The 72,089-nt window shown below is 43.9% G+C and overlaps 1 protein-coding gene across 1 annotated transcript; it reads left to right on the top strand.

The window, feature by feature from the left end:
• Positions 1-46,408: 46,408 nt before the first annotated feature.
• Positions 46,409-55,609, top strand: BBC3 (BCL2 binding component 3). The gene is made up of 4 exons (XM_069986818.1): positions 46,409-46,617; positions 49,554-49,897; positions 51,144-51,316; positions 52,570-55,609. Exons 2-4 carry the CDS (start codon positions 49,570-49,572, stop codon positions 52,684-52,686), a joined length of 618 nt encoding a protein of 205 aa, XP_069842919.1. The 5' UTR covers positions 46,409-46,617; positions 49,554-49,569; the 3' UTR covers positions 52,687-55,609.
• Positions 55,610-72,089: the final 16,480 nt, after the last annotated feature.

The raw sequence follows: 72,089 nt of genomic DNA, 5'->3' as shown, positions 1-72,089 counted from the left end.
GACCAGGCGCCTATCGCAAATAAACTCAGCCTTAGATTTAAATAAATTCAGACAAATGTACCCTCCCCATTCAATATACTGATTAGACCCATATACTTACACTCCTTGTTCCAGTACTCGATGCCGCTGCACACAGGGTCCTAACACCAGTAGTATCAGGTCAATGGCGTAGCTACCATAGAGGCAGGGAAGGCGGTTGCTATGGGGCCCGTGGAGGGAGGGGGCCCAGGGAAGATAAGAGCCTCCTGTGTCCTTTTGCTTAACCCCTTATGTACTGCAGTGTGTAAGTGACCCAGTGTTCTCTTACATGCTGCAACACAAAAAAGGGTTAATATAAGCTCTCTCATAACATCTGACCTCTGAGCTCCTGCAGAGGTCAGGGGTTATCAGTGCAGGAGTAGCAGGAGAGAGCTTATTGTCTTCTGCATTAACCCTTTGTTTGTGTTACAGCATGTAAGAGAACACTGGGTCACTTACACACTGCAGTAAATAAAGGGTTAAGCAAAAGGTAGTCTGCTCTTGCACCTATGTATATAACCATGAGGCTCCTAATAGGCTGTTATAGTTATATACAGTGGATGGACAGAACAAGCAGACATTGGCTTTCTCCTCTGCCAGTCACTGTTGTGGCTGAACACAGGATTCTGCCTCTGGCCACAAGAGAATTTTTTTTTTGCCACACCACAAACTATATATATATATATATATATATATATATGGGAGGGGGGTCCCATATAGTTTTTTGCTATGGGGCCCCATGAATCCTAGCTACGCCCCTGTATCAGGTTGTTGTACAGCATCTGGTATTCTTGGCCAGTATATGATCATCCACAACAGGATTTTGAGGCTGTGCTAGGAAGACCACCCCTCACCTCTCATGACCCATAGTTTGGGTTTCATCTACTGATCCCCAGTTAAACCAACAATATGAAACTGAGGTGTAATACAGCTGTAATACGGCGAAAAACTGCCCCCCCCCCCCCCCGCTGGAGTACCCCTTTAATACTATCAAACCAAACTGCTATGAATAGCACTTCCTGCTTGTAGAGACTGATGTTCTATAGAAAAGAGGAACAATAGGTGACCCTTTACTGCCTAACCTTGGCTGACCTTAACTTATAATAACATATATACATCCTACATATATCCCACAGAAATGCATGACCGTGTTCCATTGGATGCTGAATTACAGACCATAAAAGACACCAAAACTCCTATACTCTTGTGAATGTAAGGTGGTGATGGTACGAGATATTAGAATGACAGTTGTAAAGTTAAAAAAAAAACATGGCTGCAAGTTGCATAACATATTGCAGCTCAGTCCTATTCACTTCAATGGGTAATGATACCCTGATAATACCCAGCATGCGCTGTGTTGTGTTGTCCTATACCTGATAATACCCAGCATGCGCTGTGTTGTGTTGTCCTATACCTGATAATACCCAGCATGCGCTGTGTTGTGTTGTCCTATACCTGATAATACCCAGCATGCACTGTGTGGTCCTACACCTGATAATACCCAGCATGCACTGTGTGGTCCTATACCTGATAATATTCAGCATGCACTGTGTAGTCCTATACCTGATAATATCCAGCATGCGCTGTGTTGTGTTGTCCTATACCTGATAATACCCAGCATGCACTGTGTGGTCCTACACCTGATAATACGCAGCATGCACTGTGTGGTCCTATACCTGATAATATTCAGCATGCACTGTGTAGTCCTATACCTGATAATATCCAGCATGCGCTGTGTTGTGTTGTCCTATACCTGATAATATTCAGCATGCACTGTGTGGTCCTATACCTGATAATACCCAGCATGCGCTGTGTTGTGTTGTCCTATACCTGATAATATCCAGCATGCGCTGTGTTGTGTTGTCCTATACCTGATAATACCCAGCATGCACTGTGTGGTCCTACACCTGATAATACGCAGCATGCACTGTGTGGTCCTATACCTGATAATATTCAGCATGCACTGTGTAGTCCTATACCTGATAATATCCAGCATGCGCTGTGTTGTGTTGTCCTATACCTGATAATATTCAGCATGCACTGTGTAGTCCTATACCTGATAATATCCAGCATGCGCTGTGTTGTGTTGTCCTATACCTGATAATGTCCAGCATGCACTGTGTTGTCTTATACCTGATAATACCCAGCATGCACTGTGTTGTGTTGTCCTATACCTGATAATATTCAGCATGCACTGTGTAGTCCTATACCTGATAATATCCAGCATGCGCTGTGATGTGTTGTCCTATACCTGATAATGTCCAGCATGCACTGTGTTGTCTTATACCTGATAATACCCAGCATGCACTGTGTTGTGTTGTCCTATACCTGGTAACACCCAGCATGCACTGTGTTGTGTTGTCCTATACTTGATAATATCCAGCATGCACTGTGTTGTGTTGTCCTATACCTGATAATACCCAGCATGCACTGTGTTGTGTTGTCCTATACCTGGTAACACCCAGCATGCACTGTGTTGTGTTGTCCTATACCTGGTAACACCCAGCAGGGCCGGCGTCAGCACCCGGCTAAGTAGGGCAAATGCCGGGGCCCCCAGCTCCTCTAGGGGCCCACTCCCGTTTGTTACTACATTTTTTTTGTTAGTAAAAAAGAAAAAAAAGTGTAGTAACAAAGGGGACTGGGCCCCTAGAGGCCGCATGTGACAGTTAGGGGCCCGCCGATCCATACTGGGGCCCCCGAGCACCTGTCTTCCATCACAAATCTTCCCTACAGCCGAGTAGGAAAGAGGACCTGTGAGTCTGAAGGACCTTTGATGATGTCACGGGTCATGTGATCGGACACATGACCTGAGGGCAGCAGGTAGGCTCTGCAAACTAAGTGTCCTGTATGTGCTGGTTCTTCTACTTGTTTTGTGTATAGAGGTCCTGCTGTAATATATCTATTACAGCAGGATATATATATATATTACAGCAGGACCTCTATACACAAAACAGATAGATAGATAGATAGATAGATAGATATCTAGTTATCTCCTATCTATCTATCTATCTATCTATCTATCTATCTATCTCCTATCTATCTATCTATCTATCTATCTATCTATCTATCTATCTATCTATCTATCTCCTATCTATCTATCTATCTCCTATCTATCTCCTATCTATCTATCTATCTATCTATCTATCTATCTATCTATCTATCTATCTCTATCTATCTCCTATCTATCTCCTATCTATCTATCTATCTATCTATCTATCTATCTATCTATCTATCTATCTATCTCCTATCTATCTATCTCCTATCTATCTCCTATCTATCTATCTATCTATCTATCTATCTATCTCCTATCTATCTCCTATCTATCTATCTCCTATCTATCTCCTATCTATCTATCTATCTCCTATCTATCTATCTATCTAATCTATCTATCTATCTCCTATCTATCTATCTATCTATCTATCTATCTATCTATCTCCTATCTATCTATCTATCTATCTATCTCCTATCTATCTATCTATCTATCTATCTATCTCCTATCTATCTCCTATCTATCTATCTATCTATCTATCTAATCTATCTATCTATCTCCTATCTATCTATCTATCTATCTATCTATCTATCTCCTATCTATCTATCTCCTATCTATCTATCTATCTCCTATCTATCTATCTATCTATCTATCTATCTATCTATCTATCTATCTATCTATCTATCTCCTATCTCCTATCTATCCATCTCCTATCTATCTCCTATCTATCTATCTATCTATCTATCTATCTATCTCCTATCTATCTATCTATCTCCTATCTATCTATCTATCTATCTATTTCCTATCTATCTATCTATCTATCTCCTATCTATCTATCTATTTATCTATCTATCTATCTATATCCTATCTATCTATCTATCTATCTATCTATCTATCTATCTCCTATCTATCTCCTATCTATCTCCTATCTATCTATCTATCTATCTCCTATCTATCTCCTATCTATCTCCTATCTATCTCCTATCTATCTATCTCCTATCTATCTCCTATCTATCTATTTCCCTATCTATCTATCTATCTCCTATCTATCTATCTATCTATCTATCTATTTCCCTATCTCCTATCTATCATATGAACATGGTGAGACCTCTAGTTCTCCTATATTCAGGCCCTGCAGTGATATACAGTGTGTGTGTGTGTGTGTATATATATATATATATATATATATATATATACACACACACACACTGTATATCACTGCAGGGCCTGAATATAGGAGAACTAGAGGTCTCACCATGTTCATATTATAAATAAATATATATATATATATATATATATATATATATATATATATATATATATATATAATGCTGGTGCTGCTAGTTCTCTAGTATACAGCTCCTGCTCTGTGTGTGTGTATGTATATACACACACACACACACACACAGAAGGAGCTGTATACTAGAGAACTAGCAGCACCAGCATGATATATATATATAATCCTGTGACTGGGTCTGACTCCTCCAGAGTCCTGACTACTGCAGAGATCAGGAGATACAGGAGGAGAAAGATATGCAGCAGCCGCATGTTTCTTCTGCTGCAAATCTTTCCTCGCCTGTCTCTCCATGATTTGCTCCTCAAAGGGGCCCGCCGAGGCTCTGTCGCCCAAGGGCCCACAAAAAGCTGGAGCCGGCCCTGACACCCAGCATGCACTGTGTTGTGTTGTCCTATACCTGATATTACCCAGCATGCACTGTGTTGTGTTGTCCTATACCTGATATTACCCAGCATGCACTGTGTTGTGTTGTCCTATACCTGCTAACATCCACCCCCTTGTAAGTTGCTTCTAGAACGTCAGCCCTCTCCCCATGAAAACAATCGGTCACAAGACCTCTCTGTGCAGAGTCTCATCCCTGTCTCCTATTATAGTTGTGTATGAGTTAGTGAATTACAGGTGTGCTCTGGCTATTACAGACCCAGCCCATTATAATAATGCACCTTTGCTTAAACTATGACTCATGCGGTATAAGAAAGCCGATTACATCAGGGTCAGTTAGCAGTATGGGAACTGTACCAGCAGTAGCATGATGTCATCGTCCTTGCTTACACGGTGACTAAGGCATTCTGTGTCTGAGGGAGGAGGGAACCTATGTAGACAACTCGACCAATAGCTGCCGAGCTTTCCCTGACAATGACTTGGGCGACCAATCGCCAGCAAGCATCGGGGTCTTTTTCAGCTGAAACCTTGACAACACATGAGTGGGACGGGCTTGGGAGGGAGCTGCTGGTTAGCGAGGAGTTAACGGAGGCTCTAAGCTCCCACGCTCCTCTATTCAGTTTATGCTGTGTAGATTATAATATCCATTCAGGACTCAGATTCATCGTTCTGTTATGGTTTTACCTTAGCAACACGCGTACAGGACGGTGGCCAGGCAGGTGCACCAAGTGCGAGCACATGACTGGGAGCGGCGCGCGCGGCACACTCGCTGCAGGCAACAATTCCCTAAGTCTTATCTGGGGCTTGTTGTTCTATTTAATTATCCCTATTGAAAAGATAATAGCCACTTCCGAGCAAATCCTTTAAATGTCACTTAGGAATGTGGAGAATGTGCAAGTGATCAGAGGTGCAGTTATATATTAGTGGGGCATCTATATCGGGTGTGCAGTTATATATTAGGGGGCATCTATATCAGGGGTGCAGAGGTGCAGTTATATATTAGAGGGGCATCTATATCGGGTGTGCAGAGGTGCAGTTATATATAAGGGGGCATCTATATCGGGTGTGCAGGGGTGCAGTTATATATTAGAGGGGCATCTATATCGGGTGTGCAGAGGTGCAGTTATATATTAGGAGGCATCTATATCGGGTGTGCAGAGGTGCAGTTATATATTAGAGGGGCATCTATATCGGGTGTGTAGAGGTGCAGTTATATATTAGGGGGCATCTATATCGGGTGTGCAGAGGTGCAGTTATATATTAGGAGGCATCTATATCGGGTGTGCAGAGGTGCAGTTATATATTAGAGGGGCATCTATATCGGGTGTGCAGAGGTGCAGTTATATATTAGGAGGCATCTATACTGGGTGTGCAGAGGTGCAGTTATATATTAGAGGGGCATCTATATCGGGTGTGCAGAGGTGCAGTTATATATTAGTGGCATCTATATCGGGTGTGCAGAGGTGCAGTTATATATTAGGAGGCATCTATATCGGGTGTGCAGAGGTGCAGTTATATATTAGAGGGGCATCTATATCGGGTGTGCAGAGGTGCAGTTATATATTAGGAGGCATCTATATCAGGGGTGCAGAGGTGCAGTTATATATTAGAGGGGCATCTATATCGGGTGTGCAGAGGTGCAGTTATATATAAGGGGGCATCTATATCGGGTGTGCAGGGGTGCAGTTATATATTAGAGGGGCATCTATATCGGGTGTGCAGAGGTGCAGTTATATATTAGGAGGCATCTATATCGGGTGTGCAGAGGTGCAGTTATATATTAGAGGGGCATCTATATCGGGTGTGTAGAGGTGCAGTTATATATTAGGGGGCATCTATATCGGGTGTGCAGAGGTGCAGTTATATATTAGGAGGCATCTATATCGGGTGTGCAGAGGTGCAGTTATATATTAGAGGGGCATCTATATCGGGTGTGCAGAGGTGCAGTTATATATTAGGAGGCATCTATACTGGGTGTGCAGAGGTGCAGTTATATATTAGAGGGGCATCTATATCGGGTGTGCAGAGGTGCAGTTATATATTAGTGGCATCTATATCGGGTGTGCAGAGGTGCAGTTATATATTAGGAGGCATCTATATCGGGTGTGCAGAGGTGCAGTTATATATTAGAGGGGCATCTATATCGGGTGTGCAGAGGTGCAGTTATATATTAGGAGGCATCTATATCGGGTGTGCAGAGGTGCAGTTATATATTAGAGGGGCATCTATATCAGGTGTGCAGAGGTGCAGTTATATATTAGGGAGCATCTATATCAGGGGTGCAGAGGTGCAGTTATATATTAGAGGGGCATCTATATCGGGTGTGCAGAGGTGCAGTTATATATTAGAGGGGCATCTATATCGGGTGTGCAGAGGTGCAGTTATATATTAGAGGGGCATCTATATCGGGTGTGCAGAGGTGCAGTTATATATTAGGGACATCTATATCGGGTGAGCAGAGGTGCAGTTATATATTAGGGACATCTATATCGGGTGTGCAGGGGTGCAGTTATATATTAGGGGGCATCTATATCGGGTGTGCAGGGGTGCAGTTATATATTAGTGGCATCTATATCAGGGGTGCAGTTATATATTAGGGCGCGTCAATTTCGGATGATCAGAGGTGCAGTTATATATTAGGAGGCATCAATACTGGGTGTGCAGAGGTGCAGTTATATATTATGGGGCATCAATATCGGGTGTGCAGAGGTGCAGTTATATATTAGGGGGCATCAATATCGGGTGTGCAGAGGTGCAGTTATATATTAGGGGGCATCTATATCAGGGGTGCAGAGGTGCAGTTATATATTAGAGGGGCATCTATATCGGGTGTGCAGGGGTGCAGTTATATATTAGGGGGCATCTATATCGGGTGTGCAGAGGTGCAGTTATATATTATGGGGCATCAATATCGGGTGTGCAGAGGTGCAGTTATATATTAGGGGGCATCAATATCGGGTGTGCAGAGGTGCAGTTATATATTAGGGGGCATCTATATCAGGGGTGCAGAGGTGCAGTTATATATAAGGGAGCATCTATATCGGGTGTGCAGAGGTGCAGTTATATATTAGGGGGCATCTATATCGGGTGTGCAGAGGTGCAGTTATATATTAGGGGGCATCTATATCAGGTGTGCCAGGGTGCAGTTATATATTAGGGGGCATCTATATCGGGTGTGCAGAGGTGCAGTTATATATAAGGGGGCATCTATATCAGGGGTGCAGAGGTGCAGTTATATATTAGGAGGCATCTATATCGGGTGTGCAGAGGTGCAGTTATATATTAGGAGGCATCAATACTGGGTGTGCAGAGGTGCAGTTATATATTAGGGGCATCTATATCAGGTGTGCAGGGGTGCAGTTATATATTAGGGGGCATCTATATCGGATGATCAGAGGTGCAGTTATATATTAGGGGGCATCTATATCGGGTGTGCAGAGGTGCAGTTATATATAAGGGGGCATCTATATCGGGTGTGCAGGGGTGCAGTTATATATTAGGGGGCATCTATATCGGATGATCAGAGGTGCAGTTATATATTAGGGGGCATCTATATCGGGTGTGCAGAGGTGCAGTTATATATTAGGGGGCATCTATATCGGATGATCAGAGGTGCAGTTATATATTAGGGGACATCTATATCGGGTGTGCAGAGGTGCAGTTATATATTAGGAGGCATCTATATCGGGTGTGCAGAGGTGCAGTTATATATTAGGAGGCATCTATATCAGGTGTGCAGAGGTGCAGTTATATATTAGAGGGCATCTATATCAGGTGTGCAGAGGTGCAGTTATATATTAGGGACATCTATATCGGGTGTGCAGGGGTGCAGTTATATATTAGGGGGCATCTATACTGGGTGTGCAGAGGTGCAGTTATATATTAGGGGGCATCTATATCGGATGATCAGAGGTGCAGTTATATATTAGGGGACATCTATATCGGGTGTGCAGAGGTGCAGTTATATATTAGGAGGCATCTATATCGGGTGTGCAGAGGTGCAGTTATATATTAGTGGCATCTATATCAGGTGTGCAGAGGTGCAGTTATATATTAGGGACATCTATATCGGGTGTGCAGAGGTGCAGTTATATATTAGGGGGCATCTATATCGGGTGTGCAGAGGTGCAGTTATATATTAGGGACATCTATATCGGGTGTGCAGGGGTGCAGTTATATATTAGGGGGCATCTATATCGGGTGTGCAGGGGTGCAGTTATATATTAGGGGGCATCTATACTGGGTGTGCAGAGGTGCAGTTATATATAAGGGGGCATCTATATCGGGTGTGCAGGGGTGCAGTTGTATATTAGGGGGCATCTATATCAGGTGTGCAGAGGTGCAGTTGTATATTAGGGGCATCTATATCGGGTGTGCAGAGGTGCAGTTATATATTAGGGGGCATCTATATCGGGTGTGCAGAGGTGCAGTTATATATTAGGGGGCATCAATATCAGCGGTGCAAAATGCATCAATCATAATTATTTTTATTTATACCAGGACCAGCATATTCCTCTGCACTTTACTATATCACGATGATGCTCACTCTAAGAGCAAACTGAGAGTGGTCCAAGCCCCTGGCATTACAGGACATAAGCCCCTCACCAAGCAGAGCAACCATGATATATCTGAGCTGGGTTAACAAATTGCATTATAACAGATAATATATAATCCTTTAGCAGATAATAGAAAGTGTCATGTATACATAGCCGGCAGCTCTTTACCCCTTTGCAGCTGGGTTCTGCAGGGTGGTCCCTTTAATTCATGAATGGCATATTGTAAGGCTAATACCTATAGGCATCTATTACAGAAACCCTCTAAATAAGAAGCTCAAGTAAATTAAAGAAGCATTCTGATAAAATTAAGCCATGCTGTATACATCTATAGCTTACTTGCTAACATCTGAACAGGCAAAATTCAAGGGGTTATCCAGGCTTAGAAAAACACAGGCACTTCCTTCTAGAAACAGCACCTCTCCTGTCCTCAGTTTGGGTGTGGTTTTTTTGCAGCCAAGTTCCATTGACATGAATGGTGCTGAATTGTAATACCGCACACAACCTGAGGATGGCGCCATTTTTGCTGTGCTTTTTCTAAACTTGGACAACCCCTTTAAGACATTTAAAGCCCCTATATCTGGGCTATGTTTGGGTCAGCACCCTGGAGGCCATGGACTGATAGAAGGAGGTGGCCACCTGATAGAATGTCAGAAATTATCACAGACCAGAGGATCCCGTGACTAATCTAAGTGGTTGAACGCTGCGATATCTCTCTTCATGTTAAATTATCTGTAATGTGTCACTAAAAGTGCCACCTAGTGTAAATTTAACAACTAAGCTATTGTGCCTCTCTTGGGATGCATTCATACGTACAGGATCCACAGCAGACTTGATTGCGCAGATCCGCGGCAGATTTAATATAAATGTAACTAAATAACTGAACACAGAACAAATTCTGCACCATCAAATCTGCTGCGGATCCTGTACGTGTGAACACACCCTTAAAGGAAAACTTCAGCTCTAGATCATGCTCAAAGCTGAAGGCGTGGCTGAGCCACAAGATGCAATCTCCTCCCTCCCCCACCCCTATTGTTCAGTGCTGAAATACAAGCTCTGATGTCAATAAATCAAGGCAGGGAGGGAGGAGGCTGCATTCTGAGGCTCAGCCCAGCCTTTTTGGCCCTTGTGCTGTGGGTAGGATTTAGAGCTGATAGTTTCCCTTTAAGAGTGCAACCACCAGAATGTACCGCTTTACCACTATGTGTGAACATTTTCAGTAAACATTCTTGATTACATTGATCTGCACTCGTCTGCCCTGACTTATTTATTTTTGACTTAGCTTTTAAATTACTATCTTACGTAGATGGATTCCGATTAAAACGAATGAGTTTTCCAGTTAGCCATTAAAGCATTCCTATAGCTTGCATTGCAGCAGTAACAGACCCCAGCAGCTTGGAGATCCGGCTTCTCTATCTGTAGACGTTTATAAAAAAAAAAAAATTCTAAATAAACCAATGCACTGTGAGAAACTTGGACAGGCCTCAGGAGGGTGGGGTATGATCTGCTTTATGCCCTGCTACACATAATATGGGCTGTTGTGACTAGACTGGTTTTTTAAAGGGAATCTGTCTAATCAAAAATACAGTTCAATCTTATAGCACCATGTTATAGAGGAGGAGCTGAGCAGATTCATTTATAACTTTGTGGGAAAAGTTTGAGGCTATCTCGTCATTTATTCATATAAATCTTTTCTCGTTCTGGGCTAAATAGTCGAGTGGGCGGTCCTACTCAAAGATTGACAGCTCTCTGTATAAATGTATATACAGAATGAGGTGTCAATCATTGATTAGACCCACCCACTTGACTACTTAGCCCAGAATGAGCAGAAATTTACAGGAATAAATGACAAGATAGCCTCAAACTTTTCCCACAAAGTAAAATATGAATCTGCTCAGCTCCTCCTGCTCGATAACGTGGTGGCTGCAGGTTATACAGCGTTTTCAATCAGACAGGTTCCCTTTAACTGTACTACAAAAGTAAAGGCAAAGCATTAGCAGGCCCTTGTACAAAAGTTATACCTACAACTTTAATATATATGTTATACATGAAACAGAATAAAATCTAGTAATACTGCAAAAACAAAGGAAAAAGAAAACTCTGCCAACGTATAGTCTATGGATACCAGACACTGAGGCCTAGATCAATTGAGGTGTATACATCCCCTATTGCTATTGTACTGATCACCCCCATCATTTTCTGATACGACAAATGGCATCAAGGATTGAATCGAAATTCAAGAGATTATAAAATTCAGGGGGGGGGGAAATTCTTGAAAAGTTTAAAAATTATGTGATTGTCCTTAGTGGTGTCTGACTACAGTGGTGTAGCTACCATAGAGGCAGGGTAGGCAGCTGCTTTTGGGCCTGTGCAGGGCTCGGGGGGGGGGGGGGGGGGGGGGGGGGGGGGGGGGGGGAGGTAAGAGCCTGTCCTCTGTCCTTCTGCTTAACCCCTTATGTACTGCAGTGTGTAAGCGACCTAAAGTTTACTTACTTGCTGCAACACAAAAAAAGGGGTTAACAAGCAGAAGACAAAGAGATCTCTGCTTTACTGCTCTGATAACCTCTGACCTCTGTTCTCAGCTGCCTGCCACATTTAAGTGGGAAAATGTGCAGAGCTCCATGCAGGGGTCAGGGGTTATCAGCGCCTCAGCAGTAAAGCAGATATCTTCTTGTCTTCTGTAGTTGGGGTCACTTACACACTGCAGTGCATAAGGGGTTAAGCAAAAGGTAGTCTGCTCCTGCACTTATGTATTTAACCATAAGGGTTCCTAATGGACCCTTGTAGTTACAAACAGTGGTCTGTCATAGCAAGCAGCCATTGATTCTTTGCTCTGCCAGTCACTCTTGTGGCTGCAGCCAGGATTCTGCCTCTGGCCACAAGAGATTTAATTTTTTGGCCACATCACAGAGTATATATATATATATATATATATATATATATATATATATATATATATACGCAATGCTTTGTGTTGTACGTAGGGGAGGGGGGCCCCTTACAATTTTTTGCTATGGTACCCCGTGAATCCTAGCTACGCCCCTGTCTGACTAGATGGGTATTGTCTGAAATGGACTAAAACAAATAAGAGGGAGAGCTTCCTGCAGGTGTTTGCAGATTCATCTTGTGCATCTGATAAACTTGTAGGAGTCATTGGAATAAATGCTATGTACGAGCTTTAATCTGCTGCCTAAGCGAATGTTTCAAGAACGGTCATACATTGTGAAAGCAGTGAAAAATGGCTTGGTGTCTGCATTTGCATCCAGGGTTTTAGATGTTCTTCTTTGTAGTCTTAAAGTGAAACTTTGTCTGAGATAAATCCTCACTTGCATGTGAATTACATTCCCATTAATTCCCTAGAATTTATATAACCGGAGAAATCAACTTTATGACAAGGTGCCGACAAAATACATGTGTTTTTTTTATAGAAACTGTAGGCCCTGTTCACACTGTAATAATGCAGGAAGATTTATCACACTGGTGTAAAGTAGAACTAGCTCGGTTGCCCCTAGCAACCAATCAGATTCCACTTTTCTTTCCTCACAAACTCGTTACAAAATGAAAGGTGAAATCTGATTGGTTGCTAGGGGCAACGTAGCCAGCTCTACTTTACACTGTGAGTCAACCCTTTAAAGCAGGGATGGGGAACCTTCGGCCCTCCAGCTGTTGCAAAACTACAATTCCCATCATGCCTGGACAGCCGAAGGCTGAAAAGTGTTCATTGTTCATTGTTTACATAATGTTTTTATGTTAAACATAGTTTTAAATAATTTTTGGTCTAATTTTTTGGGTAATTTCCCACTTTATTATCCATTCTATATTATAAAATAATCCTGAGATCTTGTAGTTTTCATTCTCACCACTGAGGCTAAAATTAAGCTGAGACTTCCTGTTGTGTATGTGATGAAAAGAGGAGGCTGCTGTAAGGTAATCTGTACAGTATTGTAGCAACATGTGACACCAGTAGATAGATAGAGCAACTTCCTGTGGGATGACCTCATCAAAGGTCATAGGGCACGCTCAGCAATGTTTCTCATTCATCTCAGGGGGACAGAGTCTGTCTATTGTCATCTATGTCCATGAGTGTTGCTTTAAAGCAGGTCACTAAATGCTGTTAAGAACAGCTCAGGCAATATGGCAGCCCCCATAACAATGTAAAAATGAAGAAAAAAAACTGCAGTCAAATAAAAATAGGTTAGAATTAAAGAACAATATTTTGTATCTGACTCTAATCAGTAAAAGAAAGTTTAGGTGACACATTCCCTTATAAAGTGTATCTGTCACTTTAAAAAAAAGAAAAAGAAAATTGGAACAGTCAGAAGCTTTGAATAATGGAGGTTTGAGGTTCTGACCCCCACTGTTGGCCAGAACAAGGCAGTAGAAGTGCACGGCTAAGTGCTTCTCTCTCCATCTCTCTTGCTGCACAAGATGGATTCTACAATACGTCTATGGGGCCCATCTTGTACAGTGATTAGCAAGATAGGCAGAATCTGTAAGAATCTGAATATCCAGACCCCCAACCAAACTAAACTTTGACAGGTCTTTTTTTTTTTTTTTTTGGTTCAAGTGATAGGGTCACTTTAGCCACATAGGATAACACTCTTTCTAATTTTTATGCATAGTTTTGTGTATAGGGGGCAGTACAGTATATTGGGCCCCCTTGGTCAATAGTTTCATAAGAACAACACTTTACAAAAAAAAAAAAAAAAAAGTAAGACATTTGTTTGTTGCCGCTTGCGCCATGTTTATACGTCGGGTATATACCACTTACATGTGTCCCGCCTGTCTCTCCCCGGTCTTTTAGGATCTCTGGTGTTGTGACCACTGTGACATTTCCAGGTGTGGTGAATGTCTATGTTTTGACTTGTCGTGTCCGGACGTCTGAATGTCAGCGTCTGATGAAACAGTTTTGTAAACATCTTCTGTGTCTAGGACGAGGACGGTATTTGTGTACATTTTACGTATGCCCACGCCGAATGGAAAAGTTGGACACTCGGCACGCAACTTACTCCACCTCAGAGGGAGATAACAGTTTCTAAAAAGCCAAAAGGGATAAGCAAGGGACAAGTGCTCTCCCACAATCACTGGTCTTTTAGTGGGCCTCCAGCCAGTGCCAGTGCAGTGCCAGACGCAGGGTGGTATTACACGGGCCGATGGGCGCTCGTTTACTGGGCCTATTACACGGCCCGATAATCGTTTAACAAGGGCTGCAGGGACATTGTTACCGATGTCCTTGCAGCCCTTGCTTTAACTATATACTTTACCTATCCACGCTCCAGGGCTGCTCCTGTGGTCGGCTTCTCCCCGGGTCCCGCACGCTCTAGCTTCAGAGGGCGGCGGTTCCAGCCTGTGATTGGCTGAGCGGCCGCTCTGAAGCTAGAGAGTGCGGGACACGGGGAGAAGCGGACCGCAGGAGCAGCCCTGGAGCGTGGATAGGTAATGTATATCGTCAGTCGCGCACTGCTATTACACGCAGCGATGCGCGGTCGGCGCCCGACAATTATAAGTTCTAACCTATATCAACGATCAGCCGATGACAACGATCAGCGACTGATTGTTGTCTTTATTACACAGAGTGATAATCAACCAAATCTGGCCAATCGTTCCGTGTAATAGTACCCTTACGCACTACAAGGCTTACCGCCCTACACCCTGCAGTAGGAAATTGGAGTGCAAAACTGTGAATAACCCCATCTTTTTTCTACTGCTGTGACTTACAAAGAAAATGTTTTTGTTTGTTTTTTTTTGTTTTACCAGAAACTTTTCCAGTACTGATCAGCTGCTTTATGTGCTGCAGGAAGTGGTGTATTCTTTCCAGTCTGACACAGTGTTTTCTGCTGCCACCTATAGGGATTTGCTGCTGCTCTGGACAGTTCCTGACATGGACAGAGGTGGCAGCAGAGAGCGTTGTGTCAGACTGAAAAGAATACATCACTTCCTGCAGGACATGTAGCAGCTGATAAGTGCTGGAAGATATGAGATCTTAAAATAGAAGTACACCAGTTAGAAACACCATTTAAGTCACACAGGGCTCAGGCCCAGGTAAGAACTGGGGCTCCTACATTCTACCAATCAATAAGTGACTTTAAAAAACACTCCAAACAAAACATATATACTGTGTCATGCACCGCCCCCTCAGGTCTTTACTAGGCATAACACAGTATCAGTTTTGCCTATAGTGTTCTTTAAACCCCACTATCCCCCTCCCCCACGTCTCACAGGGGTCCACGCAGTGTAAAACTGTCTATGACATAATGGGAACAGGGTGGTCACTGGTGATTTTCATTCCATTTATACATATAAAATAAAGAAAATAGAAAGCAAAAAAAAAAAAAAAATAGTCTTATTCTTTTGTATTCAGATATCCCTGGGAAGAATTCTGAAATATTGGAAAGCAAGATGCGAAGAATAAAGGCAACCAGACCCTGAAAGAACGAGGCTGTGTTTATTACCAGAAGGCCTGATTGACAGACACAGGAAATTTAGTTACAGATGGATAGATCCAAGAACAGACTGATAGGCAAACACGGGAAAGTATACAGTCGTGTATATACCCTGAAGGAAAGAAGGAGAACTAGATATCTGATTGGAACGTTTAGAGGGAATTATCACCAGGACAGACAAGGTGCTCTATTATAAGATACACTAATAGATAGATAGATAGATAGATAGATAGATAGGAGATAGATAGATAGATAGATAGATAGATAGATAGATAGATAAGATACAGGAAAAAGCCGCACGTCCAGAGCTTGATGAAGCGGGTGCTGTACAAAGTCAGTCCCCGGCCTGGGGATCCCCAATAATACGTAAAGATGTTCCGCAGCACACCAGCATAGGTGAATAAGGTGATTATTTATTGCAAGTAGTACAAAAATACAGAGAGATGCGACGTTTCGACCCTCTCGCAGGGTCTTTATCAAGCATGATAAAGACCCTACGAGAGGGTCGAAACGTCGCATCTCTCTGTATTTTTGTACTACTTGCAATAAATAATCACCTTATTCATCTATGCTGGTGTGCTGCGGAACATCTTTACGTAGATAGATAGATAGATAGATAGATAGATAGATAGATAGATAGATAGATAGATAGGAGATAGATAGATAGATAGATAGATATGAGATAGATAGATAGATAGATAGATAGATAGATAGATAGGAGATAGATAGATAGATAGATAGATAATAGATAGATAGATAGATAGGAGATAGATAGATAGATAGATAGATAGATAGATAGATTGCGGGATGAAGTAGTCAAAAATTACTCTAATTGCTGTTCTAAGAAACTTTTGGTGGAGGTGACGGCTGCTAAAGGGGGATCGACAGGTTATTGAATTCAAGGACTCACTTTTTCTCTCTACACTGTGGATGTTTACTCAATGTGGTATATAAAAGACAGTAACAGTACAACTATTTGTGTGTTATTAATTTAGTTACATTCACTTTTTCTAGATTTAAGATTTGTATGGTGGAAGAGGACATTTTTCAGCCCAGGGGTGTTACTGAAATGCAGAGTGTTAGGGAGAAGGTACAGAGAGGCATTGCAGGCCTAGGCCCCTCCTCTTTGACCTAGTTGCCACAGAATAAAAGTCTTTTTTTTTTTTTTTAAGTGTCACTGTTGTTTTAAGAAACTTTTGACAAGTCATAAAGACATGTCGAAAGTTTTGATTGGTCCTGGTTTGAGTCTTCAGACGAGTCAGGCTCCATAGACTTAGGTTGGTATTACACGGGCCGACGGGGGCCCGATAATACCTGTAAACGACCGCCAATCTGCTAGATCGTCACTCGTTTACTGGGCCTATTACACGGCCCGATAAATGTTTAACAAGGGCTGCAAGGACATTGTTACCGATGTCCTTGCAGCCATTGTTAAACTGTATACATTACCTATCCACGCTCCAGGGCTGCTCCTGCGGTCCGCTTCTCCCTGGGTCCTGCGCGCTCTAGCTTCAGAGATGCCTGTCAGCTGACAGGCCGCTCAGCCAATCACAGGCCAGGACTCCCGCAGCCTGTGATTGGCTTAGTGGCCTGTCAGCTGACAGGCCACTCTGAAGCTGGAGTGTGCGGGACCCGGGGAGAAGCGGACCGCAGGAGCAGCCCTGGACCATGGATAGGTAAAGTATATCGCCAGTCGCTGGCCGCGCACCGCTATTACACATAGAGGTGCGCGGTCGCCGCCCCCCAACAAATATAGGTCCAAACCTATATGAACGATTAGCCGATGATCGTTGTCATCGGCTAATCGTTGTATTTATTACACGGAACGATAATCGGCCGAATCGGCCCAATTCGTCCGATTATCGTTCTGTGTAATAGTACCCTTACATTAGGAGCCCGACTCATCATGTGTCATCATTCTCCTGGCTTGTTCTCACGATCAGTATGGGTCGGAACACTCAGACCCGGACCATCAAAACTTTTGATATATCTTTATGACATGTCAAAACAACGTTCACACTTTACATAAGATCCCCCTATGTAGTTCCCCTACATAGTACATGGCACCCTCTGGGTATCCCCTATTTAATAGATGGCCCCCTTTGTTTAATCCCCCTAAAGTAGATTGCCCCCTGTGTAGGTCTCCCTATAGTAGATGGCCCTCTGTGTAATCCCCCTAAAGTAGATGGCCCCCTCTGTAGTAGATGGCCCCTATTTAGGTCCCCCTATAGTAGATGTCCCCCTGTGTAGTCCCCCTAGAGTAGATGGCCCCCTGTGTAGTCCCCGTATAGTAGATGGCCCCCTGTGTAGTCTCCCTATAGTAGATGGCCCCCTGTGTAGTCCCCGTATAGTAGATGGCCCCCTGTGTAGTCTCCCTATAGTAGATGGCCCCCTGTGTAGTCCCCCCTATAGTGGATGGGCCCCCTGTGTAGTCCCTCCTTTAGTACATGCCTGTGTAATCCCTGCTTTAGCAGATGGCCCCCTGTGCAGCTCCCCTACAGTAGATGGACCCCTGTGTAGCTCCCCTAAAGTAGATGGCCCCCATGATGACAATAAATGATGGCGGGGGGAAACAACCTACCTCCCACACTCTCCCCCATTGCTGCTCTCCCGGTGCGCGATTTCCTCTTCTGTCTCCCGGCACAGGCAGCATGTGTTACAGGCACTGCCTGTGCCAGAAGTCTTGCTCGCCTGTCAGCGCTCCATCAATTGCAGATCGCGCTGACAGGTGGGGGGGGGGCTTCCGGCACTGGCTGCGTCTATAACACAAGCTGTCTGTGCCGGAAGACAGAAAAGCTAAGCGCACATCGGGAGAGCAGCAACTGCGGAGCGTGTGGGAGGTGAGTTGTTCCCTCCCCCATCATTTATTGTCATCATGGGGGCCACCTAATTTAGGGGAGCTGCAGAGATGGGCATATACTAAAGGGGTAACCACACAGGGGGGCCTCAGGTGGGCCAATAACAAGATCAGATGTGGGCCGTTGGGATGACCGTGGGCCCCCCAGGAGCTTTGGGCCCTGGGCATCCGCCCGAACTGCCCACATTATGATCTGTAATAGAAAAATCTACAAGATGCTCTCATAGATGAGTCTACCGGATGCTTTAAAAAGCCTACAAGCTGCTTTCATAGAGAAGTCTACAATAAAGAAGTCTAAGCTAATAACAGTAGGTGGTGAAATACATGACATGAAATGAGACAACTGTGACTTGCCGACTATTTCTATTCTGGCCTGGAACAAGGGAACTTACCATCTCCTATAGAATGTGACCTGTAATAAGATGACCATGTGTCCAGAGAGAAGGAGCGCGCCGAGCTCCATCCCATAGAATTCTTTAGCTTCTATGTAACCTCATCTCTGCTGCGTTACTCCAGATCAAGATGCTGGGACTCTGCCTGTCTGAACTGGAAGGTGGATATGAAATTTTATATATATATATATATATATATATATATATATATATATATATATTATTTTCATTAACTCCTTGGTGCTGCAGCTAGTTTGGGCCTGAATGTACACAGGTGAAACTAACTAATGGCTGTAGTGCAGTATGTCATGTGCTAAAACTAGAGATGAGCGAACCGGGTTCGGGTTTGAGTCGATCCGAACCCGAACGATCTGCATTTGATTAGCTGGGGCTGCTGAACTTGGATAAAGCTCAAAGGTTGTCTGGAAAACATGGATACAGCCAATGACTATATCCATGTTTTTCACATAGCCTTAGGGCTTTATCCAACTTCAGCAGCCACCACTAATCAAATGCCGAAAGTTCGGGTTCGGATGGACTCAAGCATGCTCCAGGTTCGCTCATCTCTAGCTAAAACCAACCTGAAATAACCAGAACAACACAGTAACATTTTGGTGGACGGATGGCGGGCCACAGCATTTATTAAAACTCTTAGGTAAATCTTACTTTAGCTTTAACCACCAATTCCTGAGCTGGAAGCAGTGTGCCGGCCACCGGACTCCACACAGGCAAGTCCACCTTCCCTGCTCATCAAAGTCACAGAAATGTTAAAGACTTAAAGATGAACAATTACCAACATTTCATACAGCATATATAAAATAACTTATCATATATACTTAATTTTTTTGTTTAGTTATTTGTTTTTGTGTAACAAAAAAAAATATCTATCTATATTTATTTTTAAACGATAACAACAGGGAGGGAGGGACAGCTCACCTCCAGAACAACAAGAGGAAGAGGTAACACAAGGGAGGAGTGATATACACACACCAGGGGGGATAACCAGCACCTCATTGGTCCGCACTTCCCATGCCCATTTTATAGCTGGGGTCATTACGGATGTGGTGATACCAAACATAAATAGATTTTTTTTCATGTTTTAGGCTGGGTTCACATTACGTTTTTTGCAATCCGTTTTCTTTACGGATGAAAAACCTGCATGGAAAAAACGTATGCATTTGTGTGCATCCGTTTTGACCCGTTTTTCCATTGACTTTCATTATAAAAAAATGAATCAAAACGTATCGTTTGTTTTTGACGCACACAAAAATGAGGTTGACTGCGTTTTTGTGTACGTTAAAAAAAAAACAGATCAGCTTTAATCCCTTTTTTTTTTATAATGGAAAAACGTTTTCCCATCCGTTTTTTTTTTTTTTTTTTTTGCAAAAACACATGAAGAAAAAACACAACTGCAAAAACGTAGTATGAACCCAGCCTTATTTAACACTGTATTCTGTAAGGGGAATAGAATGTAATTTTAATATTGGGGGGGGGAGGGTTATTTTACACTATTATGATTTATTTGACTGTTTTTTTTTTACTTTTACACTAATGTACATTACTGTACACTTATGTATATTATACAGTGATCTTCTGTAGTGCAGTGTACTGTATATGTCAGCATTATGCTGACAGGCAATCTGCACAGCCATGCAGAGGCCTATCCATGGCAGGCCCGGGAGCCTTCAAAAGACCTCTGGGACTGCCATGGAGACAATCGGAAGCTGGGACCCCACTGCTGGACTTCCTAGCAGCCTTAAACTATCGGAACCCATTACATGCCGCTGTCCTGATTTGACAGTGGCATGTAATGGGTTTAACTACCCGGAGAGGTAAAGTACACCTCCAGTTAGTTACAGCAAGAGATCAGCTCCCCCGCAATTCTGGCGCATAAGTGCCGCAAACGCTTGTTCAGATCCCGCCGGAAAAAGCCGACGGGATGAGAATAAGGCCCATTAGTGACCGCTGTAAAAAGTTGTATTAGCATTAAATAAGGGGTTAATAATGTACACATATATTCTGCTGCACTATAGACATTATCAGAGGATACAAGTGTAAAAAGTTAGTTAGACAAAGAGGAACATAATGTTCAAACCACAAGCACAAATGCAGGAAAACTCTGCAAACTAAACCACATGGATATCTACACCATTACCACCACATATGCATCACATATGCACCCTAAAAGCTTGTGCGCTGACCTGACGTTGGTAAAAATAAAATACAAAACATACCGAGACACCTACATATTACACACAAAGGAACTTGTAGAATATATTAAGCATTAAAGGGGTACTCTGGTGAAAGTAATTTTTTTTCAAATCAAATGCTCTCAGAAAGTTATACAGATATGTAAATTATTTCTATTTAAAAATCTCAAGTCTTCCAGTAGTTATCAGCAGCTGTATGTCCTGCAGGAAGTGGTGTATTCTTTCCACTCTAACACAGTGCTCTCTGCTGCCACCTCTGTCCATGTCAGGAACTGTCCAGACCAGGAGCAAATCCCCATAGAAAACCTCTCCTGCTCTGGACAGTTCCTGACACAGACTGAGGTGGCAGCAGAGAGCGCTGTGTTACACTGGAAAGAATACAGCACTAGTGATATACGAACCTATCTAACGTTCAGGTCTAGGAGGGAGAAGATTTCAGGGAAGGACTTGTTGCAGCAATTACACTATTACACTACTATGCTGATATAAGTGAGTCCAATAGAATCCCCATTCTGTCACTAATGTTCATAAAGGCAGACTACATTAGATTTTATAGAGGAGGGTCCCAACATACAAGATGCTGTACTAGAAATATCTACAAGAATAGAGACATCTAAATGCTCTAATAGAGGGGCTTACGATAAACCCTCAAGGTGTTCTAATGGTGACCCCCTAACAAGATGACTAGTACTTGAAGACTGCGACAGATATTGAGGCTACTGAATGAAGGTCCAGACTAAGGCTCTTATTAGAAGAAACGATTTTTCGTTTTCAGCAATTAACTATAATCGATAACAATAATATTGCAAACTAGCGCTTTTGTGAACGACATGGAATTCCTCACCATATTACACGGAACGATGGTCGTTAGTTATAATTGTAATTACGAAGATTTGCAAGCAATTCGCGAATGATTAATGATGATTTTATGTTCGGCTCAAAAGACGCGATCAATGACATACAAACGACAGTTTTGTTAGATGTTTGATCGACGACTGCATACACACCAAAAGATTATCGCTTAAATTTGAACAATGTAACAATTTTTTTTGCCCAATAATCTGTCTGTGTAATAGGGCCCTAACCAAAGTTGTAGTATTACTTGAACATATATATATATATATATATACTGTATATTATACTCCAAAGTAGGAGTATTAGTTGAATATATTATATATACAGTGGTACCTTGGTTTAAGAGTAACTTGGATTGAGAGCGTTTTGCAAGAAGAGCTCACAGTTTTTCAAAATTGTAACTTGGTTTAAGAGCATTGCTTTGGTTTAAGAGCTCCCTGTACTTGGTGGGAGGGGGGTGGGGGAGAGGCATGGTCTGCATAGCGGGGTCTACAGCACTGTACTCTGACCCAGGAAGTCTCCCTCACCTTCCAAATCATGTGTTTCCCATCCTTTCCATTCCTGCTATAATGTGCCTGCACTTAAACTCAGCCATTCACACTGCTGCTATAATCTGCCTGCACTTGCACTCAGCTATACACACTGCTGCTATAATGTGCCTACACTTACACTCAGCCATTCACACTGCTGTATAGAAAAGTTCCTGTCACTGTCCTGCACAGTTCTCTATTTCTCACTTCCTGATTGGTCCATGCTGAACAACCCCCATTGCTGTCATGTGACCACACAGACCTCTGACAGCAGCCCTGCTTCTCTATTCTAGCCTGTTGTACTACTCTACTGTATTATGGGGATCTGCAGTCCCATCCTGTACATACAAACTGCTGCTGTTTTTCAAGTTTATACACTTACTATACATTATACTCCACATGCTGGAGTAACTTATAATATCACATATTCAGCAAATGCTTGTTTCAATTGTTTTACTTTTTATTCAGAAAAAAAAATCATTATTTTTTGGATGTGGAACCAATTGTCTGCATTTCAAAGATTTCTTACGAAAAAATTTGCTTGGGCTTAAGGTGATTTGGCATGTTCCTGGAACGAATTATGCTTGTCATCCATGGCACCACTGTACATATACACATATATATATATATATATATATATATATATATATATATATATATATATATATTAGTCTAAAGTAGTATTACTCAAATATATATATATATATATATATATATATATATATATATATATATGTATATATATATGCAATAAATTGTACACTAAAAAAACAACTAATAGGCGGGAGCCTAGATCCCTAATGGTGCATTGCATATTGCGGAGCAGACCACAGCCCCTATACTTCCCATCCCCTATTTCCTATCCTCTGTATTTCCTCCCCGTCTTCCTCTCCAGTGTGATGTTAGTGAAGGAGGCGATCAGCCAGGCAGAAGCCCACACCCCTTCTCCGGCCAAGGCTCTCCCCTCCCCAGACTGCACATGCCTGGGGCCAACATCCGCAGAGTGAGGGGAATTTCCCGCGCAATATCTGCCCTCAGTCTCCATGGCACCCGCACAAACACCCGGGGCACGCAGATTGGATGGAATATCTGATAGGGAGGCGGAGAGACTGCGTGTGTTTTCTGTTCCAGCGTGACCTTTCCCCACTCTTGATGTGAGCTATCGCTGTGTGCCATCCAGCCATGTAGTGGGCACATGCACCCTGTGTAACGCACTTCAGACCCTCTATGCATATGCACCATTCATTCCGAGCCGCAGACTATCGAAGCTTCGTTCAGGGTGGAGTCCTTATTAGAAAGCTCTTTTAACTCTTTTCTCCCTGGAGCCCGCAGCTTAGAGGGAATAGACTGTCTACGATGTACAAAGAGACTCCTGTATCAGTATGGTCACTGCCATATGCCATGTATGCTCCTTTCCTATAAAACCGCAGGGAATGTTTATCAAGGCAGCGGCTCCAGTTTTCATTTAAAAGAAAATAATAATTCTTGTGAAGTATCAAAAAAAAACAGAGCAACGTGCAATAGAGCTTCTATACAGAAGACATAGCAAGGAAGAGCGTGAGTGAGCGGCTACAGATCAGACGTGTCACATCTCTGCGCCGTATTCCTTGCATTGATGTTACATACTGGTACCTGTATCTATACATATCCACTAATGGTCTGTCCTTACAGTGATGTTATGCAAGCGGTAGACAACAAGCTACGCTAGAGGCAATACTATAGGGAGCGCAGAGGTAGCGGTCGCATCTGGGTCCTGGCGCCTGAACGGGACTAATGGCCCCTGTGCTACATAAGGAGACAGCAGTAATGTACAGTAAACAACACGATAGGCGGGGGCCCTGCTGGATACTGTACATTAGGGCGCAGGGAGGTTTGGAGGATTTTTTCATAACCTAGACTAAAATACTAATATTAAGCCATTCAGCCCTTTTAACTTGTTTAAAGTTTGGTTTTTCTTAAAGGGGTACTCTGGAGAAAAAATAGTTTTCCAATTAAATGGTGTCAGAAAGTTATACTTTTTAAGTCTTTAAGTACTTATCAGCTACTGTATGTCCTGCAGAAGTGGTGTATTCTTTCCAGTCTGGCACAGTGCTCTCTGCTGCCACCTCTGTCCAGAGCAGTAGCAAATTCCCCTAGTAAACTTCTCCTTCTTTGGACAGTTCCTGACATGGACAGAGGTGGCAGCAGAGAGCACCGTGTCAGACTGGAAGGTATACACCATACAGTAGATATAGGTATTTCCCAGTTCTGCTAAACCCAAATCACTTTTTGAGATATGTTTTAAATCTGGCAATTGTCAGGAAAAGTTGCAGAATTTTCTTCTCATTCTCTTCCTTCCATTTCTTCCTCTATATGCAAAAAAAAACACAATCAAAGAATTGATGCAAAAAAAAAAAAAAAAAAGTTAGAGAAAGTTTTTTATGTCACAAAATTGGTACATATTACTCCCCTCAGTTTTGATGGTATACCTTTTTGAACCCCCAATTTCTAGGAACCTCTTCACTATTTTTGTTGTGGTAAGAATAAGAAAATGAAGAAGAAAATATCATAAAATTCTTCCAGATGGCAGGAGGAGTAATAAATTCTTCCAGGAGGAGTAATATGGAAAGGGACAATACAGAGCTCTAAAAAATAGATATTCTGGAATTGTTATTTCATGATAATATGAGTTTACTGTAAGAGAAACATCAAAGGAACTAACAGGTCCACTTCTGCAGCAGATGAAAGTAGAAAGCCTTTTAAATTTAAAGGAGAACTCTGGCAAAAATGATAATTTGGCAGCAGGCATAGGCAGGAGGAACATAATAAACAAGCACTACCTCTTCCCATACCTCTGCTGTGCTGCAACTAAGGTGTCCGTGAAGTGCTCAGGGCTGTAGCATCTCCTCTCTCCCCCTCCTATCTCTGGCCCTGCTTAAAGGGGTACTCTGACAAAAAACATCTTTCAAATCAACTGATTTAAGAAAGTTATGCAATTTACTTTGATTTAAAAACCTCACATCTTCCAGTACTTATCAGCTGTATGTCCTGCAGGAAGTGGTGTATTCTCTCCAGTCTGACACAGTGCTCTTTGCTGCCACCTCTGTCCATGTCAGGAACTGTCCAGAGCAGCAGCAAATCCCCATAGAAAACCTCTCCTGCTCTGGACAGGAATACACCACTTTCTGCAGGACATGCAGCAGCTGATAAGTACTGGAGGACTTTTAAATAGAAATAAATTCCAAATCTGTATAATTTTCTGACACCAGTTGAATAAAAGCATTTTTCTATGTTCTGGGAGCCCAGATGGATAAATGAAAGTTACCATGTGTCACCTTACCCTAACAGCTAACATGGTCAATTTTAGGGCTTGTTCACATCAGCATTACAATTTACATTTCTATACCCTCTCATAGGAGCAGGACCAATAGTCCCCCTTGACTGTAGTGCGACCCGTCAGGATTCTAGCGTGGTGTCTGTAATTTTTCTGGACATAATAGTTCTGCATGCTGTGAAAGAAGCCGAACAATGGCTGATCAGACCAGGAATGACAAAAAATCAGCTTTGTGTGGCAGCAGCGGATCATTGTAATAAGTATTGATTTATTCATTATCTCTCCTGGTGGCGTCAGCCCCGTGCCTTGGGGTACATGTAATCCTTTTATCTGATCGGCTAAGGTGATACACTGAAATCTCTGGGTGAGGAGTTCTCTATCAATCAGTCATTCGCATGGGGACTAGACTGACAGGACTGAGAAGCATTAGTATAATGTAATAGTCTCTACCTGATACAAAGCTAGTCCTCCCAGCCTAGTCTGACAGCCCGAGTCTGACAGTGCGCTATACAGATAGGAACTGATGAACAGTCCTAAAACTTTCAGCTGGATAGGATGTATGCCGCCAGCTATCTATATGATAGACAAATGGATTTCTCTTTTACTCCATATTATTACCAAGTTTAGAAAATTTGCGGTGTAATGTTCAAAATTTATTAAGGGGGTTTCCTAGGCATTTCACTATCCAGAGGCAGGGACTGGGAGAACAAAAGAAACTATACTCATCCCTCACCTGGTCCAGTGTTGCTGCATGGTCCATAGGGAGAAGCGGCCCAATGACATTACCATATACTGAACATGGGCCGCTGTAACTAAGCATTGGAGCCCAGTGCGGACAGAAGTTTAATGTCAACAAAAAAAAATTCAAAACATACATAATGTTATTTTTTATGTGTTTTTTTTTAGGTTATAAAGGAGAATTTAGGTCAGGTTGTGCCCAAAGATGGCTCCATTAGAGTCCATTAGGTGTTTACTGCATCATTCCCTAACAATGTTCAAGTGGTAACACCAGGCCAGGGTCGGACTGCCCATCTGGCAAGTCGGGCAAATGCCAGATGGGCCAGTGTGCTAAGTGGGCCAGTCCATGAACAGCTTGATGGCTGGTTTTCCCCAGCACAGCACCCTCCCTGCAATTCACAACATAGTAAGACATTGGTTATAGACAGCACAGTGCAGGGGGAGAGCCATCAGATTGGAGTCCTGTATCCAGCCAACTCCATATCCTCCATCTACTAGTTCCCAGGAGGCCAAATTTTCTCATAGTTGCTACAGGTCTGACCTTGGAGGTAAAGGAGATTCCTTATCAGTTCTGGTCAAGGCAAGGGTTACAATCCCTTTCATTCTGGGTACCTTGCTTAGTCTGGCCTCTCCCTATTGACCTGTCTGGCACGGGTGACCCCACCAGGAGTATTACTTCCACCAGCTTAGTTCATTGGAACACTAAGGCACGCAAGCTCCCTCACCACGTCAAGGTAAAGGTACCATGAGGGAGCCCCTCCACCCTAACCCGATTACTCATTCCAACTCTTAATTTACCTGTGCTTTGCTATAATGTGGACCCCTTGCAGAACCCTTTCAAGCCTAGGCCCGCCTCAGACCCCTAAAGTGGACCCTCCGGTCGCCCTTCCGAGCCCAGGGCTGTCCCAGTCTCCTAAAGCAGTCCCTTCCAGCCAAGGCCAGTCCCAGATCCCCAACCCAGACCCTCCCGGCACCCTTCTCAGCCCAGGCCTGCCCCAGCTCTATAGCACAGACGCTTCAGGCGCCCTTCCCAGCCCAGGCCCGTCCAAGCCCCCTAACATGGACCTTCCTGTCTTCCTTTCCAACCCAGGCCCGTCCCAGCCCTCAAACGCAGACCCTTTCATCACCCTTCCCAGCCCAGGACCATCCCATCCCCCCAACCTGGACCCTCCCAGCGCCCTTCCCAGCCCAGGCCCACCCAAGCCCCCTAATGTGGCCCCTTCCCGCACCCTTCCCAGGCACTCCCCAGCTCCCTAAACACTGACCCTCCCTTCGCCCTACCCAGCCCAGGACCACCCTGGTAGGGTAATTATGGACAGTGACATGATCAGTGTATAAACGATACACCTCTCGCCCACCACTGCTCATGCCAACATCCAGGAGCCATTATGCCTCTCCTCCTTCTGTTGACGGCGCTTCATCATGTGATTGGTTGCTATGGGCAACTGGACATGGGCTACTGGAAGACTGCTCGATAAATCTCCCCCTATACTTTCTAATATCCAGTCTGTATAGAGCAGCACAATCTGCCATTGGGGAGGCTGCAGACAACTCCATATTACTCTATGGGCCAGATTAGAGAGCTATGTATGATCTGAATGGCGGCCATATAACACTACAGGTTACTGGCTGCTGTTTCTCACAGATATTCATGGCCGCCATTACTAATGTCACTTGTGTCCTATACAGATCAGTCTTATAAATGTCAGCTAGTTACATGGCCCCCTAACATGACCAGTCTCCCCAAGTGATCAGTGTCCCCCTCCCGGCTGTCCTGTGTGCGGTGTACCAGTAATACTTACCAGTAGATGTTCTGGGATGATGTACCGGGGAGCTGTGCCGTCCATCAGGCGTCTGTGACAGGAGAAATGGGCAGAGAATTGCCCCTGGGACGCCACAAGACTTGTTTACAGGCCCTATTACACAGGACGATTATTGTGCTAACAATTGTTATATCATTCAAATTTAGGCCATAATCTTTACATGTTTTTGCAGTCAATGATCAAATGACCAACGAGAAGTCGTTCATGTGTCATTGATCACATCTTTTGAGCTGACCGTAAAATCGTTGTTAAGCAATCGGTAATTGTTTGCAAATCTTTCAGTGTATGTACAGGCCCTTTGGTCGTTCGCTGGTCGTTAATGGGAATATAATTTCAAAAAAAGTATAATAAATAAGATCCGCGAAGATAGGACAACCGCCATGATTGTAACTAGTGACTATCATTCCGGGTATTATTGTGATCGATTTCACTAGTCATTCACAAAAGCTCTAGTTTTTGATCATATATTGTTAATCGACAAAAAATCGATTTGTCTAATAGGACCCTAAGACCAGTCCATACATAATGACCACAGACAGGATAAATATTCCAATCGTGAATCAGGACTACAGGATCCCAGACACCTTCACCAAATACTGAGAACTCTCAAATGATATCACTAAGGAAAAAAATTCAAGTTATTAATTTTCATAAAAAAAACCCTCAAAACTCTAATAAAAATGAACATATTTAATATTATCGCATCTAGTAAACGCCATTAAAGGGGTTGGCCACTTTATAGTAAAATAGTTCAGTGTAAAGTATTAGTACTCACTCCACTTACTGACAGTACCTCATAGCGCTAATATCAGGTTTCCCTCCTCCAGGCTGTGCTGTCCTGCTCTGTGGTGAGGCTGTCCAAAAGAGGGCTGACATGGAGGAGCATGTGACCATGCCCCACCCCTCACTGACCTCCACTGAGCCTGTATATGTCTATGGAGGACACGGGAGATGAGACAGGGCTCCTCCATGTCAGCCATTTAATGGACAGACTCACCACAGAGCAGGACAGCACAGCCTGGAGGAGGATGTTTGATTCTTGCTCTATGAGGTACACAGGGAGTTTCTGTCAGTAAGTAATGTAAATACACTTACCTATACTACACACAAAACAATTTTACTATAAAGTGGCCAACTCCTTTAAAGGGGGGGGGGCACTGGGATTAAATTTGTTAAATTTATTTTTGGCCCCTCGTGTCCCAAAATCCCACTCCTCCTATAGTAATGAGCCCATCAACTCACACACACATAGTAAGCAATTACAACTATGCTTTTGTTTGTCAAAAAAAGCTGTGATTCTCTGCTGCTGCTCTGCAAACGATGGGCCGAGTTTTTTTCTTTGTCAGAAAACACTATATGTGACACCGGCCTGAGGGAAGAAGGTAATTGTCTCGATAGAGCTCGGGCTGACATCATCCTGAAGTATATCTGTATATCTTAATTAAATGTCTTCCCATGAATATTGATATAGGGCGTTCCACATTTTCTGATACATAATTTAGCGGCCGCCTCTAGACGCTGGCGGCTGATTGGTCTTTGATGTGACTTCTTCACCTTCCTTGTGATTGTTCAATGTCCTCATAGAAGATGTGTATTATGCACCTATACACGTTCTATTGTTTTTATTGGCCATTTCGGACCATTCTCTTATGTATACGTTTAGCTTTAGGGCCCTATTCCAAGGGACGATTATGGTTCAGATTATCGTTAAATTGTTCGAATCTAAACGATAATCGTCTGTTTGAATAGCAGTTAATGATTAACGACCGAACGAGAAATCGTTGATCATTTAATAAGACCTGGACCTATTTTTATCGTTGCTCGTTTGCAAATCGTTTGCATTGAATAAGATGTCGTTCGGTCGTTCGCAGTAGTGACGAACGCAATAGCGACAACAAGACGACCGCAAGAACAATTATAAGTAACGATTATCGTTCCATGTAAATGGGTGAACGATTTCAGGTCTTTCGCAATAGCGGTCGCTTGGATCGTTTATCGTTGACGATTATGCGAACGATAATCGCCCCGTGGAATAGGGCCCTTAATTCAGCTATCCTGTGGCTAGGATACATATTAATCTTGGGGAAACAATTTTAAACAGGCCTTTTTTTCTTTCAAACCAACTGGTATCAGAAAGTTTTTTAGATTTGTAATTTACTTTAAAAAATTTTAAAAATATTACGTTTTCCAGTACTTATCAGCTGCTGTATGTCCTGCAGGAAGTGGTGTTTTCTTCCCAGTGCTCTCTGCTGCCACATCTGTCTGTGACAGGAACTGTCCAAAGCAGGAGAAGATTTTTATGGAGACGTACTACTACTACTCAGGACAGATCCTGTCTTGGGCAGAGGTGGCAGCAGAGAGCAGTGTGGTCAGACTGGAATGAATACACCACTTCCTGCAGGACATACAGCAGCTCATATGTACTGGAAAACTTGATATTTTTAAATACAAATCTGTATAACTTTCTGACACGAGTTGATTTGAATGAAAAAAAAAAAAAAATCACCGAAGTACCCCTTAAAGTCCTTATATATTTACAGTAGACCCCAATACTTTTACTCAGTTTCTCAGTTAATGTCAGTTTTTGCATTGTTGATGTGTCCAGCATCTCCTGCCATTGTGCTCTCTCATCTTTACCATTTTATCCTCGTCTTATTCGCTTTCATTACTTACCACAATCTGAAGGCGCAGAATGATACTAAATGATACTAAAATGCCCGTTTACCTATCTGTGGGTGGCAACTTGTGCCCTCTATGCTGTGAATTCTGGGGGTGGCGTAATGGAAGTCCAGGCAGAAGATGCCTGTAAGACATTGGGATGCACAGCGACCATAGCAGGTGCACGGGAAGTGTATGTCAGGACATGTTCTTGCAGGGAATTTCCCAGAGTCGCTGCCTTCTGCCACAGCATTGCCTCATCATTATGCCATACATTATAAGGCTCCCAGCCTTGTGGTCCCTCAGCTTAACCCTTCATCTGCCGCTCATTACTGGAGGGAAATGTTACAGATGGGGATTTTGGAAACCAGCATAGGATGAGATCATAAGGAAGTAGCGAGGCCTCCTGAGTATGCGAGCATGCTACGTACTATATTCTGCTGAGGTCTACATTGTATCGTATGGAAAATGTATTTCTCTAGTGTAACGGCACATCCATGTTTACACAGAAGCTTGGCCAATGGCCAGAATACACATCTGGGCTGTGCCGTGATTTGGTCGTAAAAAACTCGTAAAAATTGTCTATAATTCTAGTTTTTACCTAATTGTTACTATGGGGGAGATTTATCAAACATGGTGTAAAGTGAAACTGGCTCAGTTGCCCCTAGCAACCAATCAGATTCCACCTTTCATTCCTCACAGACTCTTTGGAAAATGAAAGGTGGAATCTGATTGGTTGCTAGGGGCAACTGAGCCAGTTTCACGTTACACCATGGAGGAGATTTATCAAACATGGTGTAAAGTGAAACTGGCTCAGTTGCCCCTGGCAACCAATCAAATTCCACTTTTCATTTTCCAAAGAGTCTGTGAGGAATGAAAGGTGGAATCTGATTGGTTGCTAGGGGCAACTGAGCCAGTTTCACTTTACACCATTTTAGATAACTCCCCCCTATGTTTGTTAAATCTCCCCCTATGTGTTTATATTGTGTGATTATTAGGCTATCTTGATTAGTAAATGTCGGATAAGGCTAGGAACATTTTTTTCATCAGTTTCCCCCCCCCCCAAAAAAAAAAAAAAAACAGATCGAAACACTAATGCATTTATGTGCATCAGTTTTTCTTTTTAACGTACACAAAAATGTGGCCGACCATTTTTTTTTTGTGTATGTTAAAAAAAAACGGATGGGTTTTCATCCATTTTTTTTTAATAATGGAAGTCAATGGAAAAAAACGGATCAAAACGGATGCACATAAATTTATTCCTTTTTACGTTCGTTTTTTTTTTTACCAAAAACGGATGTAAAAAAACTGATTGTAAAAACGTAGCGTAAACCCAACCTAACAGGAATTTTACTAAATGCAGTCCAACATTTACTAAGCAGTTTACATTTGTTTTGGGGGTTGCAAATTGTGTTTGATGACAAATTTGCAGAACGATTTTTGACTTTTTCCTCATTTCTTGCCAAAATTGAAAAGTGGTGAGAAAAGTGAAGATGATCTCTAAGAAATTTATTAAGAGAAAATGATGATGACACAGACTATACCAGGCAATTTGGGGGGATAAATGAGAAATTGTATAGTAATAATGAATACAGTAGATGGACTCCAGGGAGTAAGGGTCTTATTAGATAAATCGATTTTTTGTTTCCACCGAATAACGATAAACGATTGCAAATGAGCGCTTTTGGGAATGACCTGAAATCATTCACTGTAACGATAGTTGTTAATTATTATCACAATTACAATCGTTTGTACACCGACAAACAATTAGCGAAAGATTCACAGCTCATAAGACGCAATCAACAACATACAAACAAATTTTCCTGCATACACATGGAAAAATAATCGCTTAAATCCGAACGATATAACGATTTTTCAACCAATAATCTTTCCGTGTAACTACTGGAAGTTACTATCTATGCTCCATAGGTCCAACAATAGATCATCTGGAAAAGAGAAGGATGTGCACTGAAATTGGATCTATGATTGTTATATAGATACGCTGAGATAATTTGCCTATTCGCACTGAATTTTGGACATATTTATAAAAGGAAACTCTTATATAAAATAAAATCTTATATAATACCCTTCACCGTATGATGTAGGTTGACATTGTGTGACAGTGGAGGCTCAAGTTGTACCAAATTTTAAAAAATCAGATCACATGGTATAATATAATTGGTGCAAATCACTCGGCTTGTTTAACAATTGTTTCTATCTCATGACTGGTATACTCCCATTTTACTTTGCAGATCTCCCCAGTGTTATTCTAATGTGGTCTAAATCTCTTGTCACTATTTCACTCACAATTGTTTTCAATTGATCACTATAGAGCTTTGGTGATATATGGCCCCCCACTGGTCCAATTCTTCCAGTCCCACTTCCCCTTTATGTTCCTCTGCAAGGGAAGGATGAGGCAGAGTGATCAATGCTCTTGTGGTCCCCTCTTATGTTTACAGACGTCAACCAACAATGAGTGATTGTCCGCAGCCAGTCAGTGCTGCAGTCAGCCAAGTGTGGAGGGCATGCTCAGCAAGGTTATTGTCATCTCTAGTACGATTCTTCACACAGCAGGTTTATAGGAGTGACTACTACTGTGTCCTACAACAGTCCTACTAATGTCTATAGCCCACTAGACAGCAATATATATCAATTCAGTAGACCAATTGTTTCCTTCCCATATGGGTAAATAAGGTTTATAGTCCCACTAAACCCATTGCTTCCTATAAGGGACCCTAATGACTATAGTTTGACTACACCAATAGGTTTTTTCCCCTTAAGGGCCACTAATACCGTGTCCCTCTGAAAATAAGACAGGGTCTTGTATTTTTTTTTTCTCTGAAAAAAGGGTAAGAGTTTTATTTTTGGGGTAGGTTTTTTTTTTTTTACATAAACACCAATCACACAGATTTAGCCGAATCTGTGGACAAGGGAGGCAGGAGCTGAAACTCTAGAACGGGACTCTGAAGCAGGTGAGGAGATTTTGCCCTGCCATGGGGCTCTTGTCCAGGACAGATGGGAGCTATGGTACGCCTATTCTTCTTCTCTGTGATGTCATGTGACATAACCTAGCGCTGGAGGCACTGACTAAGGGTCCTATTCCACAAAGCGATTTTTCGACTATAAACGATCTCAAATGACCGATGTGGCAAACAACCTGAAGTTGTTCACCCAATTACACGTAACAATGATCGTTACTTATGATCATTCTTGCGGTCGTCCTGTCGTAGCTATCACGAAAGACCGAACAACGTCTTATTACACAGAACAATACATAAACGATTGGCAAACGATCAATGAGAAGAAAAGGTCCAAATTCTATCAAGCGACCAACAATTTCTCGTTGGTTGTTTAATCGTTGCCTGGTATTACACAAAGTGATTATCGTTCAATTACAAACGATCTATTGATTTTTTGAACGTAAGGCTATTATTTCAAGCCTACTACAAAAACTGTGCAAAACTAAGCTAAGTCTTATTTTCGGTGTAGGGCTAATAGCTTCACTAGATCAATAGTTTCTTTTCTGTAAGACACTAATGTCTATAGTTTCATGAGACCAATAGCATGGGACATGTATGTCTACAGTAGGCCAATAGTTTCCTTCTATTAAATCGAATGTACCTATTTGCATGAGAATTGTTTTTTTAGACTGCCTTGTTGATGGTGGCGCAGAGATCCTAATGCCGCAGTCTATTATTCAAAATGCCACCAGGTTCCTATTGGCTCTGTTTTTTTCATGTGCACTTCAGCCCGCTCTATGCACTGGTGGTGGGCCCAGCACCCCCAGTGTAATGATATGGAATGATGCGGCCAGATCTGATTCTAACGGAGGTGTGTCACCAAGGGGAGGGGATATCCTTAGACTGGAAGCGCTGGGCCCACCTCCAGTGCATAGAGTGGGCCGAAGTGCACATGAAGAAACTGACGGCAATCTTAAGAACCTGGTGCCGTTTGGAAAAATGGACTGGGATCTCCACACAAGGTAGTGTATAAAAAAAAATTCTCATGCAAATTGATACACTAATGTCTATATCCTTACTAGACCAATTTCCCCTGTTATAGGAGACATAAATGTCAAAAGCCTTACCAGGCCTATAGTTTCCCTCTAATAAGTGACCATGATGTCTATAACCTTACTAGACCAATAATTTCCTTCCCATAAGGGGCCATGATGTCTATAACCATACTAGACCTATAGTTTCCTTCCCATAAGGGACCATGAGATCTATAACCATACTAGACCTATAGTTTCCTTCCCATAAGAGGCCATTATGTCCATAACCATACTAGACCTATAATTTCCTTCCCATAAGGGGCCATGATGTCTATAACCATACTAGACCTATAATTTCCTTCCCATAAGGGGCCATGATGTCTATAACCTTACTAGACCAATAATTTCCTTCCCATAAGGGGCCATGATGTCTATAACCATACTAGACCTATAGTTTCCTTCTCATAAGGGACCATGAGGTCTATAACCTTACTAGACCTATAGTTTCCTTCCCATAAGGGACCATGATGTCTATAACCATACTAGACCTATAATTTCCTTCCCATAAGGGGCCATGATGTCTATAACCATACTAGACCTATAGTTTCTTTCCCATAAGGGGCCATGATGTCTATAACCATACTAGACCTATAGTTTCTTTCCCATAAGGGACCATTATGTCCATAACCATACTAGACCTATAGTTTCTTTCCCATAAGGGACCATTATGTCCATAACCATACTAGACCTATAGTTTCCTTCCCATAAGGGGCCATGATGTCTATAACCATACTAGACCTATAGTTTCTTTCCCATAAGGGGCCATTATGTCCATAACCATACTAGACCTATAGTTTCCTTCCCATAAGGGGCCATGATGTCTATAACCATACTAGACCTATAGTTTCTTTCCCATAAGGGGCCATTATGTCCATAACCATACTAGACCTATAGTTTCCTTCACATAAGGGGCCATGTCTATAAGCTTACTAGACCTATAGTTTCATTCACATGAGGGACACTAGACCATTAGTTCCCCTACCATAAAGGACACTAAGGGGGAGATTTATCAAACATGGTGTAAAGTGAAAATGGCTCAGTTGCCCCTAGCAACCAATTAGATTCCACCTTTCATTTTCCAAAGAGTCTGTGATAAAAAGTTGAATCTGATTGGTTAGTAGGGGCAACTGAGCCTGTTTCACTTTACACCAAGTTTGATAAATCTCCCCCTAATGCCTTATTCACACGTCAGTATATTTTTCCAATCCGCAAATTTCAGTCAGTAACAATCCGCAAATTCAGTCCGTATTGCATCCGTAAAAAAATACGGACCCCATAGAGTTGTATTGGGTGTGTCAGTTACTGTCCGTACTAGGGCCTGTTCTTTTTTTTTTGCGGAACGGATTGCAGCCCAGTACACAACACGGATGTGTGTATGGGTCCATTGAAATACATTGGTCCTATTTTTCTGCGGATCCGCAATTGCGGACAGGAACAGGATGTGTGAATAGGGCGTAAGTCTATACTACCAATTATTTTCGGCCTTCACTTTGAACCATTTGACAACCTGGTTTATTTCTGTACAATATTCACAAATGTAACTAGCCATGGAAACTGACATTTGCGTCTACATTTGATCAAATCGACTCATTCTCAGATATTTTGTGACTAGCGATGTTAAAATTAATTTCAAGTAGTTCACTTCCTTATCTAAATGAAGCAGATAAGAGTATATAACCTTCTTAATAGAACTAAATGAAGAGAAATGTCAGCGGCTGGGTTGGGTCACAGTGACCCTGCTCCGCTATATGAACTGAAAATTTCCCACCGCTTCTTCCATGTGGAAACATGAGCCCCCCTGGCAGATCACACCTCAACCCTGAAAGATAAGAATATGTCAAAAGTTTCTGCTCAGGGTTACTCAGCTTCCTGAGGCGGCAGCAGCAGCGTGACGTGTCGGTGTTTACACATCACATGACTATGCGGAGAGCTTCTCTGCACTTGGTCTTGACCTGCGCTGGTACTAATCACCGAGAAACCCACAGAAACTTGGCAGCGAGCGGCAAGAGATTATTAGCGGAGGATTTTGTGCCCACAAGAGAGAACATGGCAACCTGAGGATGTCTGCAGTGTGTGCAGTGGAGGATAATGTAAAAATCTATGAAGGAAGCTATAAAATAATCAGCATGTCCTTTGTGGTAAGGACTTCATTATTTATTAACCGTGTATACCTCACCGCTAAGATGAGAATATACTAGACCGGGCTCCACAGCAAAATCACAATGCAAGACCCCTGATGCTGCTTTACAGGACCAACTTTTTGCCCCCCTCCCCTTCCTCTGATCACTTGTCTCCTGAACCAGATCCCCCGCACCCTCTTCCTATTACAAGGAAAGATTATCGTGTGTAAAATCGTTATATCGTTGGATAAATTTTCCGCGTTTATAAAGACAACGATCAAACGACTAACAAAAATTTGTTCACGTCTTTCGGTGTATATACAAGTCGTTCGTTCTTCGTTACTATGGCTCGTATACTAGACCATACGAACAATTGTAATTAGGACAGTAACTAGCGACTATCATTCCGTGTATCATGGTTAATAATTTCAGATCATTTGCAAAAGTGCTCGTTTGCAATCATTTTTTTGTCTAATAGAACCTATAGGATGGAGGATAAAACCAAATTGATGTTTATTACCCTGGCAGGGGCTACACTCACTGACATAAGCAATATACATAGAAACATAAACATAGAAAAGTGAGCACCTGTTCCATCTTGTCCATCTGCTCTCATATTATTTCCTTTCTTATAATCTTAGGGCCATTTCACACAGAGTAAAACTGGCGGAATTCCCCCAGCCTCAGTGTCATGCTGGTAGTCAAGGGGTGGCTTGCACGCCTCCGCGTGGAGGGAGGAGGCGCGTGAGCCTCCCATAGACTGCTAGTATGAAACGGAGGCTGGCGGGATTCCACTGCAGAGAATTCTGACAGTTTTATTCCGTGTGAACTGGCCCTTAGGATAGATACATGTTTATACCAGTCAGGTTTACTTTCACTTACTGTAAATTCACCTACCACTTTTGTTCCAAGCATCTACTACTTCAGTAAAAAAAAAAAAAAAAATGTGTTGTTTCTGATCTTTCCCCCCAAACCCTCAGATTATGACCCCTTGTTCTTATGTTAGTTTTTTATTAAAATACAAATTTGTTGGATTAAAATGAATGTAATGATATAAGTAAGTGATTCAAATGCTAGAGCAAATAACCTGTGTACTGGGCACTGTACAACTAAAAAAAAAAAGGTCTAAACCCCTTTTGCCCTGCCATTCCCTCTCAAAATCTGTCAATGTGGGTTTCTCGGTGATTAGTACCAGTGCAGGTCAAGACCAAGTGCAGAGAAGCTCTCCGCATAGTCATGTGTGAACACCTACACAGAGAGGTATGTATAGCAGTGAGCAATCTATCACCAAGAAGTACACTACCCAAAAGTAGCATCTGGGAGTCTTTTTATAGGGTATCGGGAGAAAGCAATGTTCCCCCTCTTGTGGCCTAGTGCCTTATTGGACCACACCTGTATAGACATATGCTGCGTTTACACGAAATGATAATTGGCCAGATCGTATGATTAACGATGTCGGAGTAACGATTTATTTTTTTCATAACGATCAGCGTTTGGACGGTACAATATATCGTACGTAAAATTCTTTTTGCGATCGTTTTGCGATCCCTTAAGGCTATTTCACACATTGGTTAAATCGGCAAACGACTGTTCACACGGAACGATCTGCGATTTTTTTTGTGAATGATAAACGACGATTTTAGAACATGTTGTAAGATCAAAATGGATGATTTCTCGTTCGTCGTTTGATCGTTCGCAGCGTTTACACGTACAATTATCGTTCGAATTAGATCGTTATCGTGCAAATTGGCACGATAATCATTCCGTTTAAAAGCAGCAATAGTAAGATAAATATGGTGTCATCTATAAGAGTAGAGGTGAAAATCCAAAGTATTTCTCTGATAGATACATAGTGGGACATTTATGAAGACCAGCATACTCGCACGCCAGTCTTAAATTAAGCCCCGCCCCAACTGCCTCACTCGATTCACAAAGAGGCGCACGCCCTGACCAGCGCCTGCTGTGGCCCTCAGGCCTTCCCATCAGGCAGCGAGGGAAACAACAGGCGTACGCCAGGGAGAAGAGGCAAATCCGCACCTCCTCCTTGCCGTACGCCCCAGCCACAGCCTTCATCCCCCAAAACGTCAGCATGCACACTGAGTGTGCATAATAGTAAAAAAAAAAAAAAAAAAAAAACTTGAACCTTTACACCCTTTTATCTTGTTATTTTTGTTGTTATGTGACCGAAAATGAAGATGCCTTCTTCATAGCCGAAAATAGAGAATTGATATAGTATGATTCATTTGACACTATTTCTGTGGGTTGTTTTTTGGTCTGTACACCATACCCACGTGGTTAGGTAGTCACGCCACGTTCCTACGTACTACCCCGTAATGTAGATGGGAGAGTCAGTGTGAATGATGATGAAAGTGACAAATGATGACTGTCTTACTTATCCTTCCATCAATATTCAATGTAACAAAGACAGACATATAGGCGATTAGCTTCTAGAATTATTGATGATGCAAAGGGGGGAGTAAGATAAAAGATTTGTGGTTTGTGTAACTAATCTTCATATGGCAATGATTTTTCTGCCAGTACAAATTTACTTTATTGCAGAGATGGGGAACCTTTGGCCTCCAGCTGTTGCAAAACTACAATTCCCATCATGCCTGGGCAGCCGAAGGCTGCCCAGGCATGATGGGAATTGTAGTTTTGCAACTACCCTGTTTTATTGATTAGCTTTACAGTGCAACTTGTGGCATTCCTCCCCCTTTATCCCAACGTGCCCATAGGCCTGGTGGGCATTTACTATGCTGCTCATATGATCTCCCAAAAATAGTACCAAGTGCCTGGAGCACCATCAGCTCTCGGTCCTGGGATCTGGCTACTTTAGTATTTTCCGAGAGGATAAATTCCCCTCTAAACTGGATGACACTGTACAAAGTGAATCATACAGACAGCTGATGAAAGGCAGGAGACACTCGCTACATCAGAGAAGCACATCTATAGTGGGACTTAAAAGGGTATTCCCATGGTTGGTGGGGGGTCAAGCTATCTGTAAAGAACCACAACCAAGCACTGTTCAAATGAATAGAGTTGAGTTGCAGTTTCCTGCCTAGCTGGACCAATGGTCAAGGTAAGTATGTAAAAGCGCCCCAGTACTCCCAGGAGTTATCTGAACAGAACTACTTTCTTGCAAAAACAGCGCCACCCCTGACTTCGGGTTGAGTGTGGTATTGCAAGTCAGCTCTATTCACGTCAATGGAAGCAAACTGCAAAACCCACAACCAAACTGAGGACAAGAGTGGTGCTGTTTCTGGAAGAAGGCAGCCATGTTTTTCTAAGCCCAGTAACCCCTTTAATTCTGTGTATTAATACAGACAGTCATAGGATAATCTTGTTGGACTAAAAGGACCATTAGAAACCTTGACAACATGCTTCATTCATGTACCCTATGGGGGAGATTTATCAGACATGGAGTAAAGTGAAACTGGCTCAGTTGTCCCTAACAACCAATCAGATTCCACTTTTCATTCCTCACAGACTCTTTGGAAAATGAAAGGTGGAATCTGATTGGTTGCCAGGGGCAACTGAGCCAGTTTCACTTTACACCATGTTTGATAAATCTCCCCCTATATGTGCCTATTTATACACAGAAATCAGTATTCTGTCTTTGTAGAATTAGGGTCTATCTCTATAAATGCTGGAGCTCAGTCCTAGTACTTATGGTACATAAGAAGAAAGTTTTCCCTAGGGATACTATCTGAGCATTGGTCTGTAAGCTGTAGTGTCATTGGGTTAGGCCGCAAGATAAAACATAGACTGGCTGACACTTTCAAGTGAACCCAAGAGTAATGCTCAGCAGTAGATGCAAGGAAATCCACTACCAGTGTAGCGTCCTAATAAAGGAGAACGACTATAAGAAAGCATGTGTTTGATGTTATGGCTGGTAAAGGTGGTATACCAGTTATCAAAGGGGTTAGTGAGGACTGTAAGGATAAGCCATCAGTGCATACATGTTGGAGGTTTAAAGCGACTCTGTACCCACAATCTGACCCCCCCAAACCACTTGTACCTTCGGATAGCTGCTTTTAATCCAAGATCTGTCCTGCGGTCCGTTCGGCAGGGGATGCAGTTATTGTCATAAAAACAACTTTTAATCCGGCAGCGCTGTGTCTAACGGCCAGGGCTTACATTTGTATATGCATTAGGCTGGCACAACCTCTCTGTCCTTCCTCCCTACCCTCCTCATCAATAGGAATACTCCAGGCAGATTGCTTCCTATTCCCCACCTGTGTGTATAATGAACATGGGCTGGATCGTTAATACACCTGTGCAAAGCTTAAACAGCAGTAAATGTTCCTGGATCGTTCCAAATAATGAGGAGGGTGGGGAGGAAGGACGGAGAGGGTGTGCCAGCCTAATGCATATAAAAATGTAAGCCCCGTTAGACACATCGCTGTAGGATTAAAAGTTGTTTTTCAGCACAATAACTGCATCCCCTGCCGAACGGACCCCAGGACAGATCTTGGATTAAAAGCAGCTATCCGAAGGTACAAGTGGTTTGGGGGGGTCAGATTGTGGGTACGGAGTCGCTTTAAGAAAAACCCTCATCTTTTTCATTGATAAAGGGATTGTCTTACATGTTACTTCTTTCCCTAAAAGTGGCCAGGTTTGGATGACGCACTAAAAAAGCTGCCCAATCCCCTACTGCTGCCATTCCTGGTCTCCACTGATCACCGCTTCTGGTCCTCATCTTAAAGTGACTGTACCACCAGACCTAGGCTGAAGCACTGGAGGCGGGCCGACCCACCCTAAGTGGGAAGAAACTCCAGCCTCTCCATGACGTGACTCCATTACAATCAATGGAACTCTATTATAGAGGGGCTAGGGTTTCCTTCTACTAAGGGTGGGTCGGCCCGCCTCCAGTGCTTCAGCCTGGGCCTGGTGGTACAGTCACTTTAACGGCAGGGAGCATCTGCTCAGCGGATCACTGATCACAGAGTTGTCCTGCCTCAGCACTTTCATTGTTGAGGTGGAGATCTGGAAGTGTTGAGCAGTGGTGACCAAACACCATCGGAACAGCCCCATTCGCTTTAGGGGTGCCTTCCACGTACCGTATTGCAGCAGATTTCCCACACAAAATCTACATTGTTCAAATCAACGCACATAATACACTGCTGCGGAAATACATTGCCATTGAGTTACAATGGCTAATCCTGAGAACAGGGACGCAATGACCCTGCAATTGATGGATCGCCCTGTGCGCTTGAAGTCCATGCTCCTTTTATTCTTTATGGGTGGTGAGCGCTCCATTCACTGCAGGCCATTCGCATCTTGGGATTGATGGGTGTCTTGGTGGTCGGACCCTTGTTGTATCCTATGTATAGTGGATGGGAATATCCCTTTAATTCCCAAAAATATAGTTAAAGGGGTTATCCAGCGCTACAAAAACATGGCCACTTTTCCCCCTCTCTTGTCTCCAGTTCAGGTGTGGTTTGCAATTAAGCTCCATTTACTTCAATGGAACTGAGTCTCAAACCCCACCCAATCTGGAGACAAGAGAGGGGGAAAAGTGACCATGTTTATGTAGCGCTGGATAACCCCTTTAACTAGTGACCACATTGAAGCCATTTTCCCACACATGTACTCACAACTCAAAAACACAGCACACCATGTATACGTGTGAGAAATAGCCCGAATATAGTTGCTAGAGGACTACATTCAATACATTAAACTGAATGGCGCTGTGCCAGTAGAATCACATATGTAATGTGCACAAATCACAATGTGAACCGGTCAGGTTGGGACAAAACAATCCAAAGAAATTGTTATCACCTGCCCGATCCTCAATTAGATGGTGCCTGCCCGATGCCCCATTCGGATACTCACCACTCCCTGCTCTTGGTCTGGACACCACGTAGTGCTAAGGTGGCCAATGGTCGGCTCAGCAGATGGTTCTATATATTAAACAGCTGGGTACGGACATGGCTGGTACTGCTTCGCCTTAAAAGTGCTGATCTGCAGATACAGATGTACATTGTGACTATGTAAACAATAAAGACCCCCACCCATGTCCTATCCTACAACATCTCTAGTTGTTACTATACGGGCCACTCTCTGTATGTTTATCGTCTCACCACCACACCCTATCGCACACAACATAATCAATGTAGCACGTGGGATCTCTTAGCCTAGTAACACCAGAGCTGTGAAACCCGCGCCCCAGGGTGCACTTTCATGCCATCTCATGTCTGCCACAGACCTGCGTGCCAATACATACAGGATTAAAGTGTCTGATGCTCGGGCAGATGTGGTGCGGACGGGCATGGCATATGGATTATAGAAGTTTAGCAGTACTTCTGTAGGTGCGATAACTTTTTTTTTTAATAAGTACCTGTGTGACCATCCTCCTCCTCCCTCCCCCTCTTCCCCTCAGCTGGGAACAAGCTATTATAGAATCAGGATATGCTATGAATAGTACAGAGGCAGCGGAGGCACATGGACTGATGCTGGGTGTTCTGCAGCAGATTTGGAACATGGTTTAGATGCTGCTGCTGAGCAGAGCCAGGATCTGCCCTCTTCTGCTCTCAGTTCCCTGGCAGTCCCCGCACAGCTCATGCAGCAGCTACAAAACACAATGCACCGATTGGTCCCAGCCATGTGAATGGAGCCGAGGAAACAACCAATGGCGACGACGCCATCGGACGGAGGACCAGTGAGGAGAGAGCGCCGCAACCATCCAGGATACAGCGTTCATCAGCATCTCCTGGAGACACTTCCAGTTAACCCATTCCCTATGTTAGCTCCCAAAGTAACCAACCAAAACAACATCACGCTAACAAGTACTAAACCAGGCGCCTTTTTTTTATTTTTTTTTTATTTTTTGCAGGAAACTAGTACTAAACCCGGTGCACCAAAGATCGCAACCATGATAGGGGATTATACCCAAGGGTGTGAGAATTTGGAGAATGAGTATTTAAAGTGGAGCAGGATTTAGGATGACATGCCTTAAACTAGAGCAGGATTATACTAACCGACCGCCGGAGTAGGATTACAGCTCCGGGGCTGGAATATAGTGTCGAGTATAGGACCAGGGCAGGATTACAGTAACAAGTATCAAACCGGAGCGACGGATTACAGTGCGGAGATTAGACCGGGGCAGGATCAAGGAGGAGAAGAGGAGACGTTGATAATGGGAAGATGTATGTAGGGTAGACGCTTATAGATGTGGGGTCTGGTGAAGACCCCTGTATCCGAAGGCTCCGAAATGACATTGTGGTTAATAGAGACCCCATAGAGCTCCTGTGCTATAGAGGTCAGCTAAGGTTACAGTTATGGATGAGCAAGGGAATGTATACTGTAGAGTTGTCTCCTACCTGTGGCTGTTTAGTCAGTGCAGAACTACGACTCCCAGCATGCCCGGACAGCCTTCGGCTGTCCGGGCATGCTGGGAGTCGTAGTTCTGCATTAGCTGGAAGCCACAAATTGGGGAACGCTGCCATAGACATTAGCGACCATGAACATCCTCGAACAACCCCACGTAAGACACTACTCACAAGAGGCACATAGTGATTATAAGGTTATGTGTATTATTCTAGACTCACACTGAGATAATAATAAAGTACAGGCCGAAAGTGACAGCCGTGCTCTACAGCTGTGGCGAAACCACAACTCTCATCGTTCACACCAGCAAGTCCCATAAGAGGGATCTAAAGAGTGAATCCACAATCTGCAGGGATCTGATCCCTGAGATGATGTTTAGTAGTGTCCTTCCACCTATGGAGCTCCTATATAGCAACTATAGCTCCAAGGCATAATGGGAGTTGTGGTTCGCAGCCGAAGTTGAAGATCATTGATCATCTCCAGAAATTTGTATTGAGTCCAGTTCAGACTTGGAAGTGCCCAAACTGCTGTGTGATTGGCCATGGGAAGTATTTAGAGGAGCAGGGACTTCTCTTAAAGAGAAAGGAGTCCCTGCTCCTGTACTCTACACTGGGCAGATCATTGATCATCTTGTATTGGCTCAGTTCAGATTTGGAAGTGCCCAAACTGCTCTGTGATTGGCCTTGCAACCTATTTAGAGGAGCAGGGACTCCTCTCAAAGAGAAAGGAGTCCCTGCTCCTCTACCCTACACACTGAGCAGGTTATTGATTATCTTCTGAAATTTGTATTGGGTCCAATTCAGACTTAGAAGTTCCCAAACTGCTCTGTGATTGGCCTTGCAAAGAGGAGCAGGGACTCCACTCAAAGAGAAATGTGTCCCTGCTCCTGTACCCTACACTGAGCAGGTCATTGATCCTCTTCTAAAATTTTTATTGGGTCTAGTTTGGACTTAGAAGTGTCCGAACTGCTCTGTGATTGGCCATGCAAAGTATGTAGAGGAGCAGGGACTCCTCTCAAAGAGAAAGGTGTCCCTGCTTCTGTACCCTACACTGAGCAGCCAGGCCCCATGCAGAGTATAGGTAGTGAGGGGAAGCTGCAATGCATATAACAGCATCAGAAATAAATCACAACATTTCTAAAAAGTCCAAAATGTTTTTGCACACTGAATCTGATCCACCATTGCGATTCACTTTGCTCAGGGAGGCACAAGCCACTGCCCCTCCTCCCCCAGGGGTGATACTGGACCGCTAAAAGGGTGCACAATCCTACCAGTCTATAAATAGGATTTACTGCAACTTTTTAAGGACTTACAATGTTACACTACGACCAAAGAGGTAATGCACCAGGTAGGTCATGTGATCGGTCGCCCTTCCCTCACCGCAGGTGCAATGGAGAACATATGACGTTTTGCACGGCGATCGGCACTTGTTTACATCTAATGCATTGGAGTGGTGCTCCAGCTGTTGTAGAACTACAACTCCCAGCATGCTCCACAGGCTTTAGAGCACAGCCCCAGGACCTTGCCATGATCTGCTGGAGATTACATCACGATTTATAGATGACATACATCGGGATTACCGGATTACAGTGCGGGCAATACTATAAGACCATTAGTGGCTAATACATCATGAAGTCACAGGAGCCAATATTAGGCAGATTAGAGGGAGTGTGAAGGGTTAAGTCCCCCCCTTCCGTATGTCGCTGCCTGGTTAACCCTTCGCCTGCCGGCTCCCGGCTGACAATGTGCAGCATCTCTACATGCCCTAACATGTTGATGTTATGGTGGGCGGAGCCCCAGGCGGGAGGAGGGGGGGCTGAGCGGCGGCTCGCGCGGGGGGCGTGGTCTGCAGGTCTCCGCTCTAAGCGGGCGGGGCTTGTCCAAGTTGGCTGCTGGCTGCTCCAGTTCTGCTGTTAGTGGAAACTCTGTGAGCCGTGTGTGTGCTGCGCTCCGTGTAACCTGCGGGAGAGCTCCGTACTGCGCCCTGACCCGCGCCCGCTCTATGGGAGAAACCGATGGTGATGACTGCATGAAGCCGGGGGCACAGCTGTGAGACGGGTAAGTGGCTTCATGTGCGCCCCGAATATTACCGGCAGCCCCAGATAGCTGGATTACTGTGCTGCACCCCTATCCTGACTGTATTACTGTTCTGCACCCCTATCCTGACTGTATTACCGTGCTGCACCCCTATCCTGACTGTATTACCGTGCTGCACCCCTATCCTGACTGTATTACTGTGCTGCACCCCTATCCTGACTGTATTACCGTGCTGCACCCCTATCCTGACTGTATTACCGTGCTGCACCCCTATCCTGACTGTATTACCGTGCTGCACCCCTATCCTGACTGTATTACCGTGCTGCACCCCTATCCTGACTGTATTACCGTGCTGCACCCCTATCCTGACTGTATTACCGTGCTGCACCCCTATCCTGACTGTATTACCGTGCTGCACCCCTATCCTGACTGTATTACCGTGCTGCACCCCTATCCTGACTGTATTACCGTGCTGCACCCCTATCCTGACTGTATTACTGTGCTGCACCCCTGTCCTGACTGTATTACCGTGCTGCACCCCTATCCTGACTGTATTACCGTGCTGCACCCCTATCCTGACTGTATTACTGTGCTGCACCCCTGTCCTGACTGTATTACTGTGCTGCACCCCTGTCCTGACTGTATTATCATGCTGCACCCCTGTCCTGACTGTATTACTGTGCTGCACCCCTGTCCTGACTGTATTACTGTGCTGCACCCCTGTCCTGACTGTATTACCGTGCTGCACCCCTGTCCTGACTGTATTACTGTGCTGCACCCCTGTCCTGACTGTATTGCTGTGCTGCACCCCTGTCCTGACTGTATTACTGTGCTGCACCCCTGTCCTGACTGTATTACTGTGCTGCACCCCTGTCCTGACTGTATTACTGTGCTGCACCCCTGTCCTGACTGTATTACCGTGCTGCACCCCTGTCCTGACTGTATTACTGTGCTGCACCCCTATCCTGACTGTATTACTGTGCTGCACCCCTATCCTGACTGTATTACTGTGCTGCACCCCTATCCTGACTGTATTACTGTGCTGCACCCCTAAAATGTCTGTGTTCCCATGCTGCACCCCTCACCTGACTGTATTCCCATGCTGCACCCCTGTTTACCCTGCTGCACCCCTGTGTATCATGCTGCACCCCTAAAATGTTTGTGTTACCATGCTGCATCCCTAACCTGACTATTACCATGCTGCACCCTGAGATTCCTATGTTTACCATGCTGCACCCACACGATTCTTGCGTTGTCTTGTTGTACCCCTGTATCATTTTGCTGCACCCCTAACCTGACTGTATTACCATGCTGCACCCCTAAGATGTCTGTATTACCATGCTGCACCCCTGTTTACCATGCTGCACCCCTGTTTACCATGCTGCACCCCTAAGATGTCTGTATTACCATGCTGCACCTCTATATCACTTTGCAGCACCCACATGCTTCTTGCCTCGTCTTGCTGTACCCCTGTTGCTTATTTGCACCCCTTGCAATTCTTTAGCTCCTTCTTGTATGTGTCTTATTGCCTCTCTAGAATTTCTGCCCCTCTTAGACTTTCATATCTCTGTTTTGGACCCCTAGATTGTATATACCACTTCTCCTCCTTCTTGCACCCCAGAAATGTCTGTGTCCCCCCCTGCACCTCTAGGACTGTAGCCTTTCCTTACTGCACCCCAGGGGTTCCTCATTGCCCGGGGAGCTCTGTTATGTTGGATTGGCTGCACCTTGTGGATGTCTGGCTAGACTTGCTGTATAGCCCTGGGGTGCAGTCTCTATAGACCCCCCAATCTGTAAGTTAGACGACACAACCGGTAGGGATCATTGGCTGGTAGTGTGTTGTACCTGTGCAGGGTGAGTTATGGGGGTCTGTGCGGGGGGGGGCTATAGGATGTTTACATTGCCATAGTCTGCTCTTGGGGTGGGGTATCCATCGAGTGTATATGCTGCATCTATTATTTATCCCTCCTATACACGGGTGTCTGTAGATCTCGTGTGGATGAGTCCTCTGTGGTCCGCTGCTTCTGCCCTGACATGTTCGCAAGGGGTTTTCCGTTCACATGACTGTCGCTGTCTGCGTTCTCCTGCCAGCCTTGCAGTGACCCACCCTTACCTTTCCTAAAATTGCTCCCTGCAGTCCCTGATCCCTATTGTTTACACAGCAGATGTAGCTGAGCTCACAGAGTGCTGCCAGGTATAGGGGTGGTGTGATGCCCTCAGTGCCGGTGTGCCAGCCTGATGCCACGTGGAGGGTGCAGCAGCAAACGCCGGCTAGGATGGGTGATATTTTGCGATTCTCCTCTGTTATAATGGGGCTATAGGAATCTAGGTGACAGCTGGCTGTCACACATGAGAGATCAGATGTCCAGGGGTCTGGATGAGACTGTTCAGGAATGTGATGCAGTCTCGATATACGATAACACATGGGACCTTATGGATATAGTCACTGTGGTCTGCCTAGAGACCCAGTGCGTCTTATCCCGCAGCCCCTTGCTGCAAAACAAGTGCATTGTCCTGTCCTCTCCGAGACCGCTCGCCGCTTTGTTATTGTCCTCATGCTGTCAGGTTACTGGGAGGAAGGAGAAGCCCCCGCAATGTTATTCTAAAAGCCCCTGTCTAGTTTTTCTTTGAGCGTCCGTCCGACACACGCTGGGTCATATAAGGATTTTTACACACCGGTCTGTAAGATTTGTTTACAAACAGTGACAGTGAGGTGCTAGCACCGCCCCCTAGCGGAAACTATGGTGCATTGCACCCTCAATAACGCTGCATGGATCCCGCTGGTCGGCAGCGACTGGGATTACAGGTGCAATTCATAGAAGAAAGGAGAAATTTCCTGCCTGATCTGAAAGGCATATTACGTAGCGAATATGCGAATATGATATTGTTCTATATAAAGATGGGAATGTTTATAATTACATTTTTGTAATGTATTTTTTTCTCTTTCATTCTACCAGATTACAAATTCAAAAAATGGCGAGACCACTTCATGACGGAAGTACCTCCGAGCCCGTGGGAAATATCCGGTCCGAAGCCGGCCGTACTTTCCCTGCTGACGTCAGTGCCTGTGAAGCCTCCTCTTCTACAATCTGTGAACAGAACTTACCAGTGAGCCATCCCGCCGCCACCACCCCCTCCTCCCGGTCCTTATCGCCTGTGTGCCAGAGACGCCCCGCTCCCCACTCCCAGAACGGACTTGGAATGGTTAATGCTTGTGACCCCGAACCTTCCTCGACCCCCTTTGAACAGAGACATTGCCCTTACCCAGAATCCTTCAGCACAGGAGAAACCACTGCCTACGGTAAGTCGTAAAAGATCTTTTCTACAATAGTTCATTGTGATGGTGCTGCAGTTATTGCATGTATAATGAGATGTGTATGTAGCAGAGCTGAGTTTGATCAATGCTCTGGGATCATTCTCCTCTACTGGGCAAGAAGCCATCGCCTCGGCCACAGTACTTAGATACCAGGTTATTCTGACTCCTATATAAAAGCCCTGGTAATGCATTATGTGCCAAGTGACAAACTCTGCTCTGCTACACCTGTACCCCAGATATAGGTGTTATAGAATTTGGATACAGTTTATAGTGTGTAGACATGCCCCGACTTGCCTTGACACCTATTTCCTTTAACAATAAGATCAGTGTGTGAAATTTAAGCGGACGGACGTGTAGATACCTGTTTAGGATACAAGAGCAGATTGTAAGTGGCATACTCCCCAATGACCAAGATAACTCTTAGAGCGCCTCCTATTGCTTCTATATGCGGGATGGCCTATCAGTGTGTAGCGGTAGCTGAAGTGGTGCTGACCTATTAGCCGCATTACCACTCACTTTCATTACTCACTCTCTAACCATGTGCGGTCTCTTTGGGCGTCGCTCTAGTCACCCGGCATACCACAGGTGTCTCTCCCTGCAGGTGCCGCAGGCGTCTCCTATCCCCGACCTCACCATATAAGTCCATCTTTTCGCTCCTATTTACCGAATAGGTTTTCATGCACATGTTCCTTATTCTTCCTGTTTACGAAGCTGCACGCCTGGCACTGCGCCAGTTCTCCAGAGACCAGTCATGACACCCTGGCATGGGTCCAGCGTGTCTGGAAGTGTTGGCTTCATGGATACAGTGGCATGGTCATGTGCTGGAATGAAACATACACTATTCTATAGAATCCCTTAGATTTTTATTATTCCCATTGTTTATGTGGCGGGTGATGTTCTATATGTTGCATCACTATGAATGGGAGTGATGATCTGTCTGCGTTTTCCCTATATGTATTGTATGAGGACATATGGTGTAACTGTGGTGAGGTCATTGATTTACTGTATAGAAATAGTCAATGCAACGATGTTACATGTCACACTAGAAGTCAAGTTTATATTATTTGATTCTTACTATTATTATTGGTACTATGTATCCTTTGTGCTGTGAACGTAAATGTGATTCAACTATATAACTTGCTAGTTTACATTCGTTCATCTTAATTTCATTGCATTCTAAGAGCATAGACCCCCCCTTTAATTCTGAGTATGGTGTGATTCTCCTGGCCAGGTCTCAGGCACACAGCCCATGAACACTCCAGGGTGGGCATGGACACGGATGTATCTAATCAGAATGACGCCCAAGCAGATCGCCCCTTGGCAGGAGAAGTGCCCATAGAACGGGAGATCGCCCTACGCTTGCGCAGGATTGGGGACCAAATGAATGAACGGTATCTGCAACGGGTAAGTGTTGATGCCCCTTTTACGATATATTTTGTAACTTTCATGTGGGCATTGCGGGGTTAATATCGGCGTTATTGCTACCCTCCCGCATTGTTATCCCGCAGCACATGCAGTCCTCCTCCGCGGCACGAGCCGTCACAGTGTGTCTTCCCTTTGTGCTGCGCATTTAGCGTGTGCTCGTCTCTGCCCGCTCTTCCTCCTTTTTATACGTGTTACTATATTTAACCTATGACTCAGACGCCTGCCGGGATCCTGGCTCCTCCCACCGCTGCCTCCATCTGTCTTATTTATCTCCCCTCGCAATGACTAAACCTGCTAATCCACATGGTGGAGAACCTGGTGGAGCGGTGCAGGAAAGGGTTAAGTTGCAGACACCGCTTTAGGGCAGAGATGGAGGGGGATGGGGGGGGGGGGTCAAACTTACAAGTTACAATAGCGTCGGTTGTTTAGTGAAACCTGGCCGGGCTGTATCAGTGCTTGTAATAGATGATATCATAGCGGGGAAGGTTTGGTGTGGTAATATGAGAGCGTCAGCATATAGTGGGTTAACTAGAAATTGTTGAAAAACCGGACTCCCCCCCCCCCCCCGTTTATTGTTTGGGCCAAAACATCATTATAGCATCTGAAAATGCAGTAGGGGATCTATTTATTTTTTAAGGAAAACTCCAGATCCAGGCTATTGGCTACATTAGATCTCTGCTTTACAGCTGTTGCAAAACTGCAACTCGCATCATACAGTTATACTCTTGATTACAGTGTTCCCTAACTTTGTGTTTTCCAGCTGTTGCAAAACTACAACTCCTATCATGCTCTGTCAGAGCATGATGGGTGTTGTAGTTTTGCAACTTATAAAGTGGCACCGGTTAGGAAGAACTATGTTAGAAACACCAACTTGTTTACACTGATGGTATTACTTTGGAATTGCAATGATCTAATGCAGTGTGGCAGTACAACTCCCATCATGCAATCATAGGGTTATCCCCTTATTTACAGTGTTCCCTAATCTGTGGCTCTCCAGCTGTTGCAGAACTACAACTCCCATCATGCCCTGACCTGTAGGTTTTAGAACACTGCTGTAAATCATCTCGGTGATCATAGTTTTTTGTTTTTTTTTTGCAAATTATGATTTCAGTCAGATTTGTATTTTAGGATTGGGATAAAGCGCGTCAGTCATTCCCTTTGTCTGTTTCTGTCTATATCTTCATAGTCCAATGGCTGACATCTAACGTCCTGTCTTTTTCCCTCTTTTCCAGAGGCAGGTTGGACAGCGGCAGTGGTGGGGTCCCCTGCGCTGGCACCTCACCCAGATCATCTCAGAGATTGTGGCTGCCTTGTACAATCCACTTGTGGACATTTTACCGCAGAACTAAGGCGACTGGTGCCATGTGGACTACTGGTACATAAGAATTGGGTATTTCTCCGATGCCTACAGTCACTGACTTCTGCTGGCCGGAAGTCGAGCGTCTTGTAGAGTCTTCATGGACAGTACCGCGCTGAAGACAATGAATTAAAAGCAACGACTCTTCCAGTGATTATATCGGTTTTGACCTGCGAGAGACGTTCGGCCTTGGCCGGCGTCCGTAAAGGACATGGCGGATATGGTAAATGCCTTATCTTCCTACTTTTCACTGGCAGACTTTTCGTGTGGAAACAAAGTGGGTTTTCTTCAGTAAAGACGTTGTAAGATGGCCGTCACACACGGGGGATATTGGGAGTGTGGATTCGGTGGTGTTGTCGAAGAGTTTTCGGTTGAAATAAAACTATGGCACATTCTTTAAAAAACAAAAAGAAAAAAAAAAGTTTCTACTGAGTACATGGAAGAATTTGTAGCCGCCGACACCATTGGCACCTGGTAGGGGGGGGTGATGCCAGTCTGGTTGTGCCCCCTCCTAATGCACTCATATCTGTGGCTAGAAAGGGTGAATTTTTCTGAGCCATACTAAACTGCCCTTGTAGCCAAATTGTGGAAATCTAGACAAGCCATACAGAAATCTTGCTGGCCCCCCATTTTTGCATGCTTTGATTGGCCCAAGAATCCGAATTTCATATACATAGAGCTCCGCATGTTGCCACGCTGTAGTAACCTACGTCCTGATAGCACTTAAAAGAAAAAACTTCTTATTTCTTCGCCAACGCCTGACGTTTAGTCCCTGTAAAGCTTTGATACTGAAACATTTTTTTTTATCCTTTCCTATGACAGAACTTTTTTTTTGCTATTTATGGAAGAGAAAATTCCAGGAAAAAATTTAACATATAAAAAAAAAAACAAAAGGACAAAGTTCATTTATTTATTTTATTCTTTGTTGTAATTTATGTATTTTTTTTTTTCCCCCTTTATTTATAACAAGAATTTTTTAAAATCTCATAGGAAATGAGAATTTTGAAGTATAAATATATATATATTTTTTTCCACATTCTCTCTGGGGGAGGATATATTTTGCCTCCGTCCATAAAGGAAGGATTTAAAGTAGACTTATAGCATCCGCAAAGGTGTGAGGACAGTAGTGGATCATCTGCTGCCTGTCTCACATGCACTATAGATTTCTCTGTAGGGTTTATGTAACCAGGCATCTTAATATCGCTCTGTTTCCTGAGGTGACGACTTAAAGGGGTTATCCAGGATTTTAAAAACACAGCGCTACTCTTGTCCTCAGTTTGTGCGTGGTATTGTAGTTAAGTTCCATTGAGGTTAATAGAGCCAAGTTGTAATACCAAACACAACTTGAGGACAGGCGTGACACTGTTTTTGTAATTCTGGAAAACCCTTTAAGGTCTTGCATACCAGATCTGTCTTGTGGCCCATAGCAACCAATCAGAATTGAGCTTTCATTTTCTAAACTGCACTGGAATACCCAAAGCAAAGCCCTGATTGGTTGCTGTTGGCTACAAGGCCCCTGTTTACAGATGTAGGAATGAATTTAAGGTGGTCTTAAAGGTTTCTGGACCTAGTAAAATGGTTGACTTGAATTATTCAGGTATTTTATTCACAAAAAAACAAGAAAAAATGGCTGACAAATTTTCTTTGGCCGTCTGATGAAGACTGAACCTGTTGCCCTTAGCAACCATTTTCTCCAGTGCATGCTAAAAAGCTGTGATCCGATTGGTTGCTGGGGGGAAACTGTTCAGCTGCTAGGGGTTGTAATTGAAGAACAAAAACATGGTGCTATCGCCCATGGTGACCAGGTTTCTGATTGGTCCATAGGCATGGGTATATTTTTGTACTTTTTCATATACAACCCTAATATTTTTTTTTCCGGCCACAATGAGATGACATTCATTAGTAGCATGTCCGACTTTTGGAGAGATTTATAAAGATTAGTGCTAAATATAGTGAAAAGGTTGCCCCTAGTAACCAATAGGGTTGTTGCTTTATCAACTGAATAAGCTGCAATCTGATTGGCTGACAAAGGGAACTGTTCGCTCTGGCTTTATCAGTCTCCCTACTGGTGACCTTTACATGACCACTGAAAGTTCGTTTCTGCATAGGGATCAGCGATCCCTACGGACCTGTCAAAAGAAGAAGAGGAGCAGATATAAAGATCTCTATGTCCTTTTAAAAAAAAAAAATTGCACTTCCTGGTTACATATAAGCCCTACTTATAAGAATTCTGCGGACCTGTCTAATACACAGTAAATTTCGGGATCTAAACGAAGGGCTAGTCCACTCCAGATCCACACGGCCACGACAGAGGTGAAGTTCTTTCTGCAGCTATAACCTTCAGTTTCCCATTGATCACAGCAATATTTTTCTGCTTCCAGCCCCCCAAACCTCCCAGATTCCTAGCAGATCTCACTGTGCATGATATGGCGCCCCCTGTCTTCAGGTCCCATATTTCATCCCATGTACCAGTGGCAGAGTTTATTACAGTTTATTCTAAAGAAGAATAAAATAATAATAAAAAATCACTTTAAGGTTAAGATAATTAAATTTTATTTTTATTTGTACAGTTTATAAAATGTCGGCTATATTTTTGTTTACAGCAGAGATGCTGAGAGAAACGGAGACGAGTATATTTATTTCTTGCTAGTCCACATGCATATTCCGTACAATAAGCCGTCATATCTCGCAGCAATTCCTTCCACTAACCCACATCATAAGAGCTGTATCAGTCCCCGTCAGGGCACAATCCAGGGGACCCCTCACTCAAGGGGCTGTTATATATGTAAATACTGTACATCTGTGAAACCCAAACATCCTTTTTTCTTTTCTTTTGTTCTGTACATTTTGTGATTGCGTTCTTTTTGTACATGGATTTTGTATTTCTTTTCAATAAAATTTGGATCTGAATTATATCTGTTGGCTCACGATTCGTTACTCGACTGCTAGTGGCTACCAGCTGGCGTAACACATGGGCAGTCACATGACTGCAAGGTTGGCATCATAACTGTGCCGCAGTCATGTGACCAACGTACCTGCGGCCTTGTTGCCCTCAGGCTACTCTTTGGCATCTGCAGCCATCTGGTCTCCACCATTTACTGTGCCAGGACTGGGTGCAATGTGGGAAGGAGCAGAAGCAATGGGGACTACAATAGGAAATGGGATTTCTGCTGGTAAATGGATATTCCCATCCCAAATATTTACGGCAAATCCATAAGTATTTATATCTATATATCATTCTATCAGCCCTGTCTGGCTTAGTCGAGGTGGTTGGGATTCTGAAAACGGCTTACTTACCTTTTATAGATGTTAAAAATGTTATCACGGCTTAAAACGGTAGTGCGGTGCTACACATTTATTCACTAAATAACACACATTACAAAGTTATACAACTTTGTAATGTGTGTTATTTAAGTGAATGGCCCCCTTCCCTGTGTTCCCCCCCCACCCCGGAAGTGTGTTGCATTATACTAACCGAATTACTGTCGACCCTGGCCGCCATCTTGGGTCGATCGCGACATCTTCAGGAGGTAGGCCGGACCGCTCCAGCCCCCCCCCCCCCCCCCACTGCCGCATCATTAGCTGCTCAGCTGCAATTGGCAGAGCAAGGGGGGCTCCTCGGACAATCTTCAGATCATCCGGGGGAGCCCTAGGAAATAGCGTCAGTCTGCTGCCACTTATCCTATTACACAGTACACAGAGCGATGGCAGCAGGTTGCTGCTATGCTCCTCGTTTTTTTTTTGTTTTTTTTTCAACATGTTCAAAGACATTAAAAGACAACGATCAGCCAACATTGTTCAAGCTGTAATGGCCGATAATTGCCCAAATACGGACGATAATCGATTTGCCTTAACTTCAATCAAACGGATATGTAAAACCACACCACACCCAAAATCACAGGAAAAAAGTTACCATGTTTTTCTAATCCTGAACAATCCCTGTAGGGTGCGTTCACACGTACAGGATCCGCTGCAGATTTGATGCTGTGTTCAGTTATTTAGTTACATTGATATCTGCTGCAGATCCTGTACATGTGAACACACACTTAAAGAGTTTTATGCAAGATAATACCAAAGTTAACTCCGTGCACTATGGGTGGGTTCAGACTACGGAATTCTGTACGCGCTCACGGCCGCACACCTTTCTGCTGGCTCCATAGACACCATTCTATGGGCGGACTGATTTCGCATTCCGCCGAAAGAATTGACGTGACAATTCTTTCGGCGTAATGCGGAATCAGCCGGCCCATAGAATGGTGTCTATGGAGCTGGCGGAAAGGCACGTGGCCGTGAGCGCATATTGGCCACGGAATTCTGCGGAATTTATCCGCGAGAATTCTGTAGTCTGAACCTGCCCTATAAGAGAACGCTTGCCTACTTGCCCCCTTCACTTTCCCAGCACTGCAGCTGTGCTTGTTTTCAGTTGCCGCTCCCCCACTCTCATGTGATTGGCTGAACGGATAGAGAGACGTCATCCGAAGAAGGAATTGCGCAGGGGCAGCAATAGGAAATAGTGTTGTCCAGCCTTAGAAAAACATGGTCGCTTTCGTCTAAACACAGCACCATCCCATGTTCTCAGTTTGGGTGTGGGCTTTTGCAAGTCCATTCCATTAAAGTGGATGGAGATGAATTGTAATACCACACACAATCTGAGAACAAGGGTGGCGCTGTTTTTGCAAGAAACAAGCTTTACTTTTTCTAATCTTGGATAACCCCTTTAAGGCTTGAATCAAATTTCAATAAAATAAATAGAAATGCTACATGCGCTGCACAGCGTCTCTTGACTAGAACACGCTGCGGCCAGATGGTAGCTAGGAATCAGTAGGGAAATCTGAAATGCCATACTCACTTGGCGTTTTTCAACACTTAAAGGCGCAGTGTCAGTTTTCAAAGTCACAGCATATGCTCTGGGTACGGTCTTTTTTTTTCGTATCCAGAAATAATAGTGTTATTCCTACCAATATACATCTATAGCTGTGTGAGTGTCACATAATAAAAAAAAAAAAAATTCACATGACTTTAATGTGTTTTAGGCCAAAAAAACATGCATATTTAGTGTCTAATGGTTAAAGGGGGTTATCCAGGCTTTAAAAACACTTCTTTCTTTATATATACAGTGGTACCTTGGTTTAAGAGTAAGTTGGTTTAAGAGCTTACAAATTTTTTAAATTGTGACTTGTGAGCATTGCTTTGGTTTAAGAGCTTCCTGTACTGGGTAGGAGCGTGAGTGGGGGAGGGGCATGGTCTGCATAGTGGGGTCTACAGCCCTGTACTCTGACCCAGGAAGTTTTCCTCACCTTCCAAATCATAACAGATCCACTTCAGGCTGGGGCTTGCATCAGGGGACAGGACTGTGGAGGTAATCTCTCCATAGCTGTAACCCCTCTCTCCCCGGACAGAGAGTGCTGATACTGTGCTCACCCTATACCCTGCTCATTCCTTCCTGCTCCCTGCAGTCTCTGTCCGCCCTTTTGTTTCCCATCCTCTCCATTACTGTACAGTAACTTATAATATCACATATTCTGCTGTTTCTGAATGTTTGTTTCATCTGTTTTACCTGTTATTCAGAATAATAAATCATTATTTTTGGGGTGGGGAACCAATTATCTGCATTTCTATGATTTCTTATGGTAAAATTTGCTTTGGTTTAAGAGTAGATTTGGATTACAAGTATGGTCCCAGAACGAATTATGCTCCTAATCCAAGGCTCCACTGTATATATAAACAGCGCTACCTCTGTCCTCAGGTTATGTGTGGTATGACAACTTAGATCCATTCACTGAGTTTCAATGAAACTGAGCTGCAAAAAAAAACACGTCCAAACTGAGGACAAGACAGGCACAGCAGCCATGTTTTTCTAATCTTTGTTAACCCCTTTAACAATTGCTTTTTTTTTTTTAAGTGTTGAACTACTAAAAGTTACCAGAACGCAAAATATGGGAAGTTCCTGTGGATGCCATTGTGGGGACTACAGGTCCCACCTATCCCACAGCCCGAGGGGCACTAAAAAGACAGCTGACTGGGGTCCAGGAGCAGGACGTGGCACCGCGCAGGCATCAGGATAAGTGGATATAACTTCTTTATGTTCCCTCAGCCTGGAATAATTGGCCGGGCCCAGGGGCGGATTAACTTTACCATAGGCCCCGGGCTGTTCCCCAAGCCTGGGCCCCCCCCACCCTACTGTAACTATGGCAGCACCAGTGTGATGTTCATAGTACAGGATAGATATCATTATGCTCTGCTTTGTGAAAAATTGCAGTAAAAAAAAAAGCAGCATTTTTTGGCAAATCATGGCAGAACTGTAGCCATGGGCCACCCAGAGGCTCAGGGCCCCGGGCTACCGACAAAACTGACCTATTATAATCCGCTACTGGCCAGGCTGTTACAGTGAGTACTAGTGAAGGAGTTAATGGCAGCTACTGCAGCATCTCTCTCTCTCTGTCTTTATGAGAGTGCATGCTGTGAGAGGGGAGGAAGAGAAGCCGAAAGCACACACCATGAACCTAGGCCACATCCAGTATATATCTACAGATACAAGTTTTACACTTCATCCATAGAAGTAGAACTGTATACCTTGTCTGGAATGGAATATACAGTGTAGAGTATTCTATACATACAGTACAGTGTGCTGGGCTCTTATTGTCCTGCTGTGCTGTGTTAGTCACTGAGTGGGTGGCATGTGCCGCACACCAGTAAAATTCCACAATAAACATCACAGGAAATGCCACAGAAATAACCTCCAGGTGGGAACTGCACCCACATGCCAGATAGCTGTGCGCGCTGTAATAATTGTCCCCTCGCAGCTGTCCTGGGATTCCCATAGGATGCTTGTACTGAAATGGCCTCTTGGTGAGCAAGTCCCTATTGTTCCAGTGAGAGTGGCAGACGTAACATAACATAACAACATATTGTCCTCAATGACCCCGGAAGTCAGATTGCTTATGTGACCCGGCTCAGATGACAGGGCTGTCAGTGACGTCATTGCACTCTGTGAGTGTTGTACTGGTGTGTGCACATTGCACGGCCCGGTGAAAGCCATAACAAATACAATATGGAAAGTGCAACCGTCCGGTGAGAGAGAGATTTGCATAGATACGGTTTAGGGAATTATCCCGTTAGGGTCGTAACCTGACAACTGTGCTCTCACATCATGCGTGTATGTGGTCTCTAAAGTTACACCGTATAAGTTTCATGCTATCTATATTCACCGTTACAGTATGGTTTCTACCTGGTAGCAGCTTGTGGCTACTAAACCAAAATCAGGTTATACTATCCTGCTAGGATCTACTTGGCCTGTGCAATGGTTAGGTAGGGGGGTATCGCAATGCCAGAACCCAACGTTCCCAGCAGAACATTGTCCAGACCATTACATTGCCCCCACCGGCTTGTCTTCTTCCCAAAGTGCATTCTGGTGACATCTCTTCCCCAGGTAAGTGAGGCACACCCAACCGTCCGTGGTTTATAAATAATAATAATTTTAATTATATAGCCCTAACATATTCCATAGCACTTTATAATTCTGGGGGTACATACATAGACATGATCAGACATTACAGAGATATACATGTAATAAAGAATATTCCGGTTCTGATGCTCATATACCCATCTGTAGGCCCTTTCAGTGGTGGAGGCATGGGTGCTCTAACCAATTGGTGGCTACAAAGCCCTATACGTAGGAAACTGCAAGGCACTGTGTGCAGTGACACCTTTCTATTATAGCAGTGACACCTTTCTATCATAGCCAGCATTCGTTTTAGTAATTTGTGGGATTTGTTTCTCTGCTGCCATATACCATATATCTCTGACCTTCAAGCCAGGGCCAGGACAAGAGGTAGGCATGGTAGTCATCCACCAATAGTAATAATAGAGGATGCAACTGCTGGTGACAGCTACCACCTGAGCTCTTGCCATGGATCCTCGGCAGCTTTCTTCTGCTTGCAGGTGAAAGCCAACAGGGCAAGGAACCTCTGGTTCCTCCCCTCCATTATTTATTCTATAGTCGCAGGTTGCACTGAGCTTGTGGTATACAGGAATCGGGGAGCAGAACAGGACTTCTGCACCCCCACTCCTGGTACAGAAAGACGCACTTTTCATGCCAGCAGTGGGGGAGAATAGGCCTTGCCAGTCAGGGAGCAGAGAGGAAGTGAATATGTAGGGGAGATTTATGAAGGCTGCGGCCGTGGCGTACACCAGGGAGAAGGCGTAAATCATAATATAAATCTACACCTGGGTGTAGCCGGCTGGGTTTACTAAGAGTTGTGTGCTTCTTAGTAAATCCGGGCTAAGAGCAGCATACTCATACACCGGTCTTCATAAATGCCCCCCCCCCCCTCCCTGTTTTTTTTTATTGAAAGGGTTAACCACTTATTAGGGGACATACAGCTATGTGGGGCACCAAATATCTACAGGAAGGCACCTATCTACCTATGGAGAGTTGGAACCTGGCTACATACATGGGGAATATATCTACTACCGTGTTTCCCCGAAAGTAAGACCCTGTCTTACATTAATTTTACTCCCAAAAGTCCCACCCTGCCTTACTTTCGGGGGAGGCCTTACATTGGGAAATTCCTCTACTGTTTTTCCTCCTAGTCATTCCCCTTCCTTTTTTCTGTCATTCCTCCTCATTCCCCCTGTACTTCTCATGCTTCCTCTCGCTCCTCCATATTCCTCTCCTGTATACATCCCCATTCATTTCCCCCTTATTCCTCTTTGATCCTTTGGATTTCTCATGCTTCCTCCCACTCCTCCTTATTCCTTTCCTATCCTTCTTCTTATTCATTCCCCTCCATTTCCCCTGTTCCTTCTCATTCCACAGACACACATACACACCTTACCTTTCTTCTGTCTCAACGCGATTCCTCTGCGGTACCGGGCTGACGAGGTGACGTTCGGCCAATCAGCTGCGAGCCGGCTGACTGGCCAATCGCAGCTCGAGCTGACTGGCCAATCGCAGCTCGAGCAGCAGGATGCGCCGCAGGCCATTTACTGAAGGCGGAATACGGGCGGCTCCTGGATGGAGCGAGGTACCGTAGCAGTTCCTGTACTTTCCCCAGGGACCCCACCCATATGCGGCCTTACATTCCCCCCTCCCAGCTACCCTGCTCTACAATCGGGGGGTGCCCTACATTGGCGGACCCCCCCGAAACCCTCACCCTGCCTTACTTTCGGGGGGGTCCTACTTTCGGGGAAACACGGTAGGAGCACCAGCTACCTATAGGGAGCACCTATCTACCTGTGTGGGGTAGCAACTGGCTACTTATGGGGGCAACTACCTACAGGGGGCATATTCACTTATTTGGACAAGTGCTTACAGGGGGGTACCTATCTACCTATAGGGGTGGATGTCTGGCTACCTACAGAAACCAACTACCTACTGGAGGTAGCTATCCACTGATGGGCTACCTATAGGGGGGTAGTTACCTACTGGGGGCACCTAGCTTCATACAGGGGATAAAATGAATGTTTGTTCGACATTTTCTGTGGATACAAGTCGTGAATGGGGAAGTTGTCATGGCGATATTGGCTTGATGAAGAAGAAAAGGAGATAGAATGTTTACAGTCAGAAAAGACGCCCCCTGTGAGTCACTGGATGTAACTGAATGTAATCACTTCAACAGTGTGCAGAGTCTGTGTATCTACCACTATATGGTGACAATATGGGGTAATATTGATTAATGTATATGGTGTTTGTTCAGTAAAAGTATGAAAATAATCTTCAGATACTATGTTGTTATGTTATAAGTAGAGATAAGCAAACCGGGTTCGAGTCGATCCGTACCCGAACGTTCGGTATTTGATTAGCGGTGGCTGCTGAACTTGGATAAAGCTCTAAGGTTGTCTGGAAAACATGGATACAGCCAATGACTATATCCATGATTTCCACATAGCCTTAGGGCTTTATCCAACTTCAGCAGCCACCGCTAATCAAATGCTGAAAGATCGGGTTCGGATCGACTCGAGCATGCTCGAGGTTCGCTCATCTCTAGTTATAAGGTTTTGGTCTGGTGTCATTAGGTGCTTTTATTGGAGTATTATTGGTAACATTGGTCTTGATATACTAGTTTCATTATCAGTATGGTGGTATTATTTAGTCACTGTGTGGTGGTCATGGTATGGCACTATTATGTACAAGGGGCACATAATACTGCCATACCATGACTGCCACACAGTGACTATATATACCGATGTTATTGGTTGGTCTCAGTATACAGGATTTGGTCAGTACCAGTATAATGGTAATATGTATTATAATAATGTTTGTTCCTTGTATAGTGGTATTATTTTGTAGCTGAATGGCAATGAGGAACAGGGTGGACCGGCACTACCGTATTATGCAGTTCGTATCAGGAGCAGTTAACCATGTACAAAACAGGGGTGGGGGTGCTCATCCATTCAAAAAAGCAGAAAACCATATAATCCAGTAACAAATAAATATGGAGGCACTCACCATTTGAAGTCTTTTTTATTCACAAAACATCGTAAAAAGGCAAAGTTGCTAGCAGACAGCAGGGACGCCAGGCCACATTAGAATGTGTGACAGCTGTTTCTTGCGCTCATGTGTGTTTCATCAGACTTCAAAAGGTGAGTGCCCCCATATTTCTTCGTTACCGAATTATTTTTTAGCTGTATGACTGTTATTTAGAGGCATATGATATCATCACACATAAAAATGTGTTTTTAGCTATATATTTTTTGCACGGTTTTGGGAGGGGGGGGGGGATTTGCATTATCTGTCTAGGGTATCATAACACCTTGTCCCAGCCCTGCTTGATAGGCACTAATCTCTACTGTGCCGTTTGAGATTACATGGATTTATATTTGAGAAATTAAAAATACTTGTCGCCATTACAGTACATTATATATAGATAAAACTGACCTGGAGAAGGACCTGATGATATTACTGAACAGCAAACTGAACTATAGCAACCAATGCCAGGCAGCTGATGCCAAGGCAAACAGAAAAATCAGCTGCATCAAACAGAGCTATAGATAGAAATTATGAAAGAAAACCTCTACCTCTATGCAAATCAGCAGTCTCTATTTATACCCAGGACTGAAACTATACTATGGGGGCGTCTGTTTTAGTACATAAACCCACCCGTCTAGATGCTTGTATAAAATATACTTTTTTTTTTTTAAATTAATCTATGGTGGTATTGCTATAATAGTGTTAGTCAGAAAAAAATAACACTAATACAGTATCGCAGCAGTAATGTCAACGTTTTCGGCAGCCACCACAGTCCAGTCATGGGCTTTTACACTATACTCATTGATAAAAAATAAAAAAAAATTGCACACTCAGATAGAAATGTTGGATTGTTGACAAACTCATCCTGCAGTTATGTCTCAGGAAGTTATTTAATGATTACAGGTGTGGTCCAATAACACACCAGTGGGCATAAAAGAGTTTTCCCTGCATCGCCATAAAAAGGCTCTCAGAGGCTACTTTTGGGGAGTGTTCCTTTTGGTGAGAGATCGGTGACTTCTAGACATGCCTCAATGACGCACTCAAACATAATTTGCCTAAGTGAACAGACGCTAGACTACCCACACAGACCACCAGAAGAGAATTGTTTTATTCGACTACAAGTACAAGCAGCTCCCACAATTTCGTTGTCCACCATCCAGACATAGGCGGCCCCTCCATTACACCCCTGTCTATGCCTAGTATATTTCTCGGCACTTTGCTGGGTGGACGGCCAGTGTTGGACTGGGGTGTCTGGGGCCCACCAATGAAGGAACAATATGTCAGTCTGTGTTAGTGCAGGTTCTAAAGCTGGGAGCCCACCGGAGGATCCTCTGGTCATCTGGTGGGCCAGTCCAACACTGTGGACGGCTACAGATTGGAACCATTGTCTTGAGCAACAAATCCAGGTTCTGTTTTGAGATCAGATGATGGTCAAGCTGGGGTGTGAAGGCCTTGTGGTGAGTGTTTCATCCTGCCTTTACGGTGAAGCAGCACACTGCCCCCTGCTGGTGTTATGATCTGGGGAGCCATCACATATGACCATGGTAACCCCTATTAGTGATATGAAGGACACTATCAGCCAGGGGGTAGCTAGGATTCATGGGGCCCCCCTCCCCTACGCACAACACAAAGTACTGCATATATATACAGGCTCGGTGATGTGGCCAAAAACTAAAATCTCTTGTGACCAGAGGCAGAATCCTGTCTGTAGCTACAAAAATGATTGACAGAGCAGAGAACCAATGGCTGCTTGCTCTGTCAGTCCACTGTAATTAACTATAAGGGCCCATTAGGAACCCTTATGGTTAAATACACAGATGACGGAGCAGACTACCTTCTGCTTAACCCCTTGTATACTGCAGTGTGTAAGTGACCCAAAGTTCACTAACCTGCTGCAACACAAAAAAAAAAAAAGAGTTAAAACACACAACATAATGAGATCTCTGCTTCACTGCTCCTGCACTGATAACCCCTGACCTCTTAAGAAGCTCTTGAGAACAGAGGTCAGGGGTAGGTCCGAACAGAGTTCGGTTCGGGTTCGTACGAACCCGAACTCTCGGTAATGATTCCCGCTGTCTGCCCGCTCCGTGCCATGGGCGGATCCAGCGGGAGGACCGCCTGGAAGACTGGGATACAGCCATAGCCATAGGCTGTATCCCAGTTTTCCAGGCGATCCTCCCGCTCCACGGAGCAAGCAGACAGCGGGAATCTGATGCCGAGCGTGCGGGTTCATACGAACCCGAACCTCGGAGGGTTCAGACCATCCCTCTTCAGGGGTTATCAGAGCAGTGAAGCAAAGATCTCCTTGTCCTCTGCATATTAACCCTTTTTTATGTTGCAGCATGTACGTGAACACTGGGTCACTTACATACTGCAGTACATAAGGGGTTAAGCAGAAGGACACAGGAGACTCTTATCTTCCCTATGCATCTCTGGGCCCCCTTCCCCCACAGGCCCCATAGCAGCTGCCTACCCTGCCTCTATGGTAGCTACGCCACTGCTATCAGCTCAGTAATATGTACAGCACACCCAGTAGCCGCCAACAATATAACTGGATGTGGAGACTGAGAGGTAAGAAGATTATTACAGGTTCTCAGGCCGATGAGAAGGAAGTTCCTATAAGCCCCCTGGCTTCCTGGAGTCCCAGAGACACGAGACAGGGAAGGCTTTGCTGCCGCTCTGAGCACTAAATTCCTGTTTTGCAGCTGGGAACGTGGCGGTTCGAGCTCAGCGCCAGAGAACTATGACACGTCCTTCCTGTTTGTGACCGTCCTCATGATGAAACCTCAGTTATCAGCATGAAGACAAAACACAATAAATCACATGGACGGTGAAGTCATCCGTTTACTACATAGTGACCGCACCATTGTCTTCTGGTCATTTTAAAGGGACTTTAAAACGAACACTGAAACATTGAAGTAAACAGGAAATACGCTGGTCCAGGCTGCAAGATTTTCAGCAAGAATCAGTCTGAAGAATTCTCGGCAGAAAACCTGCAGAACGTATAAGAGCTCATTTTCTTCTGGTGGCTTCCATTTTCAGCTAGGAGATGGCTGGGGGCGGAGCTAAACATTCCTGGTCTCCTATTGGAGGCAGAGAAGAGGGGGTGCTTTCCTCAGCAACCAATTGTCTTACATCAAACGGAGCAAAAGAAAATGGCGGAGAAGAATTCTTTCTATATTTCTTAAAGTTAAAGGGGGAGTTCACAAAAAAAATTATTTTAAATGAACTGGTGCCAGAAAGTGCCAGAGATTTGTAATTTACTTCTATAAAAAAATCTCAAGTCTTCCAGTACTTACCAGCTGCTATATGTCCTACAGAAAGTGGTATTCTTCCCAGACTGGAGAGAAGGAGAGGTTTTCTATGGGGATTTGCAACTGCTCTGGACAGTTCCTGACAGAGGTGGCAGCAGAGAGCACTGTGTCACACTGGAGAGCATACACCACTTCCTACAGGACATACAGCAGCTGATAAGTACTGGAAGACTGGAGATTTATTTTTAATAGAAATAAACTACAAAACTCTGGCACCAGTTGATCTGGTTGTTTTTTTGTGAACAACCACTTTAATCACTAAATTAGACATTATGAATATGAGAAAATATTAAAGGATGAATTGCTGGGACATTTTTTTTTTTAACCATGGTTAGTATTCTTAGTAGAGGTAAAGGAGTGTAATGGTCACACACATGTCACAGCTCCTTCCTATAACACCCCCCACAAACAGCTGCTTATTAAAGATAAGTGTACTATGGCTATGGCTCTTTCTATGTTTTCCAGACAGGTCTCAGGCTGCATCCATCTTCTCCAGGAAGCAGGATTCAAAGTTGTGAGAACCCGAATTTTTTACAAGTTTGCTCACCTTTACTGCTTATCTGTCATGGGAACTAGGGATTGGACATGTTGAAGTCTACCAGGCCCGATCCTTCTTTTAGGCCCAGACTGAAAGCAAACCCATTTTTCCTGTGATCAGATCCTGGACACAAGGAGTGCTTACATGCTAAGGACTCAACAAGTACCATGGGGAGTAAACAGCGGGCACCATGGTAGCACTAGACCTAGGAAAACACCACAACACATTCAGAACTTAAAGGGGACCTGTCACTGGAAACTCAGTTCTCAGCAGGACAATCTACTGGACTCCTAAGGCTAGACTAAGTAGAGGTGTAGAGGAATATTCGGCTATCCCCTTAACCCGCCGTGAGGTACTGGCTCAATACGGTGGTGTTATGAGTATATGGAGCTGTCTTAGGGCCCATTTACACAGAAAGATTATCTGTCAAAGATTTGAAGCCAAAGCCAGGAATAGATTTTAACAGTAAAAGATAAAAAAATGTTGTTTTTTTTAATCCTTTTCCTAATAAATATTAAAATCACCCACGTTTTTCCCATTTTTCAAATAAAATAAAAAGTACATATGGCATTGCTGCATATATGAAATTGATGCCGTATTGTAAATGGTGTTCCAGTATGGGGAAGAAAAAATATTCAATGTCAGAATTGTTCTTTTATTCAGGCCATATCACATTCCAAAAATTCCAATTTGCATAAAAATAGTAAACAAATTTGGCATCATGGCGATCATACTGACCTGATGGATAACATTAACTTGTAAGTTGACCTCACAGTGAACAGTGTAAAAAGGAACCCACATCTCCAAAATTGCAATTTTTTTTTCACACCATCAAATACTTTCTTTTCAAATTCATAATATAGTTTATGGGAAAAAAAAGGAAAATGTCAATTGGTCCTGCAAAAAACAAACCACCAAATGAATCAACTATGGCTTTTAGGTGGTGAGGGGGAAAAAAAATGAAAACCCAAAAATAAAAATGTCATTGTCCTTAAGAAGTTAGTTGTACTATTCGGCTTTTCCTGCTCTATAACATGTTGCCCACAGACTGTGCTGAATTTTTAAAGTGACAGGTTTTGTTTAAACAGGTTGTCAAGGAGTAGGATTTTTTTTTTCCTCTTTCTTCCAAAAACAGCACCATACTTGTCCCCATTGTTCAGAGGAACTAACGTGCAATACCAGACACAACCCAGGCACATGAGTGGTGCTGTTTCTAGAACAACTGTGCAATATTTTACTAATCTTGGACAACATTCTTAAAGGGAACCTGTCATGTTGAAAATGTAGTCCAATCTACAGACAGCAAATTATAAAGCAGAAGAAGCTCAGCAGATCGATATATAGTTTTGTGGGAAAAGATTGAGAATAACTTATTGATCTTAATCCCTGCTCATGTAATGCTTAGGAGTCAAGTGGGTGGTCCTAATCATTATTTGACATTTCATTGGTTTGACAAATCTTTTCCCACAAAACTATATATCAATCTTCTTAGCTCCTCCTGCCCTGTATCATGCTGCTTGTAGATCGGACTGCATTTACATCCTAAAAGGTCCCCTTTAAGTCACTGGAGAAGAGACACAGGGCACTAATAAGAATGTATTGTAATACAGTGTCTCATCCACTTTGTCATCATTTCACCCAGGGAGCTTTTCTGTACATAGTTATCTAAAGTTTACAACTTCTTGGAATTGATGTACCATTTCCAGCCATGACAATATGGCTGAGAGGAATATCTGTCACAGCCACCATCCTCAATAGGTACCACTGGCGGTATGCTCAGCACACGACTAGTACTGCTAGACAATATGGAAATTACCAGGCGAGGCATAATGTTCCCGCTGCAGACAGCCCGCCTACGTCTTTGCAACTAATCGAGGGAGCAGAATTAACCTGTCTTTCGAGAGAACAGTGAGTCACGCGTGGAAGACATAAGGAATGTTTAACCTTACATAGCCCGACTCCATTATACATGGTTGAGGGGAGTCTATATGTTTCCCATAAACAGGGCAGGAGCCATCTTGGGTGTGGCAATAAGGCGACTAGAGATGAGTGAACCTGGAGCATGCTCGAGTCGATCCGAACCCAAACTTTCGGCATTTGATTAGCGGTGGCTGCTGAAGTTGGATAAAGCCCTAAGGCTATGTGGAAATCATAGATATAGTCATTGGCTGTATCCATGTCTTCCAGACAACCTTAGAGCTTTATCCAAGTTCAGCAGCCCCTGCTAATCAAATACCGAACGTTCGGGTTCGGATCGACTCGAACCCGGTTCGCTCATCTCTAAAGGCGACATTGGATCAAAGTGGTGACGGATGTGTGATAAAATAGTGGATGTCAGCCATAAACCATGACACTACTTATAGATAACTAGTAGGTAGACCGACATTTCTTGGTATACTCTATAGGCCGGGTAACCACTTCACATTATGTCTTGGTGACCATTATTTGAGTGCCCTTCCAGCATACATCCCCATCTCCCTGTGATATACATACATATATTTATTGGGACATTTGAGTACAGTGAGGTGATCGTGATGAATGATGCCACAAAAGAGCAGACATGTAATGAATGCAGCAGGGGCTGCAACCTCACTGCATTCTGGGTATTGTAGTGCTAAACAACTGGTGGTGTAAGAACTGGGGCAGACAGACAAGCCATCCTATAAGCTTTGGCAGCATGATTTTTTTTTTTTAACCTAATGTTGGAGGACCCTTTTAATGCTTTGTTTTTCTTTAAACTGCAGTATGCTTATTTTCTTTGCCGTCATTTTCCTATGTTCACTTTTCCACAATAAACAGCATTAATAGCAAATCTATCTTACTGTTGCTTTAAAGGGGTACTCCATCAATTTTTCTTTCAAAGCAAATGGTGCCAAAAAGTGCCAGATTTGTAAATAACTATTAAAAAATATCAGGTCTTCCAGTACTTATCAGTTGCTGTATTTCCTGCAGGGAGCAGTGTATTCTTTCTAGTCTGACACAGTGCTCTCTGCTGCCACCTCTGTCCAAAACAGGAATTGTCCAGAGCAGTAGCAAATCCCCATAAAAAAACACTTCTCCTTTCTAGATTGGAAAGAATACACCAGTTCCTGCAAGACATGCAGAAGCTAATAAGTACTGGAAGACCTGAGATTTTTTTTTTTTTTTTTAATAGAAGTGAATTACAAATCTCCAACACTTTTTGGAACCAGTTGATTTTGCTGGATTACCCCTTTAAAAATGAAGCAACTGAAACAAGGGGGAGGGGGGTGGATGTTTGCAGTCATTGGTGTGCCACTGTGTAGCATGCATATAATTAAATGATCACTGGTTATTTCAAACAATTCCCTGCCTCTTACAACATGTAACATATTTGGAAACCTTAAAGGGGTTATCCAGTGCTACAAAAACGTGGCCACTTTTGCCCCACTCTTGTCTCCAGATTGGGTGGTGCAAAAGTGGCCTTTTTTTTTTTTTTATAGCGCTGGATAACCCCTTTAAGCTTCATTCACACTAATCACTTTGGGAAGATTCAGTCAGATTCTGCCTTATAAATCAGCCTTCCATTGAGTTCAATGGGATTTCTGTAACTCTGCCCACCCGTAGTAACTTTTGCATGTCAATTTTTAACACTCATCTGAATTCTACTTTAAGAATTGACATGTCGATTGTTAAGGCGGAAGCCACTAGCGTAAATGTGTAATTCCAGTCCTAATCCACTTCATTTCTTTATGGAGCTGAATGAGGATTTCACGCTCTTTGTTCCAGAGCGCTATACAAGCAATAGGGGGGGGGGACAAACAGAACATTACAGAGCCAATACACATTACATGAATAAGGTAACTGGCAGACTGGTACATAGGGATAGAGGACCCCTGCCTGCGAGGGAAAGGAGACAGTAAGTAACAGGGTAGCTAGCCAAAGTGCGGCACAGAATTATTGTAGGTTGTAGCCTAGTTTAAAGAGGTGGGTTCTTAGGTTACTTTTCAAGGACTTGATGGTGGGTGAGAGCCAGATATGATGGGGTAGTGAGTTCCAGAGTATGAGGGAGGCTCTGGCAAAGTGTTGGAGGTGGTTGTGTGAGGTACGAACAAGGAGGGAGCGCAAAAGGTGGTCACTGGAGGATCGCAGGTTGTGTGAGGGACGGTAGCGGGATATCAGGTCAGATGTACAGAGGGGACAGGTTGTGGATGGCCTTGTACGTCATAATCAACAGTTTAAAGTGAATTTGTTGGGCAATGGGGAGCCAGTGGAGGGATTGGCAGAGGGGAGAGGCTGAGGCAAAGCGAGGGGAGAGGTGAGGTGGATTAGCCAGGCAGCAGAGTTAAGGATAGACTGGAGGGGGGCAAGGGAGTTAGATGGAAGGCCAGAGAGGAGGAGGTTACAGTGGTCCAAGCGGGACAATATGAGAGCATGGACCAGCAGTTTTGTGAAGTCAGGGGTGACAAAAGAGCGGATTCGGGAAATGTTTTAGAGGTGAAGACAGCAAGAGGGTAGAGTCAATGCAGTGGACTTGGGGGACAGGGCACAGAGTATTGAGTGATTTGATGAAGGGGTGGAGTGAGATGGGGAAAAGATGATTAGCTCTGTTTTGTCCATGTCCGTTTGAGTGTCATCGGCATCAGAGGTGGTACTTGATGTATTGGGATTCTATGATTCGTCCCAAGCCAAAAGTATAGATGGAGAAAAGGCCCGAGGACATAGCGTTGGGGGACACCAACATTGGGGGGGAGAGGGTGGTGTGGGCAGGTCAAAGAGAAATAGCACAGAGTATTGACGCAAGGCTTTGGCGGTTAGCAGCTCAATTTCTGTGGAGTGGTGGGGACAGAAGCCAGATTGCAGGGGGGGGGGGGGGGGGGGGTCAAAGTTGTACAAGAAGTAGGGAGACAGTTCAAGGTAGACATGTTGTTCAAGGGGTTTTAAGGTAAAAAGGGGAAGTGAAATGGGGAGGTAGCTTGACAAGGCGGTAGGGTCAAGGGATGGCTTATTAAGGATGGGTGTGATGGTTGCATGTTTATATGGAGAGGGAAAGATTCCAGTAGTTAGTGATATTGAAGAAATGAGTCCTGGGACGAACACAGAGATAAGGTTGG

The sequence above is a fragment of the Dendropsophus ebraccatus genome, chromosome 10, assembly GCF_027789765.1.
Source record: "Dendropsophus ebraccatus isolate aDenEbr1 chromosome 10, aDenEbr1.pat, whole genome shotgun sequence".
NCBI classification, from domain to species: Eukaryota; Metazoa; Chordata; class Amphibia; order Anura; family Hylidae; genus Dendropsophus; species Dendropsophus ebraccatus.
Note: the sequence above shows the minus strand (reverse complement) of the source record. Positions and strands in the feature narration are given on the sequence as shown.

Excerpts from the sequence above, each read along its gene's own strand:
- BBC3 (XM_069986818.1), top strand. The coding sequence starts at position 49,570 with ATGGCGAGACCACTTCATGACGGAAGTACCTCCGAGCCCGTGGGAAAT. Across the intron at positions 49,898-51,143 it reads AGGAGAAACCACTGCCTACG|GTCTCAGGCACACAGCCCAT; the intron begins GTAAGTCGTAAA and ends TCTCCTGGCCAG. Across the intron at positions 51,317-52,569 it reads ATGAACGGTATCTGCAACGG|AGGCAGGTTGGACAGCGGCA; the intron begins GTAAGTGTTGAT and ends CCTCTTTTCCAG.